We start from the raw sequence: 72,089 nt of genomic DNA, 5'->3' as shown, positions 1-72,089 counted from the left end.
TAGTGAGTTTCCCCTAAAATACCCAACACAACAAACGTATTATTATGCATAACGGACCCACACTCATTAGATTGGTATACCTTGGCCCAACCGGTCATCGGACTGAAATGCCAACATGCAACAAGTCCAATCAGTAATTGGACTATAATACTCAGGGTTTGTTGGTATGACGCCTTAATCCAACCGCTCTTCTCGAGTCTTCGTGCCTACAGCTTATAGACAGCCTGCACCAAGTATCTTGGCCTACAACATATAGCAGGACCACCTGAAACTATCCCATCACCATATGTCTATCCCACATAAGATGTCGTGAGAAAAACCTAAAGAAATCATTCATAAGTACTGGGTGAATAAAAAAAACAAAAATGACTTATTTTGCAATAAAAAATATATTAAGGACTGAATGTGTACAAAAATATTAAGAACTAAATGTGTACAAAATGATAAATATATTACCCTATTAAGTCATTTTTACCGGCTAACCTGGAGTAGCCGGTCATAAGGACTAAATGTGTACAGTTTAACAAGTTGAAGGGGTAAATGTGGAGGGAAAAAAAACTCAGTGACTAAATGTGTACAAATCGAAAAATATATTACCCTTTTAAGTCATTATCCCTTAGCTAAATGGACATTATAAGATAAATTGGTAAAGATTTTTTTTAACCAATCGACACAGTTTAAATTATATTTAGTATTTATATGAGCTATCCAAGAAAAAAAAACTAGGACATCAAATTGTAAAAAATATCCTTTCCTTGGCTTTACTGTTTCCATGAGCATTTTATTCTGAAAACACGACAACATTCAAATTGTATTAAGGATGAGCATTTGACCCAATAATACTGGGTTGGACCAAAACTAAACCGAACCGGAACCGATGTATTCAGTTTGGTTCCTGATTCTCCATTTCCCACTAAATTGGTTCCCGGTTCTCTGTCCGGTTCAGTCCAGGTCTGGATCGATGCTCGTCCCTAGTTACGAAAGGCTTTTTCAGACCAAGTAAGGCAGTTTGCAATCGTACTGAAAGACAATCAATTATCTACCATTTATCGATCAAAATCTGAATATTAATAATTGAGCAGCTAAGAACCATACGATTCGCTATCTCAACACCACCACCACATTATGATTAATGAACATAAAGTGGTCTCAACATCAATATCGATATCTATCAAATTCTCCCGCACCAGTATCTAGTCCATCTGTATTCTTCAAGAAATCACATTGAACTTAACAAGGACTAGATTGTTCCCTCTAGTATGTCCTGAAAAAATGCATAATCAATTATCATCAAGAAACTTCCTAGTCGAAGAAATTAAGAAAACATCATATGCGTCTAACTTCAAGAAAACACATTGAACTTAACAAAGACTAGCTTGTTCTATCTAGTATGTCCCGAAAAACGCACAATCATTTATCATCAAGAAACTTTCTAGTCGAAGAAATTAAGAAACATCATCTGCGTCTAACTCCAACACCCAACAATCATGTTGATCTGAAAACACGTAAGACTAAAAAAAGGCTACATACATTTCCTTTCTAATTGCTCTATGCACACACATTTGACTGTTTTGGACCGACCGACGTAGTTGAGTTAGTGATCAAAAGACCCTATTCCCTATGCACTGCTTCGATCACCAGAACCATAGAGCATCGTCACCTCAAAAAAAAATGCTATATCCATTTTAACAAGATAGTTATGTTGAACAAAAATAGGCTTCATATACCTAGACCACCATTCAAGATCTTTCTTTCTCCCATGTCAATACCCCTTAAAATATGTTCATTGGGTCATGTGTTATATTCATCACTAGTTTATAACCCGTGGGAACCACGGTTATACAATTAATTAAACCTTTATAATAATAATTTATAATTATTAATCAGTTATTTTAAATAAGTCATTTTAAATAAATTATTAATTAAGAGATATATCAAAATTTTAAAGTTATTATAACTTCAAATTTAACATATAATTAGAAAATGTAAATTTGAATTTTGAAATGAATTGCTTAATATATCTACACGACATAATATTAATGATGAGTTGTATTAGAGTGACACTTGTCAAAAAAAGATTAAAACTATTCATTTATTAGAATAGGGATTAACCACTATAATGGTGAATGACACATCATTAACACTAACTACCACTAAACCTATGAGATACCCACCACTACTATTCCACTCCACATCATTTTTTTTTAATTTTTTTTAATTCAAAAATACAACTTAAAAAAAACATATAATTTTTTTAACTAGTTTTTCATTGAATAATAAAGAAACATTACATTAATATTAAAAACTTCATTACTTAAATAACCTAGAATTAAAAAAAAAACTAAAAAAAAATGAATATTCGTTCATGTTAAGTTGGTATAAATGCTCCGTGACATCTTCTCGAAGATTGAAACTCGTTTCGCTGTTATGAATTTCAACAACCCATGCTAAAAATTCAGTCGTTCCAGGTAAAAACTCTTCAATCGGGATGACAACGTCGTCCAAATCATACGTGCAAATCGCTCGACCTTCATCTTCAATAATCATATTATGCATTATAATACATGCTTCGACCATTCGTTTAATTATGTCTTTATCCCAGAGTTGTGTAGCGTATTTCACTACATGTCATGTCTGCTTGAGGACTTCAAATGCCCTCTTGATATCTTTTCTCACTGATTCCTGCCTTTTTGTGAACAACTTTGCATTTTCACTTTGAAGAACCGAGTATGCCTTCATAAATGTAGAATAATCAGGATATATCTCATCACAAAGGTAGTAACTGTATTTGCACGAATGCCCGTTCACCGTGAACGACATACCAAGTGCTTTGTCGGTCCAAATATCGTCGAAAAGAGGAGACTGACCAAGAAGATTAATGTCGTTGTTAGACCCCTCAACTCCAAAAAAAAGCCATATCCACAAATCTTGAGATGCAACAGCTTCTAGGATTATACTTGGTTCACCTATTATTATTATTATTATTATTATTATTATTATTATTATTATTATTATTATTATTATAAATTTCGATAACCATATAAATTCGGACAACATTTTAAAATTTGAACAATAATATAAATCCGGACGACATTATAAAATTCGAACAACTATATAAAATGGAACAAAAGTAAAGTTTTCTTTCAATCCGCGTAACACACCATACAAATGTAATATCGAAGCAATTAATATATCTATGATAAATAAGGACAAACATTGTTTTTGTTCCATTTTATATAGTCGTTCGAATTTTATTATATCTTCCAAATTTATAACGTCGTCCGAATTTTAAAATTTTATCCGAATTTTAAAATGTTGCCTGAATTTTATACGGTTATCGAAATTTATAATAATAATGATCATAATAATAAATAAATAAACAAATAAATTATAAACAACAAAAAAACAAAATAATGAAAAAACAAAAAAAGACAAAAAATTCAGGATGAAATTGAAAAAGAAGGGGGTACTTATACCATTAACCATAAGAAAACTATTTGTTTTATTTATTTGAATGGAATGAACCATTTTAAAGTAATAAATTATTTATTTATTTACCTAATTTTCGTTTATGTGGAAGTTTATTTTATTATTATTATTATTATTATTATTATTATTATTATTATTATTATTATTTGCATACCATCATAAACTTATTGAAAAAGTATAATATAAGTTAACATGTTTTTTTTCCTTCTAAATATAACTAAAAGAGTATCCACTATAATATTGTATGGTTTTTAATAAGTTTCTATTATATTTATTTTTCTGTTACTTTTGTATACAAAAAAATTACTAATAATCACATATGTGGATTTAGTATTACATTAGAGTGGGAGTTAGCTGCTAAAAAACAAGTCTTCTCAACTTATTAAAATGATTTTTTTTCTTAAATAGAAACTAGAAGGTCCCCTAAACATCTCTCACCCTTATTTCTCTTGTTTGACAAATAGCTCAAAAGGACAAATTTCTTTCTCTCTTTCATTTTCTTCCGCCTCCAAAAATTGCTCCAAGAAAGAAACAAAAATATAATTTGATATTTCAGAGTCATCAAGTTACACATCATACGATTCAAGAAAGAAGAATGACCCTTAATTTTCGGGATAATTGCAAAAATGGAAGTCTCTCCAGGAAAGATCCCCGCAATGACTTTGATAATCCTAAAAGGTTTAATTCTTACAAATCAAACAAACCATATGCTTTCAAGAGTATTTATGACCAAGAACTAATCAAAATTCTTCGATGTTCATAGCCCTACCCACATGCTAAAATCCACCCCACAAAAAAATATCATTATCAACAAATTGGAAAAAAGGTGAATTAGGAGTTTTGTATATGGAAAGCAAGACCCAAGCTTTTTAAACCAAGTCAAAAGCCAATGATGAAGAAAGAAAAGAACTAAAGACCAAAAAAGAACAGCCAAATTTGAAGGAGAAATAGTCAAAGTCACAAGTCAAGCAACATTTATACCTGCCACCCATAAAAACCAACCTCCCCAATCATTCAATTATATTCTAGATGATTTCACAAATATCCCAATTGTCCTTTTTAATATAGTTCAAACATTTTAGAAAATTAGGATTTACATGAATAATTTAGTTTAATACTAGACAAGGTCCTAAAATAAATACCATCCAGCAATATCCAATATTATTGTCAACCACCACATAACTAACAAACAATATTTAAAACTGTTGTCAAACGCCACATAACTGACAATATCCAAAACGATCGTCGCCAAATAGCTAACTTACAATATCCAAAATTGTTGTCAAATGCAACATAATAAACTAACAATATCTAAAACTATTGTCAACCACCACATAGTTAACCGACAATATCCAAAACCGTTGTCAAGTACCACATAACTAACTGACAATATCCAAAACGATTCTTGCCAAATAACCAACTTACAATATCCAAAATTGTTGTTAACCACCAGATAACTAACTAACAATATCCAAAACTCGCCACATAGCTAACCGACAATATCCAAAACTGTTGTCAACTACCACATAACCAACTGACAATATCCAAAACAATTCTTGCCAAATAACCAACTTACAATATCCAAAACTGTAGTCAACCACCACATAGCTAACCGACAATATCCAAAACGATTCCTGCCAAATAACCGACTTACAATATCCAAAATTGTTGTCAAATGCCACATAACTAACAATATCCAAAACTGTAGCCAACATCCACATAATTATGACAATATCCAAACCGTTGTCAACCACCACATACCTGCCCATTATATATATATATATATATATATATATATATATATATATATATATATATATATATATATATATATATATATATATATATATATATACACACAAAATTCTATAAGTAATTTCGGGCTCTCTTGTAAAACCTACCAACATACAAGCCTTACAAGGATTTAGTGATTTGACTTCAACTAATCCAATTCGAGATCCAAGTTTTGATTATCACTACACGTTGTGTGCGCATGAAATATACGCAAACATATCATACAAACCTTATTACATGATCACATCATAAATTCTAAGACTTAAATCTCCAAAAGTAGAATTAAACTTTATAAGATTAACATTACATGTACAAAGTCGTATTATGATATTATCATTTTATGTATCGGGGTGTACTTCTTGTCCCACTTGAAGCCATGAAGACATCTCTTCCCCAACCTCATTGTCACACTCATACCTCAGTAAAATTCCAAAGAGTATTTTCCCCTATTTCAACCATAAAAAATTCCAATTTTTTTTTAAAACAAAAATGAAATATAAAAGTTAGATTTCTAAGGACAAAAGAGTAAAATTGTCAACCTTTTCTCTCCTGTATGATGCTAAAGTAGCTAAAGGCTCATTTGATCTCTTTACCTCACCACCTTCATAATTCAAATTAATCATCTGGCAACGATTACACCCACCCAATGACTACAAAAAGTTCGCATACCATAATTATCAGCAACAAATTTTTTTTTAAAAAAATGCCACATTTAACAATCATATGTTATTTGCCCATTTTATAACTAACCATGAAGTGATTATTTCCAATCTTGAGACCAGTCCACGTGTCTTCAACACAGGGCCCACCACCAGATATAACTAGATTAGGTCGGAATATCATTGGATCAACAAACCTGTTAGAATCTAGTCTAGAATTGAGGTCAGATACACTCTCCTCAGATACCATTAAAATCTGGGCTTCATTCACGAAGTTTAATCTAGTATTCACATCTCTACATGTGCCCATGTTTTTGTTTTTGTTTCTGTTAAAGTGGTTACAGCGTCTAGAACTTGATCTTAACAGATAACAAGGACGCCCAACTGCTTTACTAAACCATTCGTCAATCTTGTTATCATATCCCAAAACTTCATATCTGTGTAATAAAAACCGAAAAAAAAAAAAAAAAAAAAAAAAAAAAAGAGTGAATTACATTTTTGGTCCATGAGAATAGTTGTTTTATGCAAATTTGGTCCGTATTTGAGGTTTTTGTAACGCTATTGGTCTATTTTCCAAGTAAAATGACAAATTTTGGTCCAAATAGTTTATTTTTGCAATTTTGGTCCCAAATATAACGTCATAGCATGGAACAGGGACCAAAAATGTCACAAAAAAACTCGAATAAGGACCAAAATTGCAAGAGAAATCTTTTTTGGACCAAAGTTGCAAAAATCGGCTATAATTAGGGACCAAAAATGCAATTTACTCGAGAGTAGAACAGGGCCCAAAAACATTACACAAATCTCAAATAAGGACCGAAATTTTAAGAGAAATCTTTTAGGACCAAAATTGCAAAAACTGGCTACACTCTGGGACCAAAAATGTAATTTACTCGAGAAAAAAGAACAGTTTGACTTTTTGAAGCAATTAAAAGACTGTAATAATACCCACTTGAAAATACCTTTGGGCATGTATATTAATTTCTTCTACTACAGAAAAAGTATCAGATTTGAGTTCAATAGATAGTTTCTCTTTGCATCTAGAAGATTCCACATGAAGCATTCCCATTTTTAGGTCAATCTTTGTGTTTATATAGTACATTTCAGGTACCTACAACACCAAACAAAAATAATATAAATACATCTAATCACAAAGAATAGCAACAACTTACATTTTTTTTTTACCCATAATAGCAACATATTTATGAGTAAAAAATATATAGTTTTTTGGTAAATAATTGCTCACCTTCTTCTGTGTAAGAACTTCACCATTCATGCTTTTGAGAAGCCACTCTCGATCATATAACAATCCTGGATAGAAAATGCAAATCGAACAAGGTAAAGTCAAAAAATGACAAAATTACCCTTGCTTATAAAAAGATTTAACAGAAAAAAACATGCAGCTTACAACTCTCTACCAGTACTGCTGAGAGGCCAAGTGTCCACTCTGAACCCTGAGCATGACTTTATTGGATACACCACAATTGATGTAAGATGATGTGAACTTTCTGTGGATCTTAATGGATTAAGATTTATACCATTGGTAGGCAACAATACAAAAGATCTCACAACAAAGTCAATGAATTTCTGTAAAAAAAAAGTTAAAAGAAAATTAAAAATGTTTTGAGATTTATATATGTTGTATAAAATACAACATACCCATGCATCTTCAAAAGTTGACATATATCCAAAAGATACTCTAACAGCTCCAGTTGGTTTCCCATTTAATATATCATAATCATCCCAGCATACATGTCCAGCCTAACAAAATATATATATAATAAAAATTTTAATGGTATTTTATTAGATTATATATATATTTTTTTTTATATAAAAAGACTCACACTCACCTCAATGTTGGATATCAGATCTGAATGAGATAAACCAAGATACTTGGCACATGCACCAGGATTACAAAAGCATCCTGTCTACACAATATAGAAAAAAATAAAATATATATAAAACTTACACATCATAAATTTTATAAAATTTATAAATGTTACCCTTAGTTGAATTCCAGACAAAAAAGCCAATTTTTCCACTTCACGATGGCCAACCCAAGAACCATCAGACCGTTTCAAGTTAAAAGAAATTACAGGACCAACTCCACTATACACTGCCTGTTAAATCAAAGCAAATGTTTACTTTTATAATTAAAAAAAAAATTACTTTTTTGCCCATAACAGCAATGTGCTTTCATAGTGTGAGTGTCCCACTAACCTTTAGAGAATGAAGTCCATATATCTTGCAAACCTCCACACCATTTGCATGCCTTAATGCCAAAAGCATATTTTTTGTATATCTTGCAAGTGATGAGGTATGCCTAAAGAATAGATAAATAAACTTTTGTTTGAAAGTATAGAAATTTGTGTTCCTATAAAAATATTGTAGTACAGCATATACCTTGATATGGCTGATGTGGTGAGAGTATTTAGGATATTAAATCCATGGCGAATGGATGCAATATTCAAGAATGATAATGTTCCATCTTCAAATGACTCTTCAATACCTTCTCTTCTTTTCACAAAGTCAATGTCAGCAATCGATGCAGCCACTGTCCCTGTAATATTTCAATTTTAGTTTTATACGAAATTCAGAGGAAATTAATTTTTTTTTGTTTGAAAAATCAAACCTCCACTAAAGTAGGTCTTCTTTAGTAATTTTGCAGCTTCTGTAAAAATAAGAAACAAACTTGAGTAAGTAAGGGAATGATTGTTAAATATCTAATTATTTTCAAATTTCAACTTACCATTTCCAACTACCAAAGCTCCAAGTCCAGTTGGATAGCCAAAAAGCTATATCCAAAAAAGTAAATTCAATGAAATATATATATATATATATATATATATATATATATATATATATATATATATATATATATATATGGGATTATGGGTCTTCTTATTTTATTTTACTAACTGGAAGTTGAAAAGGCATACCTTGTAAAATGAGATCACAACAAAATCTGCCTTATGCTTTGATAAATCCGGAGGTTCTGTAGAACAACCTTTTGCAGCATCAAGTAAAACCATCCATGATCCCCTGGTATATGTAAACAAATCATCAACATTAAATATAATGTTTATTTAATATTTTAATTACATATTCCAGAAAGTAAATCTCACACCTGGAATGTTGAGAACCTCCCAATATTCGCTCTGAATCTTCCTTAATCATGTCTATCAAATCAAGATTAAACCTCACTCCTGAGAAATTACACTCTGTAGGAAAAGCAAATAAATTGTATGTATGTCCTGCATATAAAAAGAAAGTATTTACTATTAATCTTATCATACAAAATGAATTTATAAACATCAACTGTTAGGTTTTGACTAAAAAAGGCTACCAGTAGGATCTTTGTTTGAAACCCTAGCTTCACTTCTCTTTGGTATAGGATACTGTGAGACTTTGATGGAAGATTTAGTGCTTCCAAATGTATCAGATTGTGCAGTTTCCTCAAAGTCTATTGCTAATGCTGCAGCTCCTTTATTGAGAGCATACTCTCTGATCCCAAGGACACTGTTGTGGTTCTCAATTGTATACATGAAAGTGCTTTCATTGCTCCAAGGAAAAGCCTCACCAACAAGTTTAAGAGCTGCTGTTGCTCCAGAAGTGAAAATACATTTGTACTCTTTTGGTGATGCATTACAGATTTTGAGAACCTATAAGTAATCATATAAATATTTATGCAACAGAAATTGATAAGTATGTGTGTGTACAACAAGTTACCTGATGACGAGCATCTTCTACAATGTCTGATGAGGTCAAGCTAGAGCTGCTTTGAGTATCTAATGATCATAGATTAAGGTATCAAACATAAGCTGCTCAAAAGGCGTGATAATTAGAGAATCCAGCTAATTTTTCATATGTAAAGGAAGAGAACAATGACTAGAAATGATATAAACGAATGAAACTAGAAAATTGCAGAAAAAGGATACGAGGATTTCCGTATACAGTGGTAGTAAGATCTCTAAATATTGCCTCCATCTGTAATTCAGAATATAAAGTTGCACCAGCGTGATCCAAGTAGACATTTCCTACAAAGAAATTCCACAAGCAATCAAAAAAAAAGTAGCATAACAAATATCAATCCACTTTCTATAAGAACAGTCGAAGATGGATGGATTATCATTTATCAAGAGGGCTTACCATCGAGTCTTTTAAATTCAGTAGCTCGGAGATCATCGATGTGCTTGGGAGCATTCGGATAACCGTAAGATTCACCGAATTCCTTCAAGAACTGTTTCCTTGCAGCGTCCATGCTCGTATTTGGTGGAATCATATTCATCTTCGGACTTCGCACACCAGGTATTCGATCTTTTGCTTCAAGAAGAACTTCGAATCGTGTATCAAATGAAAAGACATCTTTTCTTTTTTGGCATCTGCTTAGTGTTTTTTTCGTTTGAATGACTGTAATTCAGATGGTGCACGTTTGAAGTGGCGAGTGGCGACCAACCTACAAATGGGCTTATGGGGTTTTAAATTATGGACTGACGATATTTATATGGCCCAATATATTGTAGCACAGTTTTTGGATTTATTTGAGCTTAGGTTATTTTAGGATTTATTAGGTTATGATATTAATCGATCAGTTTTTGGAAGAATTTGAATCCAAATTTTCTTGTAAACAGTAAAATCAAAATTAGGTTTCAACTGATTTCAAAGGTGAAATTGGGATTTATTAGGTTTGTTCGGATCAAAGGTTATGTATTAATCGATCAATCTTTGGAAGAATCTGAACCGATTTTTCTTATAAACAAGAAAATCGAAAATTTCAACTGGCTTTAAAGGTGAAATTGGGATCCAAGTTGTTCATCAAACTGATGCATAACGCGATATAGAACTTTCACGGTGCAGTTTGTAATTTTGTCAAACCGTAATATGTTGTGTGCTTTATGGTTTTTTCAATACAAAATGGGATTTCAAAATGCAGTGCACCACATACTAAAGAAAAATATACATTTATCATTCATTTTTCACTACATTGTAATTAGACACAAACAAATAGAGGCAAATGGATATTTTTGGAGAAATTCACCATCTGAGAGTATTTTTATCGTGTTTGACTTCTTGCAGCTATGATTAAAGTGATTCAAAATGATTTGAAAATAAGACACAATTATTTACAACTATCATATTTTGTATTTTCGTAAATTCAACTGTTATATTTGTCATAAAAATTATGGAAAGTTGGATGTGGTGTATTGATGGACGAAATTCAAATCTAATGAGGATGTTTTCATCATTGCATATTGTTAGCTTCAATTATCTATCTAAATAAGTTAGGGTTTTAACATTTATAATGTTTGTTTCATAAACCACAAATTACAATGCACCTCACCACACTGCATAACTTGGTTTATAATATTCACGGTAAAGTTTTAGGTTTTGAAAAACTAAACTATATTATGTGGCATGGTTTACGATTCTAACTATGTACGCAATAGACGACACATTGTTGTATATCTCGTTTGTTTATTTGATTTTGGTGAACTAAAGAAAAACAACGTCGTAGCACTAATGCAACATAATGTGTAGTGTAAGTGTTCTGAAGTGCTTTAATTACCTTAAATTAGGGGTGACAATTGTTGACACGACATGACACGAAACGAAATTGGGACGAAATTGAAATTTGAATTCGTGTTCGTGTCATGTTCATGTCACGTGTAAAAAACACGATGTTGTGTCGTGTTGTGTTCGTGTTCAAAATTCGACACAAAATTGACACGATTTATTTATTTGTCGTGTTTTTCGTATTATGTATGATTAAATAAACTAATTGTTATATTATGTTTGTCGTGTCGTGTCGTGTTTGTCGTTTTTTAATTGGTTCGTTTTCGCGTTAATTAAAAAAATACGACATCGTTTCGTGTTACAAAAAACCTTGTCGTGTCGTGTCAGACAGAAACACAACACGATGACCCGATTTGCCACCCCTGCCTTAAATATAAAACTTCAATAGTTACGTAATGATATTAAATTAAATATTAAATATCCACTAATAAAACTTAAATACTTACATACCTAATCATTTATTTATGTAACGTAGTTACAGTTTTTTTACAAGTCTATGCAATGAAATAAGTTTCTTTTTATAATATATACAATTATGTTTTAATTAATTACCTTTTTTCTATCATTAAGGTAAAATCAAAATCATACAAAATGTGGTTGCGACTGAAATATGGATGCACACATTGGTTAGAATTCTATTTTATTATACAAATTAATAGAATATTAATTTAATATAAATTAATGTAACATATATCTTTGTTAGAGAAACCAAATACCTAATTTTATATAGGGATGTCAACACAGGTAAACGAGACGTTTATTGCATCCCCCACCCCCACCCCACCCCTGAAATTTCTCCATTCCCTCGCCCCGCCCCTGCCCCCGAAAGTTCCAGCCTCCCCACCTCCAACCCCGCTCGCGCCCCTGAATTCATGGACTACTCCCCGCCCCGACCTTCGTTTCCCCGTCCCGACTAATTTTTGGATATTTTTATTGGGCTAAATGAAATTATTTTTTTGGGCTTAAAGAAACTGTTTTTTAGGTTAAAAATAGTTATTTATAACATAATTTTACATGTTTAAAACAAAAATGTTATCACATCTTAAAAATGTCATACTAACAACTTACAAACATGATTTTTTTTGTTTACTTTTGGAAGCTCAAAATCATATATATATATATATATATATATATATATATATATATATATATATATATATATATATATATATATATATATATATATATATATATTAATGGGCCCCCATGGGTTTATTTATCGATAGCAAATAGCGGTAAATAGCGACGAGCTACCTATATGCTATGTAGCGCGATAGCGATGAAATAGCGAACGCTATTTCATATTTAGCGATACGTATAAAAATTAAAAATATTTGTGGTTATTATAAATTTATAATCAATAAATAAGGAAAAAACCATTAAACTAGATAAAAACGTTCAAAACTTCAACCCTTATCGCTTTTATTCTTATTTATTCCTTAAAAAGGAGAAAAAAAAATGAATAAACCCCCTAATGTCGCTATACACCTCGCTATTTGTCGCTAAGCACTCAATAACGACCATATATCTATACGCTATAACGACCGCTATGATCGCTATTGACAACTATGCCCATAAGGGGTTCGGGACAGGACTGCCTACCCCGTCCCCGCCTCCAAAATTAAAACGGAGATTAATCTTGTCTCCGCCCCCGCCCCGTCCCCAGTTTTTTTTAACACATATCCCCTCAATGGGATCGGGGCCCCACGTGTTTGGGGTCTCATGAGACTTTTTGACATCCCTAATTTTATATTTATTCTCATTGTCTATATTTATAGCTTGTCTTTTTTGCTTAAATTTACTAAATTAGCTCTGAAACCATAAAACTAGAATCGACAATGATTTTGTATAACCACAAGAATTTGGCATAGTGGTTATCATTTAGAATTTGAACACCCCAAAATTGAATAAGTCTTCTTTTATCATTTAGAATTTTAACACCCTAAAATCGAATAAGTCTTATTTCGATTACGACATGTTGTAAACCCCACCTTTAGATATGATATAAACAATAATCATGTTAAAAACACATCCATACTTTTGTATTTCTAATACAAAAACTGAAATCAAAGTTATTCATATATAATATATTTAGATTTTTATAATTGTATCACTTATTATGTCTTTGATTTAATTAATTTGCTTAATATATATTGATTTTTTTATTTAAAATATTATTATAAATTAACCTATTGAAACCACCAAATAATATTTATATATCTAAATGTAAATAATAATAGTTTGTGATTTTGACTTCCAACCTGTAATAATAGTTTGTGATATTGATGTCAGCCAATCACAATTATATATATATATATATATATATATATATATATATATATATATATATATATATATATATATATATATATATATCATTTCTAATAAATAAATGTTTTTTTGTCATTTGTCAAATTTTTAAGTGTTTTGGCACATGTAATTTTGTGGGAGTTTTAGAATTATTATTTTCCACTTGTCATTTTTTGGGAATTTCTACTTTTTTAAAATAAAAGTCTACAAAATTCTAATGAGTTTTATAAGGAAATAGAATCATTCTATTAATTTGATAACAAAGTCTCATAAATGCTCTAAAGAATATTTGATTTGTTTAATCAATGTTCCAAAAGATTACATTATGTTATGTAGAAGTATTATTTTATAAAATATTTAATGTTTAAATATTTATATTAAATATTTATTTTTAATAAACCTGTGTAATACACGGGTTTCACACCTAGTATATATATATATATATATATATATATATATATATATATATATATATATATATATATATATATATATATATATATATATATATTAAATTTCTCTACCCTTAGTTACAGTAAAGAAATTGGCAGAAATGGTCCTCCGTTTATATATATGGTTACAATTTTGTATCGTTTTTCTTAGAAGGTCATATTTTGCCATTTTATATATTTTGCGTACACGTGTTGTTCTTTTTTACCGGTTAAAGGTTGGATACGTGTACGTGTTTGGACACGCGTTTTTTCCCCTTATCCCTCCGCATGTTTTTCTCTCCATGTTCTACATGTTTCCCACCGCCAACAGAAGAGGTAAACCTGATCACTATCTACCTCATTTTGTTTCGTTCATAAACCCCTCATTTTTCGTCTCCCCCGTTTTCTACCAGCTTTCTGGCGTCGGCTTCTCCAAGACTGGCGACTCAACGATCATCAGAGTGTTCCCTGTCTTGCGATTTTCGATGACAACGTCGACTATGCGTCTTATCTGGAAGAGGGATAGGTCGATTCAATCAATCGACTCCCACTTTCTGCAACCACCTCCAACTCTTACCCTCCCTTTATATACTCGATCTAACACACATACCATTGGTTAGGCCCTCAATCTTCTGCTTTGAAATCCCTCTTTCACTCGATTTTATTTTGTCCGTTTGATTTGAATCCATCAAGTATAAATTTCTAATTTCATTTGGTTTTTTGTTCCAGGTTTTGAAGAAGTCGGCTTATATACTTATCAGGTTCTAAATCTTTATTTCTCCTCTTTTATTCTATTTATCTTCTACTAAAATCAACTTTATTAAGAGTAAGTCAATGATGTTGAAGATGATCAGAAAGATAGGAAAAGCAGTAATTGTTGTTGGGAGTTTCATATTCTAGGGTTCAACCAGTTTATGTGTTTTTTATGCTTCTATACTCAAAGCTTTTTCCATCTGCTTCCAGACGTACGAGCCTCTTGAAATTAGAAAAGTGGGAAATGAAAACGATCAATTGGGAACATAATTGAAAGAGTCGTCATGTATTGTTGAATTCTCCATAATACCATAGTACCATCACAGGCCCAATGAAGCGCACAACGTTTCTTCGACCAAAACCAAAAGTACCCATCCTCAGAGACGTCCGTCCATCGATGTTGTACACATACGTGTGTCGTCTCTGCAAATCAGTTTTGCTTCAGGTCACGTATTAGCCATGGAAGCCATGTTCAATACCTCCCTCTTCCAATGAAGAGTCTCTCTACTTCTCCATTTTTCTTTTTCTGTGCTCCATGTTCAAAGCAATACACCAAAGGGTTTTCCGTCTTTAATTTGGGCTTCCACGTTCTCTGTAAGGTTCCTCACAAGTTCTGTTCGAAACTTTATGTACATCGAGGTTCGTATACTGTGATTAATTTGGGGTTTTTTTGGTTAGCAACTATTTGTTACAGATGGTCAGTAATCAGTCGTCCTTCTTTGGTTCACCATATTTTAGTTTGCTTTTTTTTTTTGAAAAGAAAATTTTAAATTTAGATGCATATGACGTGTTTAATAAAATGTCGGAATGAAAAAAATTTAACTGAATTTCAGAATTGGAAGGTTAAGTTAGGAATCTATATAGTTTTTGATGCCAGTTATAAATGATCTTTACTCTCAATGATTTTTTTTATTTCACGTTTTCATTTGACAGATTTGACAGCAGAGAACACCGACGGTTGCAGTCTTTGGATTGTTGGACATTTTTATCTGATGAATGAGTTCTCTCTTGTTGAAATTATGGTTCAGGCCTTTGGGTATGTGATTCAACAATCTTTTTAGTTATATCAAAATCACATTCACCTAAAATATATACTCATTTCTTTCAACTATATAGATGGAACAATAGATTTTGCTAATGGGTATCCAACCTTTGCGGTCTTTGTGAGAGTGCTCTTCAAAGGAAAGCTTGCAACTGTTGTTATAATATATATAATATCATATTCATAGCCTATTTCACTTCTTTAATTTAATGGTTGAAATATATGAAATATCTTTTAAAATTCTTATTGAGCTTTTTACATTTTTGTTGGTAGGTAGAGTTTGTTGGGGATGCCATGTGTTGGTGAATGTATTGTATGCATTTTTGTTATGATTGCGAGTAATTAAGTATGTCTATTTTGTAATGGGCAAAAAATTCATGTTAGGTGACACCCGATAAGTCTCAACGATCTCTAATGGTGGCTGGGTTTGGATATGAACATGATGGTCCATGGGCTGCCAATATGAACTTATTCAAACAATTTACTGACATCAGTCGGGTAAAAAATTTAATTCTATTATTGATATTTCTATTTTCCATTTTGTGATCTTTTATGATAAGGATTGAGTTTTTTAGTGTGTGACAAGATTAGGTGCAACTGTTGTAGATATGTGCGACGCGACTCTTACCATTTTAACAAAATGATGCAATAGAAATGATTAATGATAACAAGCACATGTTCAAATAATTTACCCACTTTTTTCGATGTATAATTTTTGACAAATGCTAAATTGGTGGTATGTTGGATGAGTTTGTAGGAATGTAAGGACGTAAACTGAATTCCAGTGATTTATGATATCTTGAAAGTGGAAGTAATGATTTGCACCAAAAATATTGTAAAGGTACTTCTAACCACCATCTTTACTTCCGTTTCTTTTCATTTTTTACAATTTACCTTTTAGGGTATGTTTGTTAGATGGAATGCAATGGAAAATGTAATAGATTGAACCATTTCCATTCCTTCTCCTTTCCCATCACATCAAACACTACTTAAATATCTTTTTACATTACCCTTTATTTATAACTATATTTTCTTGGTCCATTTAATATTTTTAAAGCAAGAAAAGGAAAAACAACTCATGAGGAGATACTGAATTATAAATGTAAAATTAGTGAGTATCTTGCATCTTTTGATGGAAAATTGGTGATTATCTTCCACTGTTTGAAGTTTCTTTGCAGTATTGGTGGTTAGGATATTTGAGGATTATCAACATACAAATGTATTATTAACTATGATGCTTATAAATTTTGTTTCCATTTTGAATATGATGCTATGTGTTCCTACTTTTTTCTAACTTTGGCAACCCTTTTACTTTTTCATGTTGTAGTATATGAAATGTTTTGATAACAACCATTTTGATGTAATGCTCAATTAATCATTTTTTGGTTGTTTATCATATCATAGACTCTTTCAATGACTATAGTTATATCGTGTCCCGAGACGGTATCGTTTTCTTTTAAAAATGTCCAAGTTCCAGGTACTGAAACAATGTTTACAAAAACATTAGAGCTACTGTGGTTTGTTACACATCATGTTAACTTTTCTATGTTCTTTTAATCTTTGCTTCTATTCTTCATTTTGCCAGCAACTACTAACTTTACAATGTTCTTTTAACGTTTCTCAAAAGCACAAATTTATTCATTCCTGAGCTATGTAATCTCCATTTATAACGTTAGGTTTTTCCCTTTTTATCGAATCTGATAGATCATCAATTACTACATCACTACCTATTTGCACGTTTTTTAATTATTATATACATTTCAAATATATTTATGTCAAAATGGGTGAGTTGCAAAGAATAACAACATACTTTATTGTAGGTACCAATTTAGACAACATGTTATAGTTTCCAACAAAAGCAACACCTTCCACCCCGCAACATGCTATAGTTTCAAACAAAAGCAACACCTTTCACCCCGCAACGCGGGGGAAACCTTTCTAGTTGCAAATATAATATTTTATTTTTAACTAAATTTTAAATTAAAAACCCAACCAATAGTTAACAACTACACGTTGAATTATAAATTTTAATTTGAAATCTCTAACACCGAAATAGCGCCAGCAACATTCATTTTTGGCCCAATGTTACACAACTCACTAATAAACCTATCTAAATCCATAGATGATGTCCCACCATCCTTCACCGCTTGAATAGCTTTGTATTTCAGTTCTTCCGCTTTTATTTTCTTGTCACTTTTCTCCCCACTCATTGACTCGGCAATTATCCGAGCCAACTCGGTTGCGTCAGGTATAGTATCATTTCCTTCACAAACTCGAACAGCTGCACCATGGTCTTCTACTAACAACTTAGCATTAACATATTGGTCAGCTTCCATAGGCCATGCCAGTATCATAACTCCAGCTACAATAGCTTCAAGAACCGAGTTCCACCCACAGTGACTCAGAAACCCACCGACAGCTGGGTGACTCAGTATCGACACTTGTGGTGCCCAACCCTTTATCACTATTCCTCTACCCGACCCGGTTCCAACCGGGCCACACTGCTCCGGTTTCACCACCCAAACATAACGAATCCCACTCTCCTCGAGCCCAATTTCCAAAGCCTCCATTTGCTCGGTTGTCAAGAACTTCTGGCTTCCAAAACACACATATACAACACTCCCATCGGGTTTGTCATCGAGCCAACTCAACACATCACACCCGAAACCAATACCAGACTTGGTTGGATCCGGATCCGGAAGCAAACTAACCGGCCCGACGGCGAAAACCCTCCCATGACCCGTTATCTTTGTGAGATACTCCATGTATGGAGACTCCAATGCATCAAAGGTATTGACAACGCAACCCCAACTTGATGCATTCACGATAAGACCATCAAGCACAAGCTCCCATTCAGGATCCGATTCCTTGTAGAATCGAGCTATGGATGGAAGATGCTCCCATGGAAAAGTAGGAGAATTCGGGAGATCATGGAAGGTGATGAGTTCCTGAGAACGAGAACGAATCAACGACATATGGTTGCAGACGTAGTCGAGGGTAGAGGTCAAGAAAGCACCGGAGGAGAAGAACCCGATCCTCGGGATGCGTAGCTTGTTGGCGAGGTGGTGTGTCCAACCGAGAAAGAAATCAGAAATGATAGCAACAGGCGGATTAGAGTGGGAGTTGAACCAGTGGATGATTGGGTCTTGGAGTTTTGCGAGTGAGTTGATGATAGGGAGGTTTCCATGGTTTCCGATGTCTCTCACGTTTTCTACACCCTCAGGAAGGGAAGGGTGGGGTGGGAAGGTAAATACGAGGGGTTGGATGTTAGAAAAAGAAGAGAGAAGTGGGTTGAGGATTGGGAGGTTTTTCGGGGTGACCACAATGGTTATGGTTAAACCGTTTTTGGCTAAGCGGTGAGTTAGGTCCAGAAGTGGGAGCATGTGACCTTGTGCTGGAAATGGGAAAACCAATATATGTGCACCTGTCTCTTAACAAATATCAATCCACTTTCTATAACAACAGAACAAGATAGATGAATTATCATTTTATCAATAGGGCTTACCATCGAGTCTTTTAAATTCATCCATGTGCTTCGGAGCATTCCGATATTCATCCAACTTTTGCTTTTGCTTCATCAAGGAAGAAGACATAGATCTGGTAACAAGCACCCATTTTAATTACAAAGTTAAATGGTAATCTTTAAGATTAGTAAGCATTCAATAAACTAAAATGGTTAGCTTTCCATGCTTTTTAATATATGTGTACTAAGTTCATTTTGTTTAAGTTATTATTATACTGTTCTAATCCATATCATTTGTATAATTAAAAATTTTACTTTCTTCAACTCTATTATATGTTAGCATTTTGTCCATCTTCCATAATCTAGTGCCACCAACTAAAGTCAAATATAAGGTAATAGCCATTGTAAAATTTCTACCCAATGCCATATTCGTACATATTACTTTTCTCACATGAACTAATTATGAACAAACTTTAGTACCACCAAGTAAGTCAAACAGAAGATAATGGCAGTTATGCGCCTTAACTCATCGACCCTTAGAGCTAGCTATTTACTCTCACCCCAAAATTCTAACTTTTCAGATTCTTATTCTATTGTATATCAAAGAAGTTGTATACAAATACAAGATAGAAATACTAACTTGTCCATAATTATAGTGCTATTAATATAATTAACTAGAAATCAATACCATTAATAGAAATAGGAGCAATTGGTTCAAACTTATAGCTAGTAGAAGAACTTCACTACAGGAAGCAGAGGATTCAGAATACTTTTTACTTTTAGTGAAGAGAATGTAATCAACAAATATAAGATAGAAATACTAACAGTAGAGGATTCAATCAAGAAACTGTTTCTTGATAAGATTCAGAATACTTTTAGGGAAGATAACTTACAAGAAGTAGATTTAGGGTTTCTCAGCGGGAGGCAGATGACGAAGTAGGAGACGAGGAAAGCTGTGTAACTGCTCTGTGGTACGCTAATACAAAGGTTTTTTTTTTTTTTTTTTTTTCAGAAAATCTATTCTTCTGTGATTTCAATCTGCACACACGTAATCTTTCGCATCAAGAACAACCTCGAATCGTGTAATAAAAGAATCATTTCCCTGCCACATGTCTTTTCCTACTTCCATTATTTATAAAGTTAAATGACTTTTCTACCCTCCAATATTATTCTTTGTAGACAAAATTTTATAACCGATCCTTGTGGTTTTTAAAATATTGAAGATTTTGATGGAAAATGTTACACTACTGTCCCTATGGTTTGCAAAACTTTATAAATGGTCTCCCTACCGTAAATTTTCGCCTATTAGATTTTTATAAAAAAAACTATCATACCCTTATACTAAATTTATAGTATATTACAAACCACAATTTGTGTAATTTTATAAATTAGAAATTACATAAAAATCTAAATCAAAATAATATATATATATATATATATATATATATATATATATATATATATATATATATATATATATATATATACACACACACTAGCCATCTACCCGCGCAGAGCGATGGACGTAAAATATTTTTTTTCAACAATTAGTTTCTTTTCGTGACGAAAAATAAGAATCTGGGAAATCACATAAACTATTTATGTAATTTTGTCTAAAACTTATTAAGATTTTCAATAACAACTTTGTATCATTTTAGTCATCCGATCATAATAATTAAAAAAATAAACAAACTCAAAACAACATACATATAATTAATAATGGTTGATTGTACAATATTAATCACACAACTATTTCTTATACAAAGTGTCATCATTGCCCCTTGCCAGCATGTTAACCGTCATCTATTTCTGTATCAATGACATTATGCCGAAAACTTTTATATATCAATATGGTGTCATTACACAACCTATTTGATAGATAAATATTATGTAACAATATGGTATTAATAAAAGAGGATTAAACGGGATAATATGCATCAAAAGTCATTTGTATAGATCTAAAGATAGCTTATTATAACTCTTAAACTGATTATGACTTAATAATTTCCCCCTTAATATACTTATAAATTAAAATGTTTATCTCTAATTATTGATGTTCAAAAACAGAACTAATTATCTATTTTTAGAAAATCATGTCCTATCATTTTTATTCGTTGTTTAAAAATATTGTTTTGATTTCTTACATAGAAAATGTCATTAAAGATAAAAATTTAATGTTAATAATCTTTTTGCAAATTATAAAGCTCACCATTTTTTACACATATCTCATTTTTAGTAAGTAAAATCAAATTTTATAAAAACATTAAATCTGAATAACCAATACATGCAATCACTAATTCACTATGAATTGTACTTTAGGGTGGCCTACATATAAATTACATTTGAAAACCAACACAAAACAATATGTTTAGTAATTCTAGAAATTCTAACGTATGATTCACCACACAAAATTACATTACATTAAATATGTAGTCAAATAAATCCTAGTTACCCCCCTCCCATACAAAAAAATTGCAGAAAAATGTTTATCCCAAGCTTCGGTTCCATGTGAATGCTTTCTCGTCACAAAAGCATCATGTTTACCTGTTGGGGTTACTATCTACGAATATAAGCTACAAATTAATATATAGAGGAACCATCTACAAATAAACAACATAAGATTTACAAGGATGTGTTATAGCTTCAAAACTATTTTGACTGAAATGCCCCCAGATGTTCCAATAATGTAACTTTGTATTGTAATCTGAACAGAAACACAATAAATTATCACATCATTTTCCTAAAGAATCTTTTCTTGGTAAAATTTTAACAATAGTTAACCCACAATGGGTTATTGCATGCCAGCCGTTATTTTACCATAATTAATCTTGTACAAATTAAAGGAAAAAGACTAAAAATTTGAAATCAAAACAAAAATAAAACATACTTTATTGAATCTAAAATAAAGCATACTTTATTTGTAATCAAGTATGATTCCTCTTGTAAACAAATATTCAATTTCATGCAAAAACAAAAATTAAAGTAGTTAAAGCCACATCAGACTGAACAACGACCAGAACTAACACTACTTGTTGCAACAATGTTATGTTTTCCAACACATTGAATCTGATTTCCCTTTTGCTAACCTTTTATTGTGGCTACAAGGTTTACCAGCCCCTGCATTTGGATTTTCGTGTGTTCATGCATCAACAAAACAACTTTTAAACATCACAACTACATGATTTTAAAGTTAATTCTAAAACTGTGTGTACTTCTGAAAACGGTAAAAACACCACTAAATATGTGTAATCAAAAGAGATATAAGAAAGGGAGTCATGATCATACATGTGGAGTTAAAAAAACACTACAAGACCATAAATCATACCACAAAATCAACTTATATGAGAGATTTTTCAGATCGTATTCAACCTTCTTCAAGCCTTCGATTCCAGATTCAGGAGACAAAATCGTCGGTTAAAAACACACACACATACACAAATTTAGAGAGAGTTTACATACCAAACCAAAAAACAATAAGGGAAAGGGGGTGATGGGAACTTCCTATACGTATGTGAAATCAGTTATATTGAAGATTACTTACTCTCACAGCCGAACATTGGATCTGCTAAAAATCACAACAAAGATGAAACTCGAGTGAGAAACCGAAGTTAAAGGAGGAATAGAGGATTAGGGAGGATGTAGCGAGTAAGAACTTTGGCTTATCGAACATAATGAGAAATTGATGGAGAAGTTTATATTCATGGCTAGAGATAGATGATGAGGTTAAAGGCGGATGAGGAGAGCCATGATCTGATATGCTATGGATAAATGGAGAAAGATGAATGCTTGGAGCCATGTTTAGGGTTTTTCTTAAAAGGAGAGAGAGAGAGAGAGAGAGAGAGAGAGAAGTTTAGCAAACGCCAGATATAAGGAAGATGGACCGGATTAATGAGTATTTGAATTTTGAATTTAGAATTTGATCTTAAGACCTGGGTTTGATCGATTCAAAATTTATCAAAAAATTAGGAAGCTACCGATATATTGGGAAAAGATTGGACAGGTAGATTAAAAACTTATGCTTATGGTGCATTACTTGGTTATACTTTAAGCTTATATGTTTGGATGATTTAAATTTAATATTATTTTATTCATAATTAGTTGTATTTTACGTTTAGAGATTTGAACGTCTTAAAAAAATATTATTATTTTATTGGATCTATTTATAGAAATAGTAGGATTTCTTTTATAAGTTAGTAAAGATATATATATATATATATATATATATATATATATATATATATATATATATATATATAACTCAAAAAAAGTTTTATGATCTCTAAGTATTTTTTTATATATTTTAATGATTTTTAGGGTTTTCTAAGAGTTTTTTTTGTTTTCCATTAGGTTCTATGGAAAACAAAAACCCAAAAAAAACTCTAAAAGTCATAAAAATGCATGAAAAAATACTTAGAGATCACAAATCTTTTTTTTGACTTTATAAATGAAAAAATCGCAACTTTTTCTTCAAATTCTCTGAAAAAAAAATTTGAAAAAAAAATCGATTTTTTTTAACGAATTTAAAGAAAAAACTGCGATTTTTTCATATTTAAAGTCAAAAAAAAAGTTTTGTGATCTTTAAGTATTTTTTATGCACTTTTATAATTTTTAGGGTTTTTTTAGAATTTTTTCCATATAACCCTTCCTTTTATATATATATATATATATATATATATATATATATATATATATATATATATATATATATATATATATATATATATATATTGTGGTGATGCTTTCCGGGCTCTCCAATGCACTGACAGCGTTCATGGACCTCATGAACCGGGTGTGTAGGCCCATGTTAGACCAGTCGATGATCATGTTCATTGGCGATATTTTGGTATAATCGAAGTCTAGGGAATAGCACAATGAGCATCTTTGGGAGATTCTTGGAGTGTTGAGGATAGAGAGACTTTATGCCAAATTCTCTAATTGTGATTTCTGGTTACGATAGGTTCGATTCTTAGGACACCTCGTTAACCAGAACATGATTTTGGTTGACCCGGCCAAGATTGAGGCAGTTATGCAGTGGGAGGTGCCGAGAACCCCATCCGAGATCAGAAGTTTTCTTGGCCTGGCAGGTTATTACTGGAGATTTATCAGAGATTTCTCCAAGGTTGTTGTTCCTGTCACCAAGTTAACCCGAAAGGATGTCGTTTTTATTTAGGGGCCTGAGGACTTCATAGTTTACTATGATGCATCCATATCGGGATCGGGTGTTGTGTTGATGTAGAGAGGGCACGTGATAACATATGCGTCGAGGAAGCTGGAGCCTCACGAGTTGAGATACCCTACCCATAACATGGAGCTAGGGGTGGTGGTATTTGCCCTCAATATTTGGCATCACTACCTCTATAGTGTCCGATGTACCATATACACGGACCATAAGAGCCTAAGGTACCTTATGGATCAGCCCAACCTGAATATGAGACATATGAGGTGGTTGGATGTAGTGAAGGACTACGATTGTGAGATTTTGTATCAGCCAGGCAAGGCTAATGTGGTAGCTGATGTCCTGAGTCGTAGAGCAGTGAGTGCTTTGATTCAAGACGTGTGTATGAGGATGACGGTGATGACTCCAGTCTTAGATGTCATCCGAGAGGCCCAATTAGTGGCCATGAGACTAGAGAACCGCAAGAGAGAGTGGGTGATTGGGCAAATTTCTGAGTTTGAGATGGATAGTCGGATGCTTATGACCTTCCATGGGCAGATATGGGTGCCATATATGGGCGGAGCTCGACATATTTTGATGGAGGAGGCCCATAATTCGAGGTTTTCCGTTCATTCTGGGGCCACAAAGATGTACTTGAATTTAAAACACGATTATTGGTGGCCCTGTATGAAGAGAGATTTGGCATGGGTAATTGAGAGGTGTTTGACCTGCCACAAGGTCAAGGCAAAGCATCAGCGCCCCCATGGAAAGTTGCAACCACTGGAGGTTCCTCTATGGAAGTGGGAACAAATCTCCATGGATTTTATTACCAAATTGCCGAGGACTGCGAGGGGTGTGGATATTATTTGGGTAATTGTGGACCGTTTGACGAGGAGTTCTCACTTCTTGGCTATAAGTGAGAACTCATTTGCGGAGAAGCTGACCGAGGTCTATGTTCGAGAGGTTGTGGCTTGGCACAGAGTGCCGACATCGATAGTGTCTGACTGTGATGTGCGTTTTACTTCCAAGTTCTGGAAGAAATTTCATGAGGAGTTGGGTACCCGACTACATTTTAGCACCACATATCATCCACAGACAGACGGGCAGAGTGAGCGAACGATTCAGACTCTCGAGGATATGCTACACACTTGTGTTATGGACTTTGGTGGGAGTTGGGATTCCTATATGCCCTTGGCTGAGTTTTAATACAATAACAACCATCACTCCAACATTAGGATGCCTCCCTTTGAGCTTTTATATGGGATGAGATGTCGGACTCCTATCTGTTGGGGGGAGGTCGGACAGAGAGTGATGAGGAGCACCGAGATAGTGCTTAAGATGACAGAGCAAATCTAGCAGGTTAGACAGAGGTTACTCATGGTCTAGAGTCGTCAGAAGAGTTATGCAGATTGAAGGCGTTCCGAGCTAGAGTTCCAGGTCGGCAACTTTGTTCTCGTGAAGGTATCCTCATGGAAAGGGTGATCCGATTCAGCAAGCAGGGCAAGCTGGGCCCTCAATTCATTGGTCCTTTTAGGGTGATTGCTCGGGTGGGCAAGGTAGCTTATCAGTTAGAGCTGCCTGAGGAATTGAGCCAGATTCATAACACTTTCCATGTATCCCAGCTGAGGAAGTATGTAGCCGACGAGACAGCAGTAGTTCCTTTAGAGGACATTTAAGTTGATGATCGCCTGAACTATATTGAGAGGCGGGTAGCCATATTGGATAGGAAAGTAAGGACCTTGAGGAACAAAGAGGTGCACCTAGTTAAAGTTCACTGGCAGCATCGTAAGGGTTTAGAGTGGACTTAGGAGCCGAAGTCCGAGATACGCGAGCAGTACCCGGAGCTGTTTTCAAAGGATGCCTTCGAGGGCGAAGTCTGATCCTAGTGGGAGAGAATTGTAACATTCTGAAATAAGGTATGAATCGATGACCATAACTTTTATTGCATTGTCAAGACTAGTCCTTATTTGAGAAAAGGTGGCAGTTGAGTACCCAGGGCGTACGCATGTGTACGCTCAGCGTACTCGTATGCGTATTATGAACGCGGAGGCCACCTAGTACATGGGGCGTACCAGAGGGTACGTTGGGCGTACTAGGCTCCGTGTGAAAACCCTAATCATCTTGTATGTCCCTTTTTAAGGAACATGATGGCCTCATTTCCAGCCACCATTTCCAGCCTCCAACTCCCCTTAAACCCTAAATGTTGTTTCCATAGCTTGTGTGAGCATTTGTGGCTTATTGAGTGTTCTTGTGGAGTTCTTTTGTGAAGAAGGAGCCTTTAAGGAAGAAGATTGGTGTCCAAGGTTTTGGATATGAGTTTCTTTGTGGTTGGTGCATCATCCAGAGGTATCAAGCTCAAATCTTTCTCATTGTTTTGATTAGTTCATGTTTTGGTCCATTTTTAGGGTTTTATGTCCCAAGCTTGAAGCTTTATGAGTTTGATGAAATCCAAAGCATAATTCCTGTCCTTTTAAGTGTTTTTAGTCGTTTGGATTCATAAAAATGAGATCTTGGTCAATATCTCTCCATGCATGAGATATGTGGACCTTTGTGAGTAAAGGATTGGTGTTTATGAGTTTTAGACTTGTCCAGCCATTCTAAGGCTTAAAGTCACCAACTTTGTGATGTAATAGGCTCTAGTTAACCTAGATCTGCGATTGTAGCAATTGTCTTAACGGATTAAGACCACGAGAGTAAGAAAAATGAGTATGGGACGTACGACGTGCGTACCCCAATTACACGCAACGTAGCGTTGAGTCCAGGTCGATACATGCATGACCAGTTGTAGCCCATCGTAGAGGGTTGTACACCCAGTGTACGTGCTGGGTGTTGACTTCCGTTGACTTTTGGGGTTTTGGTCAAGTTATGGACTTTGGAGGCCATGGAGGGGTAAAATGGTCTTTTACCCTTCTGAGGTTTAGTAGAGAAAGCTAGCCAACATCTTTAAGGGTTGTTAATATCAATTTTTAATTAGATGTATATGTGACATCTGTTAGGCGGAGTTTAGACCGGCAGTTCGGGTGCGAGATTTACTTGCTTTACTTCACAAGGTGAGTCTTCTTACTACACTTATGTGAGTGGTAATTTATGTGTGACTAGAGGGTCTTGATCGTGTTACTGACCGGAGGGTCTTATTCATGTTATTGACCGAAGGGTCTTATTTTCTTATATTGAGTTATGTGTTATTATACATCTTATCTTAGTGATTTATGCTGTTATATTATTCTGTGTATATATTGAGTTATGACCGGAGGGTCCATACCGAGACGTGAGACTAGAGGGTCTTCACTAAGGTGTTGTTTGTATTTTCAGAGGCAAAATGTCTGCAGTCTGCAGACCACATCTGTAGACCTCTGCGGTAGAAGAGGTGGACCAAACGTCTGCACTCTGAAAAAAGAAGACTGTTTGTTTTTTTCACATTTGCGGGCTACTAAAATAAACTGAAATCTAAATAAATTGATTTTTTTAAACTTCAAAATGATTTTTTAATATTTTTATGACTTTGTTATAAATAATTAACGAATCTAGATCAACTTTTATGTATTATTGTATAAACAATAAAAATAAAAATGGTATGAATTAACATATATATTTGATAAAAACCAACAACTTTGGTTGCAAAGTTATAACTAAACATTATAATTAGTGATCAAAGAATTTGATACATAAATGAATGAAAATAAACTTTGATTTTTCAATTAAATCCATTAAAAACGTATTATAAATATTTTCTCGAGAAATTGACGATACTGTATTAAATAATGTTTTACAAAATTTGGCAAAAAAAATATAAAAGTACATTATGATTTTTTTTCATATTTATATAAACAACTCCAACGACTATTATTGTAATAAATCTTTATTTATAAATTTGTCAAAAATATCATGTTTGTATCGTCGAACGTTTTTTTAGGTTTTGTAATTTTTTTTTTCAATTTGTTTATCATTAAAAAATTTGGAAAAATATAAATTTAAAAAAAAACTTCAAAAAAATAAGATATATATGTTTTTTGGGCTAGAAGATGTAAGAAGACTCTGGTCCATATCTGCGCCAAGAAGAGGGCACGCAGACATTTTTAGGTCTGCAGTCTTCAAAAAAACAAACAGTCTGCGAAGGCTAACGTCTGTGCGTGGTCTGTGCGGTGTAGACAGAAGAGGTCACGCAGATCTGCAGACAAAAAACAAACACTACCTAAGACACATGACTAGAGGGTCCTTATCGAGATACAACCATGAGAAGATACTTATTTGTGTATGTGGTATTTTAGGGAACTCACTAAGCTTCATGCTTACAGTGTTTGTGTAAAATGTGTTTCAGGTACATCTCAGGATAGCGGGAAGGCGCCGGCATGATTGTACACACCAGCTTGATGACTTGTGTTTATGAAGATTCTAGGATATTTGACAAACAATTTCTGATGTTTTATGTTTGAGAAAAATTCAATTTGACATGAGAATTGTTAAATTATGTTTTGTGTGAACTTTTAAAATGAAAATTTTGTTTGAAAATTTAGAGTGTTATATGTTTGGTCCCTATGTAGAAAATAAATTACAAGAACGGTACTTGCAATTTATAGTATAGGTCATTGTGTAGAATTATATTTATAGGAATATTGTAGGTGTTTAAAAAATTACATAAATACACATTCCTAATAATAAATTTTAAAAAATATGTTTTTGTCTTTACGTAGAAAATGAATTATGAAAATAGTCAATGATATCACTTATCAAATAAGTATAAAATATATATATGCTTGTGTGGGACCTAAATACACTCCCACACCCACTAGACATATCCTATTAATATTTTCTTTAAGAAAACACCATTATATTTAGGGAAATTATCGGAAAAGTCCTAATATTTTCGGAAAAGTTACACTTTAGTCTCAAGATTTTTTTTGAACGAAAAAGTCCTAAAAACTGGCAAAAATTTGCATTTTGAGCCTTTTTGACCGGTTGAAACCAGTAACAAATTAATTTGGGACTATTTCGTAAGCTAACCTAAAATATTGAGACTTTTCTATAAGCAAAAATATTAAGAATTTTTATACAAACAAAACCCTTATTATTATTATTATTATTATTATTATTATTATTATTATTATTATTATTATTATTATTATTATTATTATTATTATTATTATTATTATTAAAAATATAAATAAGAATATTAGTTTTTGAACTTGTTATTATTAATATTGTTAATAATACATATAAATATATTTAATGAAAAATAATATTAATGAAATTGTTTAAGGGTGGAGGTGGAGGAGATGGTGATGCTTTTAACATTGAAATCTTAAATATGTGTTTGTATATTTTTACTTTGTATATGGTCATTTTACATTTGTTATTATTGTTTTCAATTCAGAATATTAATACTTTACAATTTAAAAGAAGTTGCATATCTGTAAAATTGTTTATAAATAATTTAAGGTAGGAGAATTTCTCATTTTGTACATAAAATTGTTTAAGGTAGAAAGATTACTTTCCAAATCCAGCAGTCTCACTACAAATATCTACATAGATAATCCATATCAAAATTCAAAAATATTAATTATAATATCTTGTTTAAGAAAATATAATATCTTTTGTAGTGGGCTACCTATGTAGCCCATATCTTTTGAATAATTAATGTTTTATTAGTTTTTATTAAACAGGATAATATAATTAATACTTTTGAGATATTGTCTATCTCATAGATGTTTGTAGTGAATTTGTTGGATTTGGAAAGTAATCCTTTTATCTTAAACAATTTTATATACAAAATGAGAAATCTTTCTACCTTAAACTATTTATAAACAATTTTACAAATATGCAACTTCTTTTAAACTGTTAAATATTAATATACTGAATTGTAAACAATAATAATAAATATGAAATGACCATATACAAAGTAAGAATATACAAACAGACATTCAAGATTTCAATGTTAAAAGCATCACCGTCTCGTCCACCTCCACCCTTAAACAATGTCATTAATATTATTTTTTCATTTAAATGCATTTATATGTATTATTAACAATATTAATAATAACAAATTCAAAAAATAGTATTTTTATTTATAATAACAATAATAATAATAATAATAATAATAATAATAAATGTTTTGTTTGCAGAAAATTCATAATATTTTTGTTTACAGAAAAGTCTCAATATTTTAAGTTTGTTTACGAAATAGTCCCAAACTAATTTGGTACCGGTTCCAACCAGTCAAAAAGAGTCAAAATGCAAAATTTTGCCGGTATTTAGGACTCTTTTGTTTAGAAAAAAAACCTTGGAACTAAAATGTAACTTTTCCAAAATATTAGAAATTTTCTAGAGATTTCTAGTTATATTTATACGATATATTGTAAATGAAAGTAAACAATCATCCGTAATTTTGACCTCAAACATGTAGAATTTAGATATACTCTTTCATTTTGAAAATTACGTTTGCTGTCAGCCAAATAAAATTACAAATAAATTAATTTATTTAACTAAAATTGAAATTAAAAATATCCACCAATAACTAAAAACTACACGTTGAATTAAAAATTTAGATTAAGATATCAATTTTATTTGTATCAATCACTCAAAGATCTTATAGAATCTTCTCGATGTACATAGCTTCGGCGGTGGCTTTATTTATAATAATATTTAAGCGATAATATATATATATATATATATATATATATATATATATATATATATATATATATATATATAGGTTCAGGTTTATTTGAAACCATTCTAATTTTATGAGACTGTGAGATCAAATCTAAAAATAATTTTAAAATGCAAAATAAATGGAAAATCTAAAAATTCTTTTTTTTTTTAAATATTATTTTCGGAACTTGAATTAACTAAAAAAAAATAAAAGATAAAAAAAATCCTGTTTTTTTTTTTTTTTTTTTTTTTTTTTTTTTTTTTTTTTTTTGAAAAATAAGTGAAATATTCTAATAGAATATTACACTGTACATATTCTAAAAAATAATTTTAAAATGCAAAATAAATGGAAAAATCTAAAAAGTCTTTTTTTAAATATTATTTTCAGAACTTGAATTAACTAAAAAAAAATCCCGTATTTTTTGAAAAATACGTGAAATATTCTAATAGAATATTAAACTGTACATATTCTAAAAAATAATTTTAAAATGCAAAATAAATGGAAAAATCCAAAAATTCTTTTTTTAAATATTATTTTCGGAACTTGAATTAACTAAAAAAAATAAAAAATAAATAAATAAAAAAAATGCGTCTCACGGTCTTACAAATTTAGGCCGTCTCACATGAACCTAACTCTCTCTCTCTCTCTCTCTCTATATATATATATATATATATATATATATATATATATATATATATATATATATATATATATATATATATATATATATATATATATATATATATATATATATATATATATATATATATATATATATATAGAGGTGGGTTCAATTGAGAAAATAAAAAAGGTTGAGAATGGGGGAATCATTCTCAGCTAATCATTTATCTAACATGTTCAAATTAAAAAATACGCATGTCCATTTTCATTAAGGGTATCTTTGTAAATTAGCAACTTTTTTACATAGAACTTACATGTTCGTGTTATCAGGTTCCAATTTGATGATATCTTTATATCGTTTGAATCGAATATGAGGAATTCATTATCAAGATTATTTTCTTTATATAACTCGTTAGCAATTATACGTTTTCATTCCATTAATCGTGAAGTTTTGCATCTGTGTTTCAGTTTTCTTCTTCTTTATCAGCTTCCGATTTGATCAGGTATGTATATCGTTTGAATTGGATAGATCGGAGTTATTTATATAACTCGTTAGCAATTATACGTTTTCATTCAATTAATCGTGAAGTTTCGCATCTGTGTTTCAGTTTTCTACTTCGTTTTGAGTTTCCGATTTGATCAGGTATGTATATCGTTTGAATCGGATAGATCGGAGTTCATTATCAAGATTATTGCTTTGTATAATTTATTTTGAATTACGCTTATTATATTCCTTTTGGAGTTGTTTCATCGGAGTTCATTATCAAGATTATCAAGTTTCGAATATGTATTGGAGTTATTTCACCTGATTTTTGTTAAGTAGTTTGAGATATTTATTTCATCAGTTATATCATTGTAGTTTTTACGTCCTATACTGAGAGAGATTGCTTAATTACATCATATGATCATATATGATTTAAGTTTCTTTAAGATATTTTGTACGTTGAGGTGAGATATATTCGAAATTAACCAGGTTTTCATATTTACGACTTTTTTTTGTGAGATATATTCGATATTAAGATTGTTTTTGTTTATTTATATAGATCATTTGGTGTATTATGTCGAATTCTAGTGTTATTGATGGTGATTTGTATTCTTCTATGAATGAGAGTGAAGAAGAAGATGTTGAGAACTCATTTTTTGAAGGTATCAGTTATTGAATTATTTTGTTGTTTTTAATTTTATTGATTATCATTTATTTACATATGAATATGTTAATATGAATAAATTGTTGTCTTATTCATATATGAATAAACGTGTGATAATTGTAATTTCGAATTTATTATTTTTTTCGTTTTATTCATATATGAATTAGTTATGTTTTATTTACATATGAATATGTTAAAATGAATAAATTGTTGTCTTATTCATATTATGAATAAACGTGTATTAATTGTAATTTCGAATTTATTATTTTTTTCGTTTTATTCATATATGAATAAGTTATGTTTTATTATATATATTTTGAATCCTCATGAATTTTATGTATTCATATATGAATGTTTTATTCATATATGAATGTTTTTTGTTTTATTTATATGAGTTTTATGTATTCATATATATATATATATATATATATATATATATATATATATATATATATATATATATATATATATTATTGTTTTATTCATGCATTATTATTTTAGGTGGTGAATCTTCAAGTTCAGTACATGATGCACAATATTTTGATGATATAATTGGAGAACATGTCTATAAGCCAGATGTACCTGTTCAACTTATTCCTTTTAAGGGTTTAATCTTCAAATCATTAAAGTTGGCTATCAAAATGTATTCTGAGTATGCTGAAATTGGTGGTTTTGATGTTAGACTGAGCACACAGTCAAGGTTTGATAACAAGATTATAAAGAAGAAATATGTTATATGTAATCGTGGTGGTAAACAGAAAAAGAAATCTTGTGACACATTAGGTACAAGTGGTGTTAGGAGGAAACGAAATTCAAATTCAAGAGCTATTGGTTGTCAAGCAAAGATTATATTTGAATTTGTGTATGGAACTCCAGATTATAAAGTCTTTAGTTTGATGAACTTCACAACCATCCACTTGAGAAGAGAAGCGATTTAAAAAAGGCGAGACAAATGTCATATTCAGAAAAAGAGTTTATTGTGCGTGCTTCCACATCAAAAATAGGTCTAACTATGGCTCATAAGTGGAGGGCAAGTCTGAGAGGTGGGTATGAGTTTGTAAAGCCCAAAGTAGTTGACTATAAAAATTTAAGGAGAGATATCAACAGGGTTATTGGTTATAAAGATGCCCAAATGATAGTAAACACAATGAATGACCGTCGAGCTCACTATCCAAATTACTCATTTGAGTTTAATTGTCAAGATGATGTTTTGGACTGTATGTTTTGGGCTGATGAAATGGAGAAGGCATATTATGCTGAATTTGGTGATGTTATCTCGTTTGATGCGACTTTCCGAACAAACAAGTAAGTTATTTTATCTACTTTTGTTTATAGCTTATTCATATATAAATATTTTTATATTCACTTATTAATACATAAAAAATTGACTCTAATGAACATTTTTTTTGTGTGTTAGGTATCGAATGGTTTTTGTTCCATTTACTTGTAACGACCCAAAATCACGACTAAAAATTTTCTTTTAAAACATTACTAAAAATAGATTTATAGACAACGTATCAAAAATCAAACATAACTTTTGAGTATTAAATTCAAAACATAATAGCATTATCAGAGTCAAACATTCCCAGGCTAACTGACTATGGTGTGTGCTCTGCAATCTTCCCGAGCTCCTCTTTTGAAAACCGAGTACCTGAAACCAAAACTGAAAACCATAAGCACGAAGCTTAGTGAGCTCCCCCAATCTACAACATACTTCACAAAAACATATAAAGCACATATTGGGCCTTGCCCACTGCATCGAACCGAAGTCCGGACTAACTGGGGCCTTGCCCCCTGCATCGGACCGAAGTCCGGAATCTGACTGGGACCTTGTCCCCTGCATCGGACCGAAGTCCGGGCTAACTGGGGCCTTGCCCCCTGCATCGGACCGAAGTCCGGACTAACTGGGACCTTGTCCCCTGCATCGGACCGAAGTCCGGGCTAACTGGGGCCTTGCCCCCTGCATCGGACCGAAGTCCGGACTAACTGGGACCTTGTCCCCTGCATCGGACCGAAGTCCGGGCTAACTGAACAGAACATAACATAAACATATCAACTAGCATGAACACACGTATACCGCATACTACTTCGGGCCGTAGCCCGGAACACATAACACATAAATCCTGTCTGAGCCACGAAGGCATCAAACATACTAACTACTATATCAGATCAACATCCGAAAACTACTGCTAGCTAAACGGGCCGGCATTGTGGCCTTAGACCCGTTCCTACTGGAAGGAAACTCACCTGAACTGCTGAGCCCTGCTGATAAACCTCTGGCTGCTACTCGACAATCCCCTGAACCGCTGCTCCTCTAGCTCTCCGAGCTATCAATATACATATAACACTTAATCTGACAGTCAACTAAGTCAATTCTGGTCAAAGTCAACCTTCCAGGTCAACCCTACTCGCCGAGTCTTCCTAAAGACTCGCCGAGTTCACAAGCTTAGGGACTTTCTTATTCGCGACCCGACTCGCCGAGTCAGTCCATGACTCGCCGAGTCCAACTAGTTCCAAGTCCTGACCTGCCCAACTCGCTGAGTCATCACCCGACTCACTGATTCGAGTCTCAACTCAAAAGGGTTTAGGGTTTCGCGACCTGACTCGCCGAGTCCAAGAACAGACTCGCCGAGTCCAAGACAATCTTCAACCAACTCGTCGAGTTGTTCATCCAACTCGCCGAGTCCATGCCTAACTTCAACCGACTCGACGAGCTGTTCATCCTACTCGTCGAGTTCCTCCTCATCTTCAAGCTACTCGCCGAGTCCACTCGAAGGACTCGCCGAGTCTATCCAGTCCTCAATCCATGCAGTGGCTTTTCGAGCCAAACAGAACTTCCAACTCATAGATCCACACTTCTAGGGCCTATTCCCCACGTAAAGTGGCAAACTTTACGTGTAGATTGAGAGATCTATGCTCAAAACACACTAAACTAGGGTTTATGGCAAACATGCTTCCTCAACATACCAAGGGCTGATACTTTAGGGGATTCAAGACCAAAACCAACATGGATCTGAGGTAGCAACCCCAGATCTGAACCTCCAACCCGAATTGGTTACAAAACATACCAATAATGACCAAAACTCACACATAAGAATAGATCTATATGCAAAAGGGAGTCCAATCAACAGCTTATTACCTCCAAATGATCTGAAATGTCTTCTCAATCTTGGATCTACAGTCCCTTCTTGCTCTTCCAAGGCTTTTCTTCCTTCTCCACGCTTATAATGCTCTCTTTGATGCAAGATCTAGCTCAAAAACGGATATGGCGGCTAGGGTTGATGTTCTGGGGGTAAAGAGGCACTAAAGGAACCCTAAGAAAGAGAATGAGACGCTTAAATAGGCTCCAAGTCCCGGATTTAGGGTTTTCCTCGTTCAGACCCAACTCGCCGAGTCTCCTTGGCCGACTCGCCGAGTCGGTCGCTAACACCTCAACCCGGATCCCGCTCGGACTCGCCGAGTCCCTCCTTGGACTCGCCGAGTCTCTTCTTAAAATTGAGGTCTTCTTTCTTTTCTTGACTTTCCAAACTTTGGGGTGTTACAACTCTCCCCCACTTAAACTAAACTTCGTCCTCGAAGTTTGCTATGATCAACTGCCTGCGAACTGCCTCCAACTCTTTGTCTGGAAAATCCCTCACCCCTTTTGCCCATCACTCCGGCCACTCACAGTGCCGATCACTACCGATAGAACATACTAAATCCTTCTCTTTCCCATAATCTCCTCAACGTTACTTCCTCCGACTGAAAATCCTGCTGCCTCCCATCCGCCTACCGGATGTACTGAGACTACTCTGGTCTAACCAATCTCCCTATATCTGAGTTACCGGACTCCCACCGGTCACTACACTCCATCGCAAACTCCTAGTCTCTTCCAGCGACTCCTAAAGATACTTCGATTATCTATAACTGTTCTATCCATCCTGCCGCTCATACCGCAACGATGCTGCTGGAACCAGCTTGCTTTTATCCCACCTGATTACTCATCTCCTACTTACTCGAGCCTTTCCTCCTGAATGAAAAGCTACCTGCCTAGCCATCCCTACAAATCACTTATACTCGGCAAAAGGCTCAACTGATCCTGCTGAGAGGGACTTGCCAATTCCAAATCAACCAACTATACCGTCAGCACTTGCATTCCAACGCAAAAACAATACTGACCCAGAACCCTGAAACCTTCCAAACACTGAACTGCCTGCAATACTGAACATGCCTGAAACACTAAACTGCCCGAAACGCTGAACCGACTGAGACGCTGAACGGCCTGAAACACTGAACTGACTGAAACACTGAGCTGCCTGAAACACTGAACTGACTGAAACACTGAGCTGCCTGAAACACTGAACTGACTGAAACATTGAGCTACCTGAAACACTGAACTCCAACCCAACTGTGGAGTCAAGGGACTCCTCACTTAGTCTCTTCCACGACTTCTGAACGAAATCTTCCTCTAGGACTAGTTTCCACTAGCTATTCTGTCACTGTGGCTCTCGCAACCTTCCGATCCAACCGATCGGATCCATACGTCACATCCTGACATCATCAATTCCACAACTAACAACATATTGGCTCCCAGACTGACTGTAGCCCACAACATACCCGAACCCCAACGGTCCACTGCGACTCTGATCTCATAACTGATGTGACGATCCAAAGCCCAAATTGCTAACTTAGCCGTAACTGATCCCTTTGGGAAATCCGAAAGCTAACCCGTGGATTCCCATATCCTCACTGCTACACCCGATCTGGTGGGTACAACTGCTTTCCCACATCTAACACGCGCTCATGCTACCTACCAATCTGATAAAAGGCTGCGACTACGCTTGCGGACTTACAACTCTCTAATACTATCTGGCTGCTAGTGGATGCTACGGCTACCCTCGCAGACTTACATCACTACTACTGCTATCTGACTGCTAGTGAATGCTACGGCTACCCCCGCAGACTTACAACACTACTACTGCTATCTGACTGCTAGTGAATGCTACGGCTACCCCCGCAGACTTACAACACTACTACTGCTATCTGACTGCTAGTGAATGCTACGGCTACCCCCGCAGACTTACAACACTACTACTGCTATCTGACTGCTAGTGAATGCTACGGCTACCCCCGCAGACTTACTACCACTATCTCGAGAACATCCTGACTATCCCTAGTCCCGCTAGTGATTCCTCATCCCGATTTCTAAAAAAAAAAAAAAAACAGTCCTTAGACTTTGAATTCTGCATCATCCTCTACATCTTATATCCTTGATATACTTAGCGCTTCGTCGAGGAATCCTTCGGCTTGGTTCCCAAACCAACCGTTTACTAATCCGGATACAAGAAGCTATTGTTGGGAAGTTTCCACCCTCCCAACTCCTGAATCTACGCAACCTGCATGCCACCTCAGACACTGGCTACCAATACGAAAACATCTCTTGCTACCCGTTCTCAAGATCTTCATTCCGACTCTCATGCGTCCGACAGGTGGTCCTCCATTCCTGGATTCCCAACCAGCTTCTAACCATCTCGATTACATGAACTAACTGCTGGGAAAAGTTCTCGAACTCCCAATTCTGAACTTCTCAATCCATCCATCACTGTGCTACTACCATTTCTTCTCGGAGGCTGCGCACTCATTCTGGGTCTACGTGTCTCTTATCCATGAATACTCGGAGGGTTCTCCCCCACTTCGATCCTGCTTACCCCTTGCTGCTTCACACTCAAAAGAGATCCTGATCTTCACTACCATTCTGGAACATCTACTAGGGAACCCAAGCCTGCCAGGTAGGAATTTAACCAATCCATCCCAATCACTAACCACTCCGAACTAGTGAAACAAACCGAATCTCTCTCTCAACCATGCTACAGTTACTGCATCCTCCGAAACCTTCTCCATAAGAGCACATCCCCTAACTACCAACCAATTATCCGAGGTATGCAAATGGCATATAACATAATCACAAGCAAGCCACACTATAACACAACACTTATACCACAATTTGATGCAGAACCATAACAATATAATCATGACATAAGCTGACAGAAAAACAAAAGTTACGTACCTTCATTACTCAGTGCTGCTCGAATCCCTGCTGAAATCTACCGGAAAACTCGGCTCTGAGCCGTAGGCACCCTTGCCGGGCCTCGACAACTGCTGGCGGTACTCGAAGTCCCAAGGGCAGGAGCTGGCACCTGCCCTGCTGGATACAAACTCGGACAGTGGCCCTTCTTGTGGCCCCTCTGACTGCAATGGAAACATAACGGATCAAGCCCCTGGGCGATGGTAACAACACAGTCTCTGCTAAAATGACCAATCTGGCCGCACTTGAAACACCCAGCATCGCCACCACTCCTACGCCTACACACACCCATGTGCGTCCTTCCGCACTTCCCGCATCGACTGCGGCTCTGATAGTTCCTCGTCCTCAAATCTGGGCCCTTGGGCCTCTTACCCGAACCTGTGGCTACCTGAGTCTCATCAATTTTCCTTTTCCCTTCTGACTCCCTGCCCGACTCTCGCTCCTGCGTTACCCCAACGGCAACGCCTGCTAACTGAACAACAGATGTCTGATCCTGAAGCCTCGCTACCAATCTATCAGTGATCCTCACGACCATGTCGGGCAGATCCTCGCGAATGGCTCGCGAAACTTCCTCAACTATCCAATCATGCAATGGTCTCTCTTGGAGACAAAATTCCCCACTCACCCCTGCCCCCTGATGGCAGGAACTAGAAATAGGATCTCCCTCCTTGATGGATCCTTGAACTCCATAAGATTCGGGACCTAGACGAGCCCCAATCTGTCCTGAAACTAACCCGGCCTTAAAGGCCTCAAGATGACTGTCCATGAGCTCCACAATGGCCTCTCTAACCGAACCGAAAATCACTGGAGTCTGATCAATGATGTTGCGCGTAATCTCTGCGGAAATGAAATCCCTCATTTGATCATCAAGCTGCCCGGCTCTGAAGCCCGAGCCAGACCCCTCCTCGACACCTGAACTGCTAACTGGTATCTCGCGCAACGTCACCATGCTGAAAATATAACAAAACCCTGATCAATTTACATACTACTGCTGAGGAATTTCTCACTCACTACCCCATTCCTGGTTTCGTCTTGGCCCCTCTTGAATCGAGTACGGATCCTCTGCTTTCAGTAGTATGGGCCCCTACTACCTTCCACATCTATCCATACTTTCCTCAAGAGTTACCTCAACTCCACACAGTCCCCTTTACTCTTCTACTGATCTCTGCTACTCTCATCCTAGGCTTGCCCTAGGGAACCTCTGACTCTACCCACACAGTCCTCAGCTGCTGAAGGCCTCCTAGTAATGCCAATTAGTCACCACCTGAATACCATCACATGTGACGAGGCTCAGATAATCCTTCAAGTAAAAGACTCGTCCCTACAACGGTTGGACTCAAACGAGAGCTGCGCAATAGGGCCAAATCCAACACTCTGAGATTATTCAACCCTGATCACATGTGATGAAACGTATTCACCTAATGGCTAACTCTCATCACTCAGAGTCCCACAAAGCACAAAGCAAGCAGCATTCGAATAAAGGAGACATACTCAGGCAAAACTATTCTCATAACGAGAAACTACACTAGCATACAATGCTAAGCTCGTGCTACCAGGCATAACCTAAACAGGCTATCCTACTGCTGTCTACTCAATACTAGCATGCAATTCTCATAAAACTGAACACATAAAGCAGGCACATAAGGCATCATCCTAGATCCTTAGTCCTATTCTAGCATGCTGTTCTACTGAAGCTGGAACTGAAACTGAAACTGAAACCGATACTGATAATCATAATATAACTTGTATGGGTAAATTGGGAGTACTTACTTGAGCTCGGCTGATTGCATGCACCACACCCTTTTCTCTTTTCAAAACTCTTTTTGCTTTTTTCTAAAATTGTTTTCTTTTCTCAAAATTCTTTTGTAATTACGATTTTTCTTTTGAAACTATATACCACTTCCTTAGTTTGAGTTCAGACACACTCAGGAGTGCGCCCGAATCCCTCAAACCAAGGCTCTGATACCAACTTGTAACGACCCAAAATCACGACTAAAAATTTTCTTTTAAAACATTACTAAAAATAGATTTATAGACAACGTATCAAAAATCAAACATAACTTTTGAGTATTAAATTCAAAACATAATAGCATTATCAGAGTCAAACATTCCCAGGCTAACTGACTATGGTGTGTGCTCTGCAATCTTCCCGAGCTCCTCTTTTGAAAACCGAGTACCTGAAACCAAAACTGAAAACCATAAGCACGAAGCTTAGTGAGCTCCCCCAATCTACAACATACTTCACAAAAACATATAAAGCACATATTGGGCCTTGCCCACTGCATCGAACCGAAGTCCGGACTAACTGGGGCCTTGCCCCCTGCATCGGACCGAAGTCCGGAATCTGACTGGGACCTTGTCCCCTGCATCGGACCGAAGTCCGGGCTAACTGGGGCCTTGCCCCCTGCATCGGACCGAAGTCCGGACTAACTGGGACCTTGTCCCCTGCATCGGACCGAAGTCCGGGCTAACTGGGGCCTTGCCCCCTGCATCGGACCGAAGTCCGGACTAACTGGGACCTTGTCCCCTGCATCGGACCGAAGTCCGGGCTAACTGAACAGAACATAACATAAACATATCAACTAGCATGAACACACGTATACCACATACTACTTCGGGCCGTAGCCCGGAACACATAACACATAAATCCTGTCTGAGCCACGAAGGCATCAAACATACTAACTACTATATCAGATCAACATCCGAAAACTACTGCTAGCTAAACGGGCCGGCATTGTGGCCTTAGACCCGTTCCTACTGGAAGGAAACTCACCTGAACTGCTGAGCCCTGCTGATAAACCTCTGGCTGCTACTCGACAATCCCCTGAACCGCTGCTCCTCTAGCTCTCCGAGCTATCAATATACATATAACACTTAATCTGACAGTCAACTAAGTCAATTCTGGTCAAAGTCAACCTTCCAGGTCAACCCTACTCGCCGAGTCTTCCTAAAGACTCGCCGAGTTCACAAGCTTAGGGACTTTCTTATTCGCGACCCGACTCGCCGAGTCAGTCCATGACTCGCCGAGTCCAACTAGTTCCAAGTCCTGACCTGCCCAACTCGCTGAGTCATCACCCGACTCACTGATTCGAGTCTCAACTCAAAAGGGTTTAGGGTTTCGCGACCTGACTCGCCGAGTCCAAGAACAGACTCGCCGAGTCCAAGACAATCTTCAACCAACTCGTCGAGTTTTTCATCCAACTCGCCGAGTCCATGCCTAACTTCAACCGACTCGACGAGCTGTTCATCCTACTCGTCGAGTTCCTCCTCATCTTCAAGCTACTCGCCGAGTCCACTCGAAGGACTCGCCGAGTCTATCCAGTCCTCAATCCATGCAGTGGCTTTTCGAGCCAAACAGAACTTCCAACTCATAGATCCACACTTCTAGGGCCTATTCCCCACGTAAAGTGGCAAACTTTACGTGTAGATTGAGAGATCTATGCTCAAAACACACTAAACTAGGGTTTATGGCAAACATGCTTCCTCAACATACCAAGGGCTGATACTTTAGGGGATTCAAGACCAAAACCAACATGGATCTGAGGTAGCAACCCCAGATCTGAACCTCCAACCCGAATTGGTTACAAAACATACCAATAATGACCAAAACTCACACATAAGAATAGATCTATATGCAAAAGGGAGTCCAATCAACAGCTTATTACCTCCAAATGATCTGAAATGTCTTCTCAATCTTGGATCTACAGTCCCTTCTTGCTCTTCCAAGGCTTTTCTTCCTTCTCCACGCTTATAATGCTCTCTTTGATGCAAGATCTAGCTCAAAAACGGATATGGCGGCTAGGGTTGATGTTCTGGGGGTAAAGAGGCACTAAAGGAACCCTAAGAAAGAGAATGAGACGCTTAAATAGGCTCCAAGTCCCGGATTTAGGGTTTTCCTCGTTCAGACCCAACTCGCCGAGTCTCCTTGGCCGACTCGCCGAGTCGGTCGCTAACACCTCAACCCGGATCCCGCTCGGACTCGCCGAGTCCCTCCTTGGACTCGCCGAGTCTCTTCTTAAAATTGAGTTCTTCTTTCTTTTCTTGACTTTCCAAACTTTGGGGTGTTACATTACTGCTATTGACCATCATAAAAAATCGGTTACTGTTGGATCTGGGTTGCTAAGCAATGAAAGCATTGAGTCTTACTCTTGGTTGCTTAAAGAATTTCTTAAAACTCATGGGAAAGAACCAACACTTGTTTTAACTGATCAAGATGCTGCAATAAAACAAGCTGTTGAGAATGTGTTTCGTAATTCAAAGCACCGATTATGTATGTGGCATATAATGAAAAAGTTGAAAAAAAGGTATTATTTTAATATATTTGAAATATATTACTTATTAGTATATTCATTTATGAATATTGATTGTTATTTTACTTATTATTATTTATTCATTTATGAATATTTTTGTTTTAATACAGATATAAGATGATTTATTTACAGACACAAACTTTAGAAAAAGGTTTTCGAAGCTTGTTTGGGACATTAATATGAAACCTGATGTTTTTGAAGTGAAGTGGGGTTTGCTTATGAAGGAATTCAATCTTGAAGACACAAGATGGTTTAAAGACATGTTTACAATACGTGATTCATGGATACGTGGATATTTTAGTGATATTCCAATGTGTGGTTTGATGAAGACTACATCGAGGTCAGAGAGTATGAATTCATTCTTTAATACATATTCAGAAAGTGGGAACTTACTTTTGAATTTCATGATGAATTACGACACTGCCATTCAAAAGCAAATGAATACTCAACGAGAGCTTGATAGGGCATCAAAGAAAGCATCATATAAAATGCAAACACCTCGAGAAATAGAACTGCAAGCATCAAAGGTTTATACAAGTATATTATTTTTTGAGGTGCAAAAAGAAATATATAAAGCATGTTTTTTCTGTACGTACTCATATGTTGGTATTGAAGATGGTTGGGAAGTTTACATTGTGCAGCACAACAACAGTAAAAGTGATTTTAAAAATGAATTTAAGGTAATTTTACTTGTTTTTTTTATGAAAAATGTAATAATATTCATATATGAATATGATAATATTCATATATGAATATCAATATTCATATATGAATATTATATGAATATATGAATATATATGAGTGTTGATATGAGTAGTCTTATATGAATGTAAATGTTTAAATTTTGTTTTTGTATCAGGTTGAAATAAAAGCTGAAGAGAAAGAAATAAATTGAAGTTGTGAACATTTTAAGTGTATGGGTGTTTTATGCAGACATGCTTTTACAATAATGATGAGATGTGGTGTTAAAGAAATTCCTGAAAGGTACATTTTGAAGAGATGGAGAAAGGATGTGATATCAAGAAGTTATCGTTTTAGTTCTGTTCAATCCGATTCAGGTGATTGTGAAAATGTAAAGCTAGTCAATGATTCATATTATAGTTTTGAATCATGTTTGGATATTGTAAGAGATGACAAAAAGAGATTGGCTTTGTTTGCTGAGAAACAACAAATGTTGTTGAAGGAATTTGAGAGTGATTATATTTCTCCTGGATTGAAAAGCAAGACAGATGGTGAAGTCGTATGCAAGCTTTTGGGTGTTACTATTCCTATTCCATAAGAGATTAATATTCATGTTCCTGAAGTTCAAAGCAATAAAGGTTCTGGAATCAAGAAAAGAATTCCAAGTGTAGGTGAAGTAGCATATGAAAATTCTAAAAAAAGAACATAGAATGTGTTCAGGATGTGGAAAGCGAGTTCCACACAATTTACGTACTTGTCCAGAAAGAGTTGGAGCTGCTAAATCAACAAAAGACAGTTAGGGATCTTTTTTATTCATTTATGAATATATGCAGATAAAAGCAATAAACAATAATATTCATGTATGAATAATACACATTTATATTGATATGGTAAATTGATATGTTGATATTTGTTTTTTAAATTACTATAAAATAAGTTATATTGATATTGTGAATTATTTATAAATGAATATAAATATGTGAAATTTGTTATACTAATAAATAAGTAATATTCATATATGAACTTTTTTATGTTAATATCTGAACTTTGTTATACTAACATATTACTTTGAACTTATTCATAAATGAATATATCATATTCGTATTCATTTATGAATAAATAAAAATAAATTTTGAAAATATTTGAATATAAAAAAATGACATAAATAAGCAAACTTGTTTCTACTAATAAGTTAGTTATATTCATATATGAAATTTGTTATATTCATATATGAACTTTGTTATACTGACATATTACTCCTAATTTAATCATAAATGAAGATATCATATTCGTATTCATTTATGAATAAACATAAATAAAATTTGAACATATTTAAATATAAAAAACTGACAGAAATAAGCGAAGTTGTTTCTATTACATAATCACTCAACACAAGATAATAAAAGCTGTTCATAAGACTTTCACAAAATATTAAAACGATGTTCAACAATATTTAACAAACCATTTAAAACTTGTTTCGCAGAATCATCTTACATGTACTTCAAATCCATTCATCTTCAACACAAACTGTTCTATAGCATCACACTTCAACATTCTTTCATCTTCACAAGCAATCATTAATATTCTTTTAACCTTTTATGAATTGTTTGCATAGCTTTGTATGCATGATCAGTACGCACTTTGAATTCAACTTTTTGATATTTTTCTGCAAGATCCAACACCTTAGCCTTCAACATGTTAATTTAAGAAGTTAGCATTATGTGTGCATATCTTTGCCTGAGCTTCTCTAAAGTAGTTTGCTGAACTGCACTTTCTTTATGAAGACCTGGTTTCCACTTTGAGAGTGGTTGTCCCATATATGTCTCCATATGTCTCATTGCAAAGACCCCACAATCAACTTTGTTTTTAACTGTTCTCCATGACATTTCAAGTCGTTGGGGTTTGATACTTTCTTTTGAGATTTCATTTGCTCTTGGATGGTTTATTTCTTTAAAGTATCTCACAAACAAATTTTTTTGATCATTAAATAAAATAAAAGTTAGATATGTAATAAATTGGTTCTTTTATGTTGTTGTGAACTGGGTACATACCAAAGGTTTTATTATTACTCCGTATTTTCCTTCATAATCCCCCTCAACTGCACTATTGTCTAGAATTTCAATTGACGGTTTCTTTAAGTTGAAGACAATCACAAAAATGTGAGCACTTTTAACAACTGGAAAGAATACCTGTTTTTATGTATATAATGGTAAGTATTTTGTTGATAAAATATATATAAAAAACAACTTTAATTAACATACCATGTCAATATCTTTTATGTTCAAGATTTTTTTGTACCCATTGGTACTGTCATGAAAGTTCTCCTTGAATTTTTCATACTTTCTTTCATCAGACAATGTTGAAGTTAGATAAGCAGTCTGTAACCAATATAATCATATGTGAATTTCGATTGAATATATATAATTATGTTAAAGAATACATCATATTTGTATAATCATATGTGAATTTAAGTTGTAAAAAAATATAATATTCATAAATGAATACATCATATTGGTGTATTCATTTATGAATAAGGAAGGAATTAAGGTTAGAACATAAACTTACAGAAACTCCAACTTTCAAGAAGAGTCTATATGGTGAATTTCCAAAATCCCTTTCCAGTTCTTGGTGGTTAAGTAAATCAGACCAAGTGTCTAAAACTTCTCCAAAAATCTCTGTGTTTGCATATAGACTTTCCATAACTGCTCTTTCTGCTATCTGACCATATTTTGTCTGGACAACCACATCTCTGCAAATATATAATCAAAATGTCATAGATTATTATCTATATAATAATCATATATGAATATATATAAAATAAAGTTACTTACGATGTATTGCCTTGTAAGTTGAACAACCATTCACAGACAATACTCTCCTGATGTGTCAGTTTGGGTTTTGTGTCTGTTATTCTGCATTTGAAAGGTGATTTGAAAGCATCAGCAAGCTTCTTCTCTCTTGGTTGATCCAGATCATGCTTTGATGGTCCTACTTCAGTAGGAATTGATACAGAGATTGAATTTGGATTAAGAACATTTTTCTTTGCTAATCTGATAACAACCTTCCGATGGTCTTCTTTGATTTGTTTCTTTGTAAGTGCTTTTTTTGGTGAAGATTCATTAAATTTTTTACTTGAAGTTTGATCTGAATCTTGACTGAGACCTAGACTAAAGCTTGGATGAGCATCTGCATGCCAGGAGATTTATCATATAAATAGTTGTAAGTTAATTATAATATTTGAGTTTATATTTTGAAATGTTTATCCAAATTGTTACCTCCTTTATTTCCTTTTGTCTTGTCAGCTTTTTCTCCTTTCTTGTTTTGATTTTCTGACTTTTTCTTTCCTGAAAGATAAAGAAATGCGATTAAGTAATTCACATGTGAATAAGTAATGTATTCATTTATGAATAAGTAATACATATTATTATTTATGAATAAGTAATACTATATTTTTTATTTATTCATATATTGTGTTATTCATTTATGAATAATAAAACTTACTATATTCATTTATTAGTGAATCAACTATTTACCTCTATCTTCTGCATTTCATTTTTCAATTTCTGTTTGTTTTTCTTCACATCCATCTTTCGTGTTCTTAGCTTCCGTTCCTCCTTCATTTCTATCTTCAGAGTTTTCCTTGCCTTGAACATATACATCATATATGAATATTTTTTATTTTTTATTCATTTATATAGTATATTATTCATTTATGAATAAACAATGTTATTAAAAAATCAATATAAATATTGTAATATATTTTAAATCATTCATTTACCTGTATCATCTCCCTTTGTTTTTTCAACTTTTGTTCCTTGTTCATGTACACCTTCTGATTTTTCCTTTTCTGGAAGAGTATTAGTTTTACCTGTACTCATTGGCGACCCTGGTCAAAATTTAACAAACAAAATTGTTATTGTGTATTGATATTTTTATATATTTTTTTAAAATAAAATTAAGAAAAAATTTACCTATATCAATATTATCGAAAATAGTTTTCATTTCAGGGTGATTCCAGATTTCATCTTCTTGACTATTTAAACTTGAAACTCCAATTCCAAAGACATTGTCCACAATGTTGTTAACAACTTTATCCAACAAATTTTGATTTTTAGTTTGTTGAATAGTCTCTTCATGATTATTTGTTTCCTCAGCATGATCATCTTTTTCTTCTTCATCATTCTGATTTTCATTCCTCTTTGCATCTTTCTCTTTTACTCTAATTTCACCTTCTTTTTGATTCTTATCTGCATCATTCCTTATTCCTTCATTATATGCTTCATTTGAATCAAGCAAATAATCTACTTCTGGTTGACTTGCACCATTATCACTGTCTTCTTCACCATTTCCCTCTTTATCTTCATTTTTTGTTTGATCATTTGTTTTTTGACCCATTATTGGTGTCAAATTGATTCCTTCAACTCCAATTTCATTAATTGGAAAATTAAAAAGTGTTGTGCTTTCAGTTTTTTCTTCAACAATCATATTTTTCATATTTTCTTTGAAAATTCTAAAACTTTCCTTTTCAGGGAACTTTGTCATCGCATCATTAAGCTTTGAATTCAGCTTTTCCTTCATCCTCTCAAAACTATTAATCATTTTTGATATTTTTGATTCATATGCCTATGTAACAAAAAGAAGTATATGATTAGAATTTAATATAATAATTTAATGTAATCATATATTATTAACATGTTAAAACTAATTACCTTAACAGAATGATCTTCATCTTTATCAGAATCACTGTCTTCGAGATCTGTATCTCCTTCATTTTGTTCATTAACAAATTCTTCGTTTAATTCTCCAACTCCAAATCTACCTTTTTCTTGTTCAAATGTCTCTCGATATCTAATCTTCTCTGAACTCCAATAACAAATTGTTGGATGTTTACGTGTTACTGTTAAAGCTTCCGAGTGGATGTTATCAGCATAGAACAACTGCACATAAATGATAACTAATTGATATTCATATATGAACAAGTAATATTATTTTTTACTTATTCATAAATGAATAAGTAATGTAAAGCATTATGTGTGAACAAATATATTTTTCTTATTCATATATGAATATTTGCTATTAGATTATGAATAATCAATATTATTAAAAATTGAGTATAAACATTATAATAACTTACCACCAAGAAAGCTGAAGGTCCAACAAAGAAGCTGTTATCTGAGTATGGTATGTATGAGTTTTTTGTTCTGACAAGACAGTCCAAAACATAGCTGCACCAGTCTATGTTGCTGATATCTGTTTTTCTTGAAATATAACTCAAGGGAAACGAGTTGCATCTTCCCATTGATGTTGACTCGCAAAAAGTGTTGACAAAAAGAACTAAGAAGTTCAATTTGAAATTGAAATCAGCTTGTGTGGTAGAAACAATAACATTTTTGATTGCACTCAGTCGGATGATTGAATCTTTTTTAAATTGTTGCTTCCATTCATCATAACTTGTATCATCCTTAGGCCATTGATCCAGTTGTGTAAGTTTGGTTCCACCAATTGGTATGCCTAACATGTCATGAACAGACTCTGCTGTTACTTTCAATTCCTTTCCTTCAATATCTATCACCATTCTCTCAGAATCAAATTTTTGAAGAACATAAAATCCCAGCTTCAGTGGTATATCCGTGATTTTCATTTTTAACAAAGCTCCAAAACCCATAGACCTTACAGATTCTTTTTGTTCTTTGCTCATCCCAAGGATTATAGATAGTAATGCCTCTGGTGAACATCTGTTTTTCATTGAGTAAAATTCTTTTACCATTGGTTTTTTTTTTGTCTTTTTTGATTGGTGACTCCTTTTTTTTTTTTTGCCTTCTTCGATGGATGACTACTTTCAAAATCCGAGTCTGAATCTTGTAGTTGTTGTTTTTCTGGAGTTTTCTTTTTTGATGGACTTTTCCTGCTTTGATGTTTCATTTTCTTTGGTACTTTTGTTTCTTTTTTATCTGGGAAATGAAAACATATAATATTTGAATAATATTTATTTATTTCAAAAATATAACTAATATATACAATTTTATTATATATGAATATATTAGATATGATAGGAATTTTGTACCTTTCGCATTTTTCCTCTTCTGCATTGATCTTATTTCTCTCATTGTTGGTAAATCTTTATCGGAAATGTTAGTGTTCTTACCTTCATTCAATAGTAAGTATAAGATAAATGAGTTTGATATTTACGAATGAATATTTGAATAAAACATATGTATTCATATTTTTTTATTCACATATGAATATGTTTTGTTATATTCATATGTGAGTAGAACATATGTAAGTGATTCTTGTTGTATTCACATTTGAATAATGTATGTATGGCAGCAAGCTATGTTTTATTCATATGTGAATATAACATACATATTAACGAATGAATATTTGAATAAAACATATGTATTCATATTTTTTTATTCACATATGAATATGTTTTGTTATATTCATATGTGAATAGAACATATGTAAGTGATTCTTATTGTATTCGCATTTGAATAATGTATGTATGGCAGCAAGCTATGTTCTATTCATATGTGAATATAACATACATATTCACGAATGAATATTTGAATAAAACATATGTATTCATATTTTCTTTATTCACATATGAATATGTTTTGTTATATTCATATGTGAATAGAACATATGTAAGTAATTCTTGTTGTATTCACATATGAATAATGTATGTATGGCAGCAAGCTATGTTCTATTCATATGTGAATATAACATACATATTCACGAATGAATATTTGAATAAAACATATGTATTCATATTTTTTTATTCACGTATGAATATGTTTTGTTATATTCATATGTGAATAGAACATATGTAAGTGATTCTTGTTGTATTCGCATTTGAATAATGTATGTATGGCAGCAAGCTATGTTCTATTCATATGTGAATATAACATACATATTCACGAATGAATATTTGAATAAAACATATGTATTCATATTTTTTTATTCACGTATGAATATGTTTTGTTATATTCATATGTGAATAGAACATATGTAAGTGATTCTTGTTGTATTCGCATTTGAATAATGTATGTATGGCAGCAAGCTATGTTTTATTCATATGTGAATATAACATACATATTCACGAATGAATATTTGAATAAAACATATGTATTCATATTTTTTTTATTCACATATGAATATGTTTTGTTATATTCATATGTGAATAGAACATATGTAAGTAATTCTTGTTGTATTCACATATGAATAATGTATGTATGGCAGTAAGTTATGTTCTATGTTAATATAACATACATATTCATGAATGAATATTTGAATAAAACATATGTATTCATATTTTCTTTATTCACATATGAATATGTTTTGTTATATTCATATGTGAATAGAACATACGTAAGTAATTCTTGTTGTATTCACATATTAATAATGTATGTATGGAAGCAAGCTATACATATTCACGAATGAATACTAGTTTTGCTTGTGTTCAGAAGTAAACAAAGCATATTTTATTTACCTCTTTGATTTGTTCTTGGTTTTCGTTTATATGTATTCTTCACTGTTGTTGTCGTTTCTGTAAGGGTAAGTAGTTAATATTAGGAAAACATAAGCAAATTGTTAAGTAACATTTGTATTTTGACAGAATAGTTTTGAATAAAGATGAAAAATTAAGAGATGATGTAAAATCATTTATATATCAAATAATAATGGATGATTCTTACAAAAATTTCAAGTAAATAAAGTAATAACGAAGGAGGGTTACGAGAATGAACGAGTATCATAAATTTCAAGTAAAATTGAAGTAAACAACCTTTTTTGAAGAATGAAGAGTGTGAAAACAATGTTTTTAGTTATAAATCAACTAATAATTTTCGAACATTACGAGAAATTTCAAGTAATCAAGTGATAATTTTAGAAATGATTCGAAATCGTTAAAAACTCGAGAAAAAACGCCGATGGTTACCTTTCATTGTCAAGAGTGAGGAAATGGTCTCGTTCATGTTTTCATCGGAAGACATTTTTCTTCATTTATGTTATTTGATGCTTCTGCAAATGTGTTTCTTCTTGTCGATTGTTCTTCAAATGGTTTTCGAGTTATGGTGTATCGAAGAGGGAAATGGTGCCTTTCTGTCGATATTTGACGTGATATCAAATTACTCAAGTGCCCTGGCATTTTAATGTTTTTTGATTATTTACAATTTTGCCACCGCTCATTAATGTATTTGGATTATTTACAAGTTTGTCACCGTGCATTTTTTAAGCTCATTAAATGATTGGCTGAGAATGGTTCCCCCATTCTCAACCTTTTTTTTTCTCAATTGAACCCTCTCTCTCTCTCTCTATATATATATATATATATATATATATATATATATATATATATATATATATATATATATATATATATATATAAGTTTAATAGTGAACCATTATTAATCAAGGAATCAAGGAACCAATTCAAAACGTCCAAATTTAGAACGAACAACGGCAAAAGAAAAGGTTGTAGACTTTTACAATGGACGCATATGCACCGGATTTTAACAAAACTCACTTTCTTTTTTCGTTAAATTTTTTTTAGGACATGTTTTTTATCGAAAAAAAAACTGAGTATACCGTTGTTCACGATTTTTCGTCCTCTTTCCAAAGAGATCCATGATTATATATAAAAAACGATTTTTTTTTTCGAAAAAAACCCACTTCATTTTATTTGTTAAAAAATTAAGCTCTATTCTTTTATAGAAAAAAATAATAAATATATCAAAATTCATGTTTTTTATACTTTTTAAACATAGATTTATATTTCGGGTAAAAAATAAACTATGTTTTAGTTCAGATTCACATTGTGAACTTTCTCAGATTCATAGTGTGCATAATAGTAAGTTAGATTCATAGTTTGAATCTAAACTGATTGAGCTTTTTCATATTGTGAATGTTAAAATTTGATATATTTACAATTTAGATTCATAGTGTGAATGTACACTGATCGACGTTTTTTTTTGAACTTTCTCAGATTCATAGTGTATATAATAGTAAGTCAGATTCACAATATGAATCTGAACTGATCGAGCTTTTTCACATTGTGAACGTTGAAAATTGAAATATTTACAGTTTATATTCACAGTGTCAATCTATACTGTTCAAGATTTTTTTATTTTTTTTTGTCAGTGTTGATGTTTATTAATAGAGTACAATAAACTGATATTTTTGGTATAATTAGTTTTTTTTTATTTTTTTTTTATAAAATTAAACTTAAATATTGAAAAAATTAACAAAATGAAGTGAGTTTTTTCGAAAAAAAAGTTCGTTTTTTATATATCAATATGGATCTCTATGGAAAGAGGACGAAAAATCGAGAACAATGGTATATTCGGTTTTTTTTCGATAAAAAATGTGGCCTAAAAAAATTTTTAAATGAAAAAAAAGAGGTGGATTTTTGGTATAATCCAGTATATGTGCGTCCAATATAAAAGCGTACATCTATTTCCTTGGCTGTTGATCATTTTGATTTCCGACGCTCACGATTGGTTCCTTGGTTCCTTGTTAATTATGGTTCTCTATTGAACCTCACCATATATATATATATATATATATATATATATATATATATATATATAGGGTTAAGTTATTATGTTCTAATTATCTATTGTGTGCATGTAGGATTGATTCTGGACCAATCATTTTAGTTATTTTAAGAAAGTAATTAATGCATATTACATATTAAAGATATAATGAGCATTAATTAAAGCTTCAACATTTAATATGCATTAATTACTTTCTTAAAATAACTAAAATGATTGATCCAGAATCAATCCGACAAGCACACATGTAAGGTCCCTCAAACTGAGAATCCAAACAGTGATCAAACAAATACCAATCGAGCAAACAAGAATGTAGTAGAAGACATAATAATCTAAGCATGCACACGTTTTTATATCAAATAAACGTCTAAAACACCTTGGGGCCGTAAAACAGTAATAGACTCTATGATTCGTCAATAACCTGACAAGACACTAACAAGCCCTCTATATAGGGGAAAGCTGGCTGTAAATAGGTTTACGGCCGTAAACCTGTTTACGACCGTACACACATACTCAACTGTAAACCCATGAAAAACAGACCAAGAACTAATCAAGACTTATACATATGATTACCTAGCCCAAACCACAAAATAATGACCTATCAATCCCCCCTTGGTTTAAGGCTAGCATGAACTCAGTGCTTTTCAATTACCAACACATCAGATCTTCCCATTGCACCTAACCATATTTCTTTGCTAATGATTTCAGAAATCATGCTCGTGAATTCTTTTGCAGCCGGTTCCAGAACTTCCTACTCACAAATTATTTGATGAGTTGCCAAAGTGTGAATCTCCCTCTTACCAAATTAAAGAAGATCCCTCTTATCGATTAGACGAAATACATCATCTTTAAACTTGATAACCATTGAGGTCATTGCTGGATCATATACCCAATACAACACGTTGTCCAAAGAAACATCACAAAATTTTTTGACGATGGGAATCTTTGTCATCTGCTTCGTAGGTGGCCACATGATGTTTTTAATAGTCTTCTTGGTGATCGGGCCAAACACATGTTTAGTAGTCTTCAGAAATGATTCATGTAACGCCTGTGTTTCCGGGCTTGCCGTTTTTAGCAATATAATAGTCTAGGTTAACCTTTGTAACCCGTTTTGAAATAATAAGATTGTATTATTTAAGTATTATGTGTTTTGTGCTTAATTGCTTAATTATGTGGTTTGATTAATTAAGAATAAAAATAAGCGTCAAAATTTAAGTGTAAAATAAACTTAATATCTTTGGTTAATGTTGTAGTAGTCGGAACGAGGTTTCCGAATATATATAGAACGCCCAAATCTGACTTCGTATGAGGAAGTTATGATTTATCGAAGTTCCGGCTTAGCGGTGTGCAGCCCGAAATACTCGATTTGAGATCGAGCGGTTTTTAGCCGAAGCAATCTAAACGAGGATCGAAGGTCTCGTTGTTGGTATCGAAGCGATAAAAAGTTAGGCGAGAACGGACGTCAAACGAAGAAGTTATGAATTTATAACGAAAGTTTCTGTCGCGGCCTATTAAAAATAATTAATAAAAATAAAGTAAAAATTAGCCGACGGAGTCTAAACGAAAGTTGTAGATCGTAGTCTCACCTTCGCGTGGATATAAAGAACGTCGAAAACGGAGTTCGTATGAAGAAGATATGAATTTCCGAAGTTTATTTAATATTTTGTATTTAAATATAAATCAAAATTCGGAAGCATTATCCGAAGGAGTCACCGATCTGATCCGAGGTACGCCCCGCGTACTCGAGTACGCCCAGCGTACTCCGAGGGATGTCGACACTCGCACTCGAGCACTTCGGATACGTAAGCAATGACGTTTTGGGCAGTACCCCCCGCGTAACGCAGTACGCCCCGCGTACTCCGAGGCTCCAGCCTCCTATAAATAGGATGCGAGGGTTCCGGGTATTTTTGCCAATTCCCTCTCATTTTCGTGTCGAAGCTCTGCAATTTTACCCCCGAAGCTACCCCGAAGCCCCGGTATCATACTCTAGCCCCGAGGCAAGTCCCGAGATCCCGAAGATCCCGAGAAGCGCGGTTCCCGAGTCGAAGCTCTGCCCGCGAGAAGTTCGATTTTCGAGGAGATCTTCCAGATCTGCTGTGGATTTCTACTTCTATAAGCCGTAGTGCTGTCGGATCGTCTTCTGATCAAGTGAGTGTGTAGTTATTTCTTCTAATACAATAATACGAAGTATTTTATATAAAAATACGTGCTATGTGTATATATTTGGTTGTGTTATGTGTGAATGAGTATTCACTCTCTTCTATCTTATAGATCTGCTTATTTCTTTATGAGATATGTGTTATGTGTGTGTGCCTCATCTGTTATGTGACATATGTGTTGATTAAAGCATGCTATACAGGTTTTCTTTAAACTACGTATGAAAATATATATTTTTATCTACTAATATGTTGGGTAGAACATGGGTAGATAGTTGGTGTGTAATAAACAGATGAGAGGCCTCGATGTTGTTGTTGTTGTTGATCTAGTTATTCAGCGGAGTATGGATAACGACCACGGACTCTTTCTAGACAGTCCAGTGGAACGCTAGCAGGTTCATAACCTGTAGGTGTTGTGAACGATGTGTTCACCGGTGTACTCTATCCCCCTCATGGTTGCCTTTAGGATATCTATTGTTGAGGAAACCCCTTCGCAGTGATGTCCGTCCCGATGAAAATCCTAGATTAGGTCCCTTGAGATAGTTGTTTTAGGGACGTAAAGTGAGGATAACGGGAATGGGTAATCGGGATAGTGTTCGGTTGGTGAAATTAAATATAACTTATTTATTGTGGGTTGAAAACCCTATATGCTCACCAGGCTCCCAAGCCTGACCCACTCAGTTTTATTTGTATTACAGGAAGTGGCACAAGGGCGTAAGATGGATGGATCATCTTGTTGTTTTGTTTACAAGTCTGTATATGCATATATTTGTTGAATGACTTGTAATGTTTATCGTTTATGCTTTATGGTCTGTATCGGAACATGACATCCCGAGTTTTGATTATATAATGAAATGCATCTCTTGATGAAATGCTTTGATAAATATTATTTTATCATGTTTTGTTTTGGGAACAAATTCCGCAACTCTTTCAAATCAAAAGGATTTACTCTGAAAATATTTAAAAGCATAAATGAAAATCGGTCTTTTCTGGCCGAGATTTTGGGGATGTCACAATTCAGCAGTCTTCATACCATCAAATCCTCTCCTCACCTGATTTTCCAAAAAGTGTTTGAAATCTGTCGCCCGAGGATCATTGGAAGGATTGTAAAATGGAGCAGCTGACAATTCAGTAAGATCCACCTTGGTAAGCGAAGAAAAATCATTTGGATGCTTATAATACTCCACGGTGTTGCTCTTTCTTTTGACCACCCAACAGCTGATTTTATCATGAAAGCCCCACATATGGATTCATGACCGATCTCCATATTTATGCTGGAACTTTTTCTTTTGTAGCTCAGTCACAGTTAATTGAGGATGATCACCACGAACATTCTGATCAGAATTTTTCATGAAGAGCAAGCCTCCCCTTTTCTTAGACGTAACCGTTCTCCCTCCTCGCTTAATAGTGATTCGGGGCAGAGCTTGTTCTGGTTCCTTCTCAAAACGGTCAACAACCGTTGTGGTTCTAACTGGCACACTATCAGTCTGTTCAAAAGTTGGAGTAGCAGCTAGGGCAGTTACAGGGGCCTGAGAAACACTTGGGCCTTTAGATGCTGTCTGAAACTTATCTCCAAATTTAGCAATAAGTCCATTCTTCAAATAAAAGTAGCAAGCTGAAAGAGCACCAAGGTTGAGCTGGAGATCAAAAATTTGTTTGGTCTTCTGAGTATTATCTTGCTGAAGTTAAAAAATTTGATCAGACTTTAAGGAACTTTCAGCTTCGAGCTTGGAGATACGAGAATCAAGGTCCTCATTTTGAAGATCCTTTTCGATTATTTTCTGTTTGAGTACAATAATCTCCTCCCTGAGCTCTGGTTTTGATGTGTCTGCCCCCTTCATGCTGCCTTTTGCTATAGATATACCTTTTTCTCGAGAGGGAAAGTCTGTTTTATTTTTTTCTAAGAACCTAGCAAGCCTTTAAGAGGCAATATCATTCTCAGGTCTTGTAGGGGAGACATTCCCAAGAGCTGAAGAGCTCCCAGCTTCAAAAGTCGTTCTTGGTTGATCATGATCAGCTTCAACTGTAGTGGTTGGATTCGTGGTTGAAGTAGTAATTATGGGCTGAACAGATTGTGTCAGATCCTGAATCAGTACCCCTGGCCTTGGATCTAGTCTTCTTCTCTTCAATGAAGGCACATGGATATGAGTCTCAATCGGATCACTCACAGGCGCCATGAATGTAGGAATTTCAACGTTCGAAGGAGGAAGCCCTGAAGTTGAATCCATAGGATCGGAAGTGCCGAAAGTCTGATTAACCAATGGAGGCGTTGCTTCTTGAACATCATCACCACAAGTTTTAAAGAGTGATTCCATGTCTTTGTGTGACGGGCAGAAGTTGTCAACAAAGCTCAGATCAAGCTCTAAATCATCATGTGGAGACAAATTGCCCCAAAAAGAGAATCATTGTCTTCAAGATCTTCATCATTAGCATCTTGACTTTTACTGTAGTCACTCTAAACATGCACAGATGTCAAATTATGTTCTTTGGACACAGTTGCAACTGGAGGAACTCTACTCTCTTCATGGTCCGATACTGTAATCACATCATCATCAAATGTCATACGATCAGACGACTCATGAGATGCAGAAGCTTCACTAGACTCTACGAACATGCCAAATTTCACCAGAGGGTATTTGCCTTCAAAAGTAACTTTACCCTTACGGTTTTGCTTGATCAACCCAATGGTATTTGGACTAAGAGACTTCATGTCCAAGGTTTCACCTTCTTTGGGAATCTCTGGAAACTATTCATTGATAATTATTTGAAGAAACCTCGGATACATCAAAAATTTGTCTCTTGTCTTTCCTTGAATGTTCACAACAAGCTCATCCAGAATAAACCTTGAGAAGTTAAAGTCGAGTCCAGCAGCAAGAGCAGCAATAGCTCCTGTGTTTCTTAACGAGATCTCATCTGCACCCGATCTTCTACCTGAAATGCAGCTCACAAAAACATGAGCCAAAAACCTCCAATAAGGTGGTAGTAGCTTCTTTAAGGTAGGAGGAAAATCGCCCTCATAACCCATTTTGCTTAGAAGCTCTTGAGCTTGATCCAATTCAATTTCTGTAGGAAAGCTTGATTGGTCGTCGATCTTCAAAACATCTCTGATTATTTTCTATGTGACAATAATCTTGCAACCTTTAACGAGAGCTTCAATGAACACAAAATCATCCTCTTTCTTTACTGTTGCCGATTTCCAGAATTCTCTTGATTAGACGTTGATAAATTGCTGGATTCAAAGTTAGAGCTGAGGCCAAAAAGCATTCCTTCATGCCATGAATCATGGACTTGAATTCACTATGAGCAACAGGAGGTTCAGCCAATAGGATCGCTAGATTGTGACTTTCTGCAAATTTGAGTTCTGCCATTTTAACCAGCATAAACTGAGACAAGTGAGAAAACAACAATAATACATATATTTTGTGCAAAAGATGTGATTTTGACTTTAATTTTTAAACCAAAAATGAGTTTTTAGCTGGAAAGAGGGTTTACGGCCGTAAATGGGTTTACGGCTGTATACACTTTTATGGATGTAAGCCCTTCGTTGACCGTAAACTCCGAAAAAACCATTTCTTGATTTTAGCTTCGATCCAAAGTTGATTTCTTGTTAGAGCACCTTTGTGATGATCGGAATGCACATACCTATACGTTCGAACGGTTAATTTCAAGATTAATCACGAATTTTGTGGGTCGGTGAACAGTGATTTTTGAGAGCACAAGCGAGTTTACGGCCGTAAAGAAGAAAAGATTAGCAGAAAGTGTTTATAGCCGTTTAAATGAGTATTTATACCTGGTCCAAGGCTCATGGGGTGCCCACTTCAATTCCAAGTCCAATACCACAAAATTTTTAAATATAATACATTTTGAGGATTTAAAAAAAAATAAAAAAAAATAAAATCTAAAAATTTTAAACTAAAATAAAAACAAAAAAACTTTAATTTTAATTTTATTTTTTTTTTAATTTTTAGCAAAATAAAAATAAAAATTAAATAATCAACGATTTAACACTAATTATCATTTACCAAAGACGCTAATATTTGAGTTTGGGATCAAAGTTCTTAGGCAGCCTGAATCCGTTTATCAATACCTTCTTCTTCGTGAATAGATCTGGTTGATCGCTGGTATTGTGGTCCACTTAAATGCGAAAATTTTGTGACAAAATTAGGTTATACTGCAAGTGAAAGGACATTCTGACTTTGCAATTCTAACAAAATTCCTAATAACTATTCATCTAACGATGACCAAGGATATTGTTGTCCAACTAAGTTAAGCAGCGAGATCTACAGACAACCTATTTATTGATTGATTTTAGATGTATTAGAACATGTTTCCCGCTTCCTGATATACCCCAACTATCAAGAACTTCCGAGGCACTCCTTACTTTAGGTGAGCAGACAATTATTATGGGAGAAAACAGATTTAGAGTGCATATGTTGTACACCCAGGTCGGATCTTCCAATCACACAGAGAGTGAAACATATGTCTAACCAGAGTCAGAGGGATTGAGAAGTAGAATGGTGCATATGCTGTGTACTAGGTTGGATTATCAGTCACGCAAAGGAGACATGATATGGCTAACAGGTAGAAAGAATTGCATAGAAAGATATGCAGAGAGACAGAGTTGCATATGTTATAGTCCAGGTCGGATCTTCTGATCATGCAGAAGAGGCAACATATGACTAACAGAGAGAAAACAAGAAAATAACCTTCTACAGACCTATTTTATCGGAAATTTCCGGCCGTCCCATTGTTGGATCAAAATATGATTTATACTTTACTTTTCTAGAAAAATGTATCTTTGTGTCTTGGACCGTAAACAACTTGGTGTTTACGGCCGTATACGTGTTTACGGCTGTGTTTACGGCCGTAAACCCATTTACGGCCCATGTTCTCCGGCCCATGTTCCCCTTATATATATAGGTGTTAGAGGTGAGGAGTAGAGATTGACGAACAGTAGAGAGTGTACGGTAGAGATAAGAACAAGTGTGTGTTGTGTGTGAATCTTGTAAGGGAACTTCATTCTAATCATATCATACAAGATTCATATTATTCTTCTTCTCCTTCTCTTCTATTTGATCTGACATCATCCGTTTGATTGGGACTCCACACCATCAAACGGATCTGATTGATACATAGGCATTTCAGGACCTTACAATTGGTATCAGAGCTTGGTTGTATCAGTCAGTTTTGTTAGATTTGGAGCATTATTTGATCTTATTTTCGAAAGATTTTTACGTTTTTGGATAGATCTCTGAAAATTAGGGGGGGGGGGGGGGTTTCTTCGCGTGTTCCATATAAATGGGTTTTTGATCGAGTTTTGGAGCAAAAAGGGGAAAAAATCGGTGTTTTTGGTCGAAACCTGCGAGGGTGTGGCGGAGTTTGCGGCCGGTGACTAGGGTTTCGGAGTTCACAACCCGAGGTTCACGGTCCAGAGTTTGCGGCCAGAGGTTCACGGTCCGAGCTTGCGGCCTCAGAGTTTGCGGTCGAGCAGTCTCGGTCTTCGCTTCGGAGTTGATCCTTGCGCCTCCTCGCATCGAAGCAACTTCCTCGCCTCGCATAAAAAATAATACGCGTATTGCAGGTGCCGGGGATTGAACTCGGGTCTCTTGAATCAACATCCACGCGTCTTATCACTTGAGCCAAGCTTCCTGTTGTTTTCAAGCTTCCGTTTTTTAACTAAAACCACTTCCTGTCGCAGCAAGTTTCGCTATCTTTACACTTTTAACACAAAAATTAAATTTCTTTTAATTTTAAATTCATTTTTCATCCAAAATTAAATATATATATATATATATATATATATATATAAATAAAAAAAATAAAAAAAATAATAATAAATAAATAAAAAATAAATTAAATTAAATAAAATAATAAAAATTATATTTTACTTTTTTTTGACTTTTATTCTTTCAAGTTTGACCTTTGACTTGAAACTTTGACTTTTTCGTTTAACTTTTAAATTTTCAAATTTAGCTTTTCGGTTTGACTTTTTCAAGTTTGACTTTTGAGTTTAACTTTATAAATTTGACTTTTAAGGTTGACTTTTGAGGTTTATAATCAAAGGGTTTGATGTAACGATCGTTTCCGTGGTATAAAAGCTATTTAATTCTTCAGTTTACTTTGGGCCATAACTGAATTAATTTTGTGAGTGGACTTTTATTTTGGGCCGAATGGTAAGCAACCCATAAGCCGTACGCGGGGCGTAACGCCCTTGTAGGCTGGGCTTACTGCTTAAATGAAACGCAGGGAGGCTGAGCGTACGCGCAACGTACCTTAAGGTACGCCCAACGTACGCGACCAGGTGGCAAACCCTAATTTTAAGGGTTGAGGCGTATTTAAACCCCATTATAGCCTCCCATTTGGACTCCTCACCTATCATTCACTACAGAGAAACCCTAGTTCGTCCCCTTTGCTCCTTGTTTGTGTGTGTTTGATCTTTGAGCTTATTTTTGTGAAGAAGGAGGAGAAGAGAAGTGGAAGAAGAAGAACTTGAGCATCTTGAGCTCATAGATCTGGGATCATCCTTTCTTTTGGCTTTCAAAAGAGGTATAAAGCTTCCAACTTTTCTCTTGTAAGTTTAGATCTAGGAGTTTTTGGAAGTTTGGACCTTTTAGGTCCAAAGGAAGGACCTTTATCTTGCAACTTCGATTTTGGAGCTTGGGATTGCTATCCTTGAAGCTCAAGTGTCCCCATAGCAGTAAAGTTTCGATCTTTGTGGCTTATATGGAACCATGCATGAGATCTAGTTGGCTCTATATAAGTAGAATGTTATTTGTGGAAGTTTGAGCCTTTATGAGACTTGTAAGCCATCAAGTAAGCAACTTTATGGCTTAAGTCATGGAATAAGCTTAGGATCTGGATTTGTAACTTATGGATCGGATTATTAAGCACTTAATGAGATGTTGGCTTAACAGAGCTGTACGCTGGGCGTACAAGGAAGTACACGCCGCGTACAAGCTAGCAGCCAGTACGCTTAGCGTACCTTGGTGTACGCCCCGCGTACGCTACCAGTTTGGGCTTCGAGTGTGGGGCCTCGGTGTGGGTTGGGTTTCAGGCTTAGGGTCCTTGGGCCTTTATGGCCCATCAGAATTCAGTTTCTAGGACCAAGGATTTAGTATTGGGCTTGGGTAAGGCCCAATAAAAGGGTCCTAGGCCCAATATAGCAAATTGGGCCATTAGTGGGCATATAGTGGGGCCATAGATGGACTTAGAAGGAATTGAGGTTTTGGGCCATGTTGTGTCTCACACCATAGTAGGGGTAAAATGGTCATTTTACCCATAGAGGAATCCCTATTCTGATTTAGTATTTATTCCCCATTATAGCTGGGAAGTAGCCGGAGCAGCAGTCAGGGATTTCTCATTCAGGAGTTCAGCAGTCAGCATCACGAGGTGAGTTTCCTTCTAGTAGGAACGCGTCTACGGCCACAATGCCGACCCGTTTAGTTAGCAATAGTTCCGGACTTCGGTCCGATGCAGTAGTTAGAGTGCTTGATGTCTTTGTGATTCAAGCATGTTTTGTGTTATGTGTTCCGGACTCTGTACCGGTGTAGTATGCAATATATGTTTTCATGCTAGTTGATATGTTTATGCTATGTTATGTTCAGTCAGTTCCGGACATCGGTCCAATGCAGGGGACAAGGTCCCATTCAGTTCCAGACTTCGGTCCGATGCAGTCAGTACCGGACTTCGGTCCAATGCAGTTAGTTCCGGACTTCAGTCCGATGCAGAGGGAAAGGCCCTGGTTAGTTCCGGACTCCGGTCCGATGTAGTTTCCGGATTTCGGTCCGATGTAGAGGGCAAGGCCCTGGTTAGTTTCCGGACTTCGGTCCGATGCACTGGGCAAGGCCCAGTAGATGTTTTATATGTTATTGTATGGTATGTGGTAGTTTGGGGAAGCTCACTAAGCTTCGTGCTTACAGTTTCAGTTTTGGTTTCAGGTACTTCCGCAAGTAAAGGGAAGAGCTCGAGATGATGGTATCGCACACACCACAGCTTCTGCCTTTTCCTGGGAGTGTATTTTGATTCTTAGTTTAATTTGACACAAATGTTCATGACATTTTATTATGGGTTGAGATAATTGACACATGGTTCTATGATGTGACGATCAGAATATGGTTTTTATTATTATTCAAACAAAAATTTTTGGGTCGTATTTTTGGATGTTACAAGTTGGTATCATAGCCTTGGTTTGAGGGATTCGGACACACTTTCGGGTGTGTCTGAACTCAAACTAAGGAAGTGGTAAAATGTTTTCAAAAGAAAAGAGTTTTAGAAAAGAGAAAAGAAATTTTTAGAAAGAAAAGGACTTTGGAAAGAGAAAAGGGGTGTGGTGCATGCGATCAGCCGAGCTCAAGTAAGTACTCCCAAATTACCCATACGAGTTTATGTTATGAGTTATCAGTTTCAGTAGAATAGCATGCTAGAATAGGGCTAAGGATCTAGGAGGATGCCTTATGTGCCTGCTATATGTGAACCAGCTTTATGAGAATTGCATGCTAGTATTGAGTAGACAGCAGTATGATAGCCTGTTTAGGTTATGCCCGATAGTATGAGCTTACAAATTGCATGCTAGTACAGTTTCCCGTTATGAGAATAGATTTGCTTGAGTAGTTTCTTGTGTCCGAATGCTGCTTGCTTTGTGCTTTGTAGGACTCTAAGTGATGGGAGTTAGCCGTTAGGTGAATACGTCACGTCACATGTGATCAGGGTTGAATAATCTCAGAGTACTGGATTTGGCCCTATTGCACAACTCTTGTTTGAGTCTAACCGTTTTAGGGACAAGTCTTTTACTCAAAGGATTATCTGAACCTCGTCACATGTGATGGTATTCAGGTGATGACTAATTAGCATTACAGGGAGGCCTTCAGCAGCTGAGGACGGGATTGGGTGGAGTTAGAGATTTCCCTAGGGCAAGCCTAGGATGAGAGTAGCAGAGATCAGTAGTAGTAGAAGTGACTTGGTGAAGTCGAGGCAGTACTTGAGGAAAGTACGGATAGATGTGGAAGGTAGTATGGGCACGTACCACTGAAAGCAGAGGATCCGTACTCGAATCAAGGAAAGCTGAGATGAGACCAAGAAGCTTGTGGTAGTGGTGATCCATCGAGATATATTGGTGTCCCTGATGTTTTTTTTATGTGTTTCAGAATGGTGGTATTACGCCCTAGACCAGCAGTCGGCAGTTCAGGTGCCGGAGGGGGATCAGGACCAGGCCCGGAGGCCGGGCAGTTGGATGAGCAGACTAGGGAGTTTCTCTCTTCAGAGATTACTCACAACATACTTGAGCAGACTCCTATGATCATTGGTTCGATCAAGGAGGGTATCTTAGAGTTGATGGATGAGAGGTTGAGCGCCTTCCGTGCTGAGATGGCGGCCATGATGGGGTCGCACACGCTTACTTTTAGGGAGTTCTGGGCATGCGGAGCTCCGGATTATCACGGGGCGTGGGATCCCATAGCGAGTACTAGATGGTTGGCAGATGTGGCCAACGCTTTCCGCACTAGCAGATGTCCTGAGGGGGACAAGGTCAGATTGACATCCTGTCTTCTGAAGGACATGGTACAGGATTCGTGGGAGGAGGTTGGTCATGCCATTGGGGATGACGCAGCTTTGGATGCTATGACCTGGACTGATTTCACTACCAGGTTCATAGCTGAGTTCGCACCAGTCAGTGAGGTGCAACAGTTAGCCAGAGAGTTTCAGGATCTTACCCAGACTACAGAGACAGTGGCGGAGATTACCGCCAAGTTCAGGGAGAGGGCTCTTCTTGTTCCTCAGTACGCAGCTGATGAGGAAATGAAGAAAGCCCGTTATCATGAGATGCTGCGGAGTGATATACGCCAGTTCGTGAGCCGGTCCAGCTGTAAGACGTTGGATGACATGATTGCTAGGGATCGAGAGAGAGAGATTGATCTTGAGATGGAAAGAAAGAGGAAGTCGGAGGCGGCTCCAGGTTCAGGGAGTTCGGCCAAAAAGCCCAAGGGTTCAGATCACAGAGCTAGGAGTCAGCAGAGCCACGCTAGGTGTGGCAACTGTGGGAGATTGCACGATGGGGCGTGCAAAGCAGGGAGTGCCGACTGCTACAAGTGCGGTCGGATTGGGCATATGAGCAGAGATTGTACAGCCACTACTACCGCCGTTGTGGCATTAGATCTGATTTGCTTCCATTGCAATCAGAAGGGACATAAAAAGTCCCAGTGTCCGAGTTTAGCTGCTGCAGGGAAGGTGTCAGCACCTGCCCCTGCTACTTTGAGGATTACAGATGGCCGTCAGGGCCGAGCTGAGACTCCAGTGGCAAAGAGTAGGGCTTTTCAGTTGACAGCAGAGGAGGCGCGAGCGACTCCTGACGTGGTGACGGGTATGTTTTTTTTCTTTTCTCTGTACCTCTGCATTTATTATTGATTGTTTCTTATGGTTATATGTTTTGTATAGGGTCGTTCTCAGTGAACGACATATCAGCTACCGTATTGTTTGATTCGGGGGCTACCCGATCATTCGTCTCTCTTGCACTTAGCAAGAGGTTTAGCAGAGCTCCAGGGGAGCTAGATTTTCCACTTGAGGTTGAGATAGCAGCTGATAGGACCGTTAGGGTTGCAAGGGCGCATAGAGGGTGCTCCCTACAGTTATTCGATGAGCAGTTTCCGGTGGACTTGGTCCCTATTCCCTTGCGAGGGAATAAGGTTATAGTAGGTATGGATTGGTTAAGCCCCAATGGGGCGGCGATAGATTGTGAGCTGCAGTTAGTGAGGGTTCACACTCCCAGTGGAGGAGAGTTAGTGATTCAGGGCAAGAGGCCACAGTGCGGACCAGTTCTATGTTCAGCGGCGAGAGCGAGGCGCTATTTTCAGCAGGGTTGTATCGGTTATGTTGCCTATGTTTTAGATGGCCGGGAGAAGGGCAAGATAACAGTTGATGATGCTTCGGTAGTGCGAGACTACCTGGATGTATTTCCATAGGATTTGCCTGGAATACCTCCCAAGAGGCAGGTCGAGTTCGGGATTGACCTAATCCTTGGTGCGGCTCCGATAGTGTAACATCCTGAAATATCAAGAGTAGAGTGGAAGGGCTAAAAGGGTAAATTGGGAACGAGTGACTCGGCGAGTAGAGTCGCGATTTGGCCGCGTGTTAAGTAGCCGACTCGACGAGTCAATAAGGTGGACTCGGCGAGTAGGCGCTGAGAGGAGAAAACCCTAATTCTCGGGGTTGAGCCCTATTTAAAGAACATTATGTCTTCCTCCCAGCCTCTTTATTCCCCCTTGAGTCCCAGAAACCCTAAAATCGTGGAGAAGCACCATTGTTGAGCAAATTAGAGTTTGGGGAAGTGGTTTTTGAAGAGATCTTAGAGAAGGAGAGGCTTGGAGCAAGGGGCTTTGCTTGGATTCGAGTTTCATTGCAGTTGGGGTGTCCTTTGGAGGTAATATCTCGTTCTTGGGCTGTTGTTATGTTGTTTCTTCATTTTGGGGATATTAGAGATCACATCTTTGGATGTATTGGAGTCTAGAGGATTAGATCTGAGGTTGCTACCTCAGATCTGGAATGGAAAAGAGTTGGAATGCAAGAAAGTCCCTGTGTTGAGTGTGGGATGAAGCTATCATGTCCCAAACCTTAGCCCTAATGTGCAAAATGCATAGATCTCTTTGGATTCACGTAAAGATTGCCACTTTACGTGATGGATGAGTTGTAGGAGGCCAGATCTATGTTTTGGAGCAATTGCATGGCCTGGAATGCTTCTGAATGGATTCAGACCAATGGTACTCGGCGAGTCACATGGGTGTACTCGACGAGTTGCTTGAAGATGAGCTGGAACTCGACGAGTTGGAAGAACAACTCGGCGAGTTGGATGAAGATGGCCTGGAACTCGGCGAGTTGTATGAACAACTCGGCGAGTAGGTTGAAGATAGCCTTGGACTCGGCGAGTCTTGTCGAAGAGTCCCATTATTTTCTGGTCGAGTTGAGAATCGGTGAGTCAAGGGATGACTCGGTGAGTTGTGTGCGAGTGGACTCAGAGTTGTTGAACTCGACGAGTCTCGGGGTGACTCGGCGAGTTAGGTCGTGGATTGAGGAAAGTTCTGAGTATGGGGACTCGGCGAGTCATCGGGTTGACTCGACGAGTAGGGTCAGTCAGGGGTTGACTTTGACCTTGTCTTTGACCAAGGGTTGACCAGTGGTTTCCAGGGGTATTTTGGTAATTGTTGATTATTGTTTGAGTTCAGTGCATTGGTGGTTGTCCAGAGGTGGAGATCGTATCAGTAATCGGAGCAGCTTGAGTTATTTGTTCAGTCGGCAGTTTCGAGGTGAGTTATCCTCACTATATCAACGGGGTTTACGGCACTAGGGCCGACCCTTTATCGGATGGAAATCCGGGTAGTGTCTGTTGTTATGATATTACGTTATGGGCCGGAAGGCATTATATGTTGTGGGCTGGAAGGCATTGCGATGTGGACCGGAAGGTCATGGCCTGGAAAGGCGTATGTGTGTAATTAGTATATTGACCGATTCGTAGGGCGATGTTATGCTAGTGACCGGTTAGGCCGGTATCTTGGTTAGGGTAATGATATGTTATGTGATCTGTTGATGATTATATGTTATGTGCACAGTTGCTTGGCCTGGGGTTTGACTCGATATGAATGGCTGTTCTATGATCTGTTATGTTATGTGGGCATTTTATGTTATGGGCCGGAAGGCGATGTGTTATGGGCCGGAAGGCAATATGTTATGGGCCGGAAGGCGATATGTTTTGGCTCGGAAGGTCGTGGCCTGGAAGGGCGTATATGTGGTTGGTATTTTGGGGGTATCTCACTAAGCTTTCGGGCTTACAGTTGTGGTTTTATGTTTTCAGGTTCTCAGGAGTCTATGGCAAGGCAAAGGCGTGATCGTACCATCCCTCGCGTTGGTGTTTTTATGATATGAACCTGGGAAAATACTCTGTTAAATAATGTATTGAAAACCTTTTTGTAACAACGTTATTAAAATGGGTGGTTTTTGAAAAGTTTTAATTGTTTCGAAATTTTGGCTGTTACAGATAGCCAAGGCACCGTATCAGTTGGCTCCCCCAGAGATGCAGGAGTTGTCTACGCAGCTGCAAGAGCTGTTAGACAACGGTTTTATCAGGCCGAGCAGTTCGCCTTGGGGAGCACCGATTTTGTTTGTGAAGAAGAAGGACGGGTCGCACCGTATGTGTATTGATTATCGGGAGTTGAATAAGGTAACGGTGAAGAACCGTTACCCACTCCCAAGGATAGATGATTTGTTTGATCAGCTGCAGGGAGCGTCTTGGTTTTACAAGATCGATTTACGCTCTGGGTATCATTAGATGAGAGTCAGGGATGAGGATGTGCAGAAAACTGCTTTCAGGACTCGGTACAGTCATTATGAGTTCGTGGTGATGCCGTTTGGGCTCACCAACGCCCCAGCCGCGTTTATGGACCTCATGAACCGCGTATGTAGGCCGTTGTTGGATCGATCGGTGATAGTATTCATTGATGACATCTTGGTTTATTCCAAGACTCAGGAGTAGCACGAGGAGCACCTGAGGGAGGTGCTATAGATTTTGAGGAAGGAGAGACTTTTCACGAAGTTCTCCAAGTGCGAGTTCTGGTTGCACGAGGTGCAGTTCCTTGGACACCTCGTCAACCAGAAGGGTATTTTGGTAGATCCGGCCAAGATAGAGGCCGTGATGCAGTGGGAGGTCCCGAGGTCTCCATATGAGATTCGGAGCTTCCTAGGTTTGGCAGGGTACTACAGGAGGTTCATTCAGGATTTCTCCAAGATAGCAGTACCGCTCACCCGACTGACTAAGAAGTCGGTGGTGTTTCGCTGGGGGCCTGAGCAGCAAGCAGCATTTGAGACCCTCAGGCAAAGATTGTGTGAGGCACCGATTCTTACCCTGCCAGAAGGAGTAGAGGATTTTGTGGTTTATTGTGATGCTTCGATCACAGGTATGGGAGCAGTGTTGATGCAGCGAGGCCGTGTGATAGCTTACGCCTCGAGACAGTTGAAGCCTCACGAGGCTAATTATCCTACTCATGATTTAGAGTTGGGGGCAGTGGTGTTCGCCCTCAAGGTTTGGAGACATTACCTCTACGGGGTCCGTTGTACCATTTACACGGATCACAAGAGCTTGAGGTACCTTAGATGTGTTGAAGGATTACGACTATGAGATCTTATATCACCCAGGGAAGGCCAATGTAGTGGCCGACGCCCTGAGTCGCAAGGCAACAGCGGCCCCGATCAGAGATATTTGTTTGAGGATGACTATGATTACTCCATTGTTGGAGCAAATCAAAGAGGCGTAGGCCGAGGGCCTCAAGGAGGAGAGACAGAAGTGTGACAGGATTGTGGGCCGAGTAGCTTCTTTTGACTACGATAGTCGAGGATTGTTGACTCTTCATGGGAGAGTATGGGTACCGTACTGTGGCTGAGTACGGCAGGTTTTGATGGACGTGGCTCATAAGTATCGATTTTCCATCCATCCAGGGGCGACGAAGATGTATAGGGATCTTCGAACCGATTATTGGTGGCCCTGCATGAAACGGGATGTCTCCTGGTATGTGGAGAGGTGCCTGACCTGCAGGAAGGTCAAGGCAGAGCACCAGAGGCCCCACGGCAAGTTGCAGCCGTTAGACATTCCAGTGTGGAAATGGGAGGATATCACCATGGATTTCATCACTAAGCTCCCTAGGACCGCACGTGGGGTGGATTCGATTTGGGTTATTGTGGATCGGTTGACGAAGAGTGCTCATTTTTTTACCGATCCAGGAGAGTATATCGGTGGAGAAACTAGCCGATATTTATGTGTGAGAGGTTGTGGCACGGCATGGAGTGCCTGTTTCTGTGGTGTCAGACCGAGATGTCCGTTTTACTTCCAGATTTTGGAAGCGGTTTCATGACGAGATGGGCACTCGTCTCCTTTTCAGCACCGCTTTCCACCCCCAGACGGACGGACAGAGTGAGAGGACGATTCGGACCCTGGAGGACATGCTTCAGGCATGTGTCCTAAATTTCGGTGGCAGTTGGGATACGTATCTTCCATTAGCTGAATTTTCGTATAACAACAGTTACCATGCGAGTATTGACCGACCTCCCTTCGAGATGCTATATGGGAGGAAGTGTAGGACCCCGATTTGTTGGGGCAAGGTTAGTCAGCGTGTCATTAGGAGCACCAAAGTGGTGCTCAAGACGACAGAGTTGATCCAGCAGGTATGCAGTAGGCTGCAGACTGCACAGAGTCGGCATAAGAGTTACGCCGACAGGAGGCGATCAGACTTGGAGTTTCAGGAAGGTGACATGGTCCTCCTGAAGGTATCACCTTGGAAGGGTGTCATCAGATTTCGGAAGAGGGGCAAGCTGGGCCCCAGGTTCATTGGTCCTTTTAGGGTTCTGGCCTGGGTGGGTCGGGCTGCTTACCGGTTGGATCTTTCGGAAGAGCTTAGCCAGATCCAAAACACTTTCCATGTTTCCCAGTTGAGGAAGTGTTTGGTGGATGAGTCAGCAGTTGTTCCCTTAGAGGACATTCAGGTTAATAGCAATTTGAATTATATTGAGAGGCCGGTCGCGATTCTGGACCGGAAGGCAAAGACCTTGAGGAACAAGGTAATTCAGCTAGTGAAGGTGCAATGGCAGCACCGGAAGGATTCAGAGTGGACGTGGGAACCAGAGGAGGAGATGCAGGAGCATTACCCGAAGTTATTTTCAGATTCAGTGACAACAGGCTTCGAGGACGAAGTCTGATTCAAGTGGGAGAGATTTGTAACGATCGTTTCCGAGGTATAAAAGCTATTTAATACTTCAGTTTACTTTGGGCCATAACTGAATTAATTTTGTGAGTGGACTTTTATTTTGGGCCGAAGGGTAAGCAACCCATAAGCCGTACGCGGGGCGTAACCCCCTTATACACTGGGCGTACTGCTTAAATGAAACGCGGGGAGGCTGAGCGTACGCGCAACGTACCTTAAGGTACGCCCAACGTACGCGACCAGGTGGCAAACCCTAATTTTAAGGGTTGAGGCGTATTTAAACCCCATTATAGCCTCCCATTTGGACTCCTCACTTATCATTCACTCCAGAGAAACCCTAGTTCGTCCCCTTTGCTCCTTGTTTGTGTGTGTTTGATCTTTGAGCTTATTTTTGTGAAGAAGGAGGAGAAGAGAAGTGGAAGAAGAAGAACTTGAGCATCTTGAGCTCATAAATCTGGGATCATCCTTTCTTTTGGCTTTCAAAAGAGGTATAAAGCTTCCAACTTTT

General features: G+C 36.0%; 3 protein-coding genes across 4 annotated transcripts; 1 reads left to right on the top strand and 2 right to left on the bottom strand.

Annotated features, from left to right (window-relative positions):
* Positions 1 to 5,426: 5,426 nt before the first annotated feature.
* On the bottom strand, positions 5,427 to 10,393 carry LOC111904522 (molybdenum cofactor sulfurase). Of its 2 annotated transcripts, none has more exons than XM_023900269.3 (19): positions 10,092 to 10,393; positions 9,881 to 9,979; positions 9,672 to 9,730; positions 9,289 to 9,604; positions 9,070 to 9,196; positions 8,882 to 8,984; positions 8,692 to 8,737; positions 8,575 to 8,613; positions 8,346 to 8,502; positions 8,163 to 8,265; positions 7,946 to 8,062; positions 7,793 to 7,870; positions 7,602 to 7,703; positions 7,361 to 7,529; positions 7,189 to 7,253; positions 6,905 to 7,053; positions 6,034 to 6,379; positions 5,823 to 5,933; positions 5,427 to 5,729 (listed from the first exon to the last, which is right to left on the bottom strand). In XM_023900269.3, the coding sequence occupies exons 1-19, from the start codon at positions 10,228 to 10,230 to the stop codon at positions 5,622 to 5,624; spliced, it is 2,433 nt and encodes an 810-aa protein (XP_023756037.1). In that variant the 5' UTR covers positions 10,231 to 10,393; the 3' UTR covers positions 5,427 to 5,621. The 2 variants fall into 2 exon arrangements, with proteins under 2 accessions (XP_023756037.1, XP_023756038.1); XM_023900270.3 differs by having other exon boundaries at positions 9,672 to 9,796; positions 10,092 to 10,121.
* Positions 10,394 to 18,008: 7,615 nt separating this feature from the next.
* LOC111904521 (UDP-glycosyltransferase 89A2) lies at positions 18,009 to 20,586 on the bottom strand. Its single transcript, XM_023900268.3, has 3 exons — positions 20,409 to 20,586; positions 19,558 to 19,649; positions 18,009 to 19,476 (listed from the first exon to the last, which is right to left on the bottom strand). The coding sequence occupies exons 2-3, from the start codon at positions 19,643 to 19,645 to the stop codon at positions 18,080 to 18,082; spliced, it is 1,485 nt and encodes a 494-aa protein (XP_023756036.1). The 5' UTR covers positions 19,646 to 19,649; positions 20,409 to 20,586; the 3' UTR covers positions 18,009 to 18,079.
* A 13,514-nt stretch (positions 20,587 to 34,100) lies between these two features.
* Positions 34,101 to 44,357, top strand: LOC128127407 (protein FAR-RED ELONGATED HYPOCOTYL 3-like). Its single transcript, XM_052765892.1, has 4 exons — positions 34,101 to 34,393; positions 34,506 to 34,534; positions 43,595 to 43,989; positions 44,322 to 44,357. Exons 1-4 carry the CDS (start codon positions 34,101 to 34,103, stop codon positions 44,355 to 44,357), a joined length of 753 nt encoding a protein of 250 aa, XP_052621852.1.
* The last annotated feature ends 27,732 nt before the right edge of the window (positions 44,358 to 72,089 follow it).

The sequence above is a fragment of the Lactuca sativa genome, chromosome 7 (genome assembly GCF_002870075.4).
Source record: "Lactuca sativa cultivar Salinas chromosome 7, Lsat_Salinas_v11, whole genome shotgun sequence".
Lineage (NCBI taxonomy): Eukaryota > Viridiplantae > Streptophyta > Magnoliopsida > Asterales > Asteraceae > Lactuca > Lactuca sativa.
The sequence above is the reverse complement of the archived record's forward strand: the minus strand, read 5'-3'. Positions and strand labels throughout refer to the sequence as shown.

Coding starts and splice junctions, on each gene's coding strand:
- LOC111904522 (XM_023900269.3), bottom strand. CDS start 10,230: ATGAATATGATTCCACCAAATACGAGCATGGACGCTGCAAGGAAACAG. Junction 8,738..8,881: donor TTGTGATCTCATTTTACAAG/GTATGCCTTTTC, acceptor TTTTGGATATAG/CTTTTTGGCTATCCAACTGG. Junction 8,503..8,574: donor GAAGACCTACTTTAGTGGAG/GTTTGATTTTTC, acceptor GAAATATTACAG/GGACAGTGGCTGCATCGATT.
- LOC111904521 (XM_023900268.3), bottom strand. CDS start 19,645: ATGTCTTCTTCCTTGATGAAGCAAAAGCAAAAGTTGGATGAATATCGG. Junction 19,477..19,557: donor TGAATTTAAAAGACTCGATG/GTAAGCCCTATT, acceptor GTTAAGAGACAG/GTGCACATATATTGGTTTTC.
- LOC128127407 (XM_052765892.1), top strand. CDS start 34,101: ATGGCTCATAAGTGGAGGGCAAGTCTGAGAGGTGGGTATGAGTTTGTA. Junction 34,394..34,505: donor GCGACTTTCCGAACAAACAA/GTAAGTTATTTT, acceptor TTTGTGTGTTAG/GTATCGAATGGTTTTTGTTC. Junction 34,535..43,594: donor GGTTTTTGTTCCATTTACTT/GTAACGACCCAA, acceptor ATTTATTTACAG/ACACAAACTTTAGAAAAAGG.